Source organism: Cibotium barometz, chromosome 28 (genome assembly GCF_041138505.1).
Source record: "Cibotium barometz isolate CiBa-2024 chromosome 28, ASM4113850v1, whole genome shotgun sequence".
NCBI classification, from domain to species: Eukaryota; Viridiplantae; Streptophyta; class Polypodiopsida; order Cyatheales; family Cibotiaceae; genus Cibotium; species Cibotium barometz.
In genome coordinates this window covers 38,902,861-38,974,949 of record NC_141073.1, presented here as the reverse complement: position 1 = coordinate 38,974,949, position 72,089 = coordinate 38,902,861, and the positions used below count along the sequence as shown (strand labels likewise).

The 72,089-nt window shown below is 38.6% G+C and overlaps 1 protein-coding gene across 2 annotated transcripts; it reads left to right on the top strand.

The window, feature by feature from the left end:
- The first annotated feature begins 23,840 nt into the window (after positions 1-23,840).
- On the top strand, positions 23,841-48,495 carry LOC147622816 (uncharacterized). 2 transcript variants are annotated; one of them, XM_086822465.1, is made up of 7 exons: positions 23,841-24,355; positions 24,561-26,106; positions 43,397-44,900; positions 45,012-45,157; positions 45,259-45,649; positions 45,824-46,561; positions 46,716-48,495. In XM_086822465.1, the coding sequence occupies exons 1-7, from the start codon at positions 24,183-24,185 to the stop codon at positions 48,179-48,181; spliced, it is 5,964 nt and encodes a 1,987-aa protein (XP_086678591.1). In that variant the 5' UTR covers positions 23,841-24,182; the 3' UTR covers positions 48,182-48,495. The 2 variants fall into 2 exon arrangements, with proteins under 2 accessions (XP_086678591.1, XP_086678592.1); XM_086822466.1 differs by having other exon boundaries at positions 23,847-24,355; positions 46,722-48,495.
- Positions 48,496-72,089: the final 23,594 nt, after the last annotated feature.

Genomic DNA, 72,089 nt, shown 5'->3' with positions numbered 1-72,089 from the left:
ACGACCTGACATACCCACATCTACACATGGAATTATCGGCATCCCATGTTACCTATATCAATATAGGGAGTCATCAATGTCTTGATGAGTCACATATGTACATCTGTAAACCGACGAAACTAGAGAAAGAAATGCCAACAAAGGAAGAATCCAAAATTCCTTAATCCGAACACAACAAGATAAACTCGTTGAACTCTAAAGAAAGAGATTTCAACAAGTGAAAATGCCGATGAGATTACATCCATCAAAACATGCACGCTATAGATAAAAGAAGTTTTTCTAAAGAACACCTACACTACAACTTCATGTGAAGTCAAAAAATGAGATTGTCTTTGAATGTTGGGGTCAACATGCTGAGTGATGTAAGCAAGGCAACAATCCTGAGCCCAAATTATCTGATAAGATAATATATGTGAGGGATCGCTAGTGTCCCATACCACCATGATACCACCCATACATACCTTACCAATGTGGAACTCCCTAGTATGCCATCTAGGAAATATGAATAAAATCTTGCATAAAAGGAATGAGATGGCCTTATCCCATACTTTCACATACTAAAACATGTCTCTATATACCTGAGACAACATCAAAGAATAACTCTTTCCGAGTATATGATTAGAAAACAATTTGAAGTATTGGTAACTTTTTAATGATAACTACCCAATAAACACAATAAATCTGGGGTAAAATAATAATAATTCACCTAGATACATAAGCAACTAGGTATCTAAGTTGGAATATGTACAAGAGTACAAGGAATATACTCCAAAATTACATGCAAAAACGAAGGCAAACGCTACCTTCAAAGCACATGATATTATCCAAAAGATCAAAAGATCCTTATAAAACCATGGATAGAAGTATAGAAGCAGCTCGAATCCATGAAAACCATAGTTGATCATAAAAATCAATGCATGCCATCTAATAGTCATTAATCATGCCAAAAGAAGTATTAAAATTGGTGGCCAGCTCCTCAATCCAGAGTATATGAATGTGGTGTTGTTCAAGTAGAACTCTCACAAGTAAGTAAATGAAAGCCATGTGTGTAGCATTCATTAGAAACCCCTAGACACAAGTGATCTAGGCACAACTTGATAAGTCCATATAAAACTTGGAAACCATCCAATAAAATCCACTAAAACAAGTAGATCAATTAACCCATGAAAGAAGTTGTCTTAGGCTTAGGAAATTAAGCATAGACCACACTTAAACAAGTGTAAAATAGATTATCATGGACAAGTATGAAAGGTGAGATACTCTTGGAACATAGATTCCAGCCATTATTAAAGAAAGTAACATGTCCAATAAGAATGGCTAAACAATGATAAAAAATCATGAAAACACTGTCTAGAATTAATCCAAATAGAAATAACACCTAATATGAGGTACAATTGCATTAATAATATGCGAATAACCCGCATCTATTAAATGCCAACATGTGAAAACATACTTCAACACTAAATAACCCTCGAAAATATTAAATTCTTAAGAAAAAAGATTTATTATGATTTTTATCTACTTTTTCCTATTTTTTCACGGCCAAAAAATTTACTAATTTCAAATTCTGCTAAATTCCATCTTATGGCACTCCAAATCTAAAATTTTCAAAAAAAATTCGTGATAAAATTTACCACAATACAATTGATATTTCAAAAATACCAATTTCTAGGATTTCTTAAACATTTTCTAGAAATTTTCTCATTTTTGGTAATTATAAAACAAATTACCTTGAGAATCCCATCAATCACAAAAATATTCAATTCCGTCTAACAATTCTCAAATCCAATCAAAATTTACAATTTTAATGGATTTACTAATTTTCTGGACAAAAAATAGTTTTTAAAGGAATTTGAATGATCATGGGCACCCGAACGGACACACCACATGCCGGTCACCAAACCCAGATATTCTAAAGAATTTGAAATAACCTTTGTCTAATTTTTGAGATTTTTTTAAAAAAATTTAATGCACCCCGAACGCATTACAATAATACGAACAAAATTTCTAAACACCCGAAAGGTCATCCCGGAATACGGAAAGCCAAGGGTTACTGAAAAATGAAAAGACAAAAAATACCAAAATGTGAAAGGTCAAAAAAAAAATGACCCAAAAGCCAAAGGTCACAAGAGAATCTTTTTTTTAAAAACCCTAGAAAATACTTTTTTTAATTCTCTTTTAAAAATAAAAAAGAATTATATCTTAAACCATGTGCTCTAAAAAAAGAAAAAACTATACTAGAGTGCCCTATTTGTCTTCATCATCAAGCTCATCTTTGACATCATCATCCTATACAAATAGAAACATGAGCTATATAAAAACAAATATGCGTAAGAGATATCTATTCATAAGGTAAGAGCCCTTATGCAAATGCATGGAGCTCTCATACATTTGTTAGATCCCTCTATGCATTATCATTAGGGCTCTACCCTATACATAGAGATCAAAGAGAGCACTATCCATAAGGTAGAGCCCTATATGCATCCATAGAGCTCTCTATGAGCCCTATACACAGAGATCAAAGAGAGCACTATCCGTAAGGTAGAGCCCTATATGCATCCATAGAGATCTCTATGAGCCCTATGCATGCATAGACCACTCTGTACATAGATAGAGAGTCCTATGCATGTATAAATTAACTTCTTCCATGCATAGAGCTCATAGGGAGACCTATGCATGCATAGAGTCTATCTATACATAGAGCACTCTATGCATACATAGAGAGTCAAATGCATGCATAGAGAACTCTCTTCATAGATATAGAGCCCTACGCATGCGTAGAGGATTCTATTCATAGATAGAGAGTCCTATGCATGCATATAGAACTCTATGCATGCATACATCTCATTGATTTCTATCCATACATACATCTCATAGATATCTATATGCATATGCATGCATAGCTCTGGAGTACTATATACAGAGAGTCCTATGCATGCATAGTTACTTCTACGCATTCATAGAGCTCATAGAAAGTCCTAAGCATGCATAGAGAACCCTATGCATAAATAGATCTGATAGAGAGCTCTCATGCATGTGAAAAAAAAGTACTCCCATAGCACCGTGAATGTGACATTAAAAATAAGTGTTGTGTTTAGAGCTTACGATAAGAGAATGAAGAGGAAGAATATAAGTCACACAAGATAGGTGAAATCCCTACACATCAAAGAAACATGATTTATATAGAAACAAATGTGCATAAGAGATCTCTATCCATAATGTAGAGATTTATTCATAATGTAGAGCCCTCTATGCATGCATAGACCTTGTAGTAGAGAGCCCTATGCATGCATAGAGAGACCTATGCATAAGGTAAGAGAATTTATTCAATATCTCATGCATTTGGTATCACCCTCTATCCATTTACATAGAGGGATATACATTATGCATTTGGTATAGCCCTTATTCATTTTACGTAAGGGCTATAGCAAATGCATAGAGCTGAAAGAGAGATCTTTGCATAAGGTAAGAGCCCTTAAATAAATGCATATGTCTCCCATGAATTTGGTACAACCCTTTGTCTGCATTTACAGAAGGGATCTTACCCTATGCATTTGCATTAGTATAGCCATGTATGCATAAGGTCATAAGGGCTTTTACCTTGTGTATAGATCTCCAAGAGAGCTCTATGTGCATAAGGTAAGAGCCCTTATGCAAATGCATAAAGCTCTTATATATATGGTAAATCCCTATATACAAGTGTATAAGGGATCTATATTATGCATAGATCTTAAAGAGAGCTCTATGCATACGGTAAAAGTCATTAGGAAAATTCATAGAGCTCTCATGCATTTGGTAGATCCCTCTATGCATTTGCATAAGGGATTTATCTTATGCATAGATCTCAAAGAAGTTTCTGTGCATAAGATAAGAGCCCTTATGCATTTGAATAAGGGATCTATCTTATGCATAGATCTCAAAGAAGCTTCTATGCATAAGATAAGAGCCCTCATGCAAATCCATAGAGAGGGCTCCATGCATAAGTTAAGAGCCCCTATGTAGAGATCTCATGGAATTGGTTTATCCATCTATACATTTTCATAGGGGCTCTACCTTATACATAGAGGTCAAAGAGAGCTCTTTGCATGAGGTAACAGCCCTTATAAGAATGTATAGAGCTCTCATGCATTTGTTAGAGCCCTTTATGCATCATAGAGCTCATAGAGATCCCTACTTTTACATAGAGAGAACTCTATACATGCATAGACATTATATAGAGCTCTTTGTATGTATAGAGCTCATAGATATCCCTATGCATCCACATAGAGCACTCTATACATGAGCTCATGAAGACCTGATCTCATGCATGTGATAGCACCCAGGGACGTAGCATTAAAGAAAAGATGAATGGGTTTAGAGGTTACCTAAGATAATGGATAGGGAGATCAAAGGCTGCTCAAGTTAGATGAATGGGTTTAGAGGTTACCTAAGAGAATGGATAGGGAGATCAAAGACTGCGCAAGTTAGATGGAATACCTAGATATCAAAGAAATATGAGTTATTACTCAGAAGAGAGCTTATGAGAGCTCATTGAAAACTCTTGAGAGGACTCTTGAGAGGTTATGCACATAGAGAGTTCTGTTTATGCATAGCTCATGCACATCTCTCAACATTGTCAGTATATGTAATGGTATTAAGTTAAACTCTTGTAGTGATGTACATATATCGTAATTATCCTCACAAATTCTTCTATGTTATACATCCTTTTATCCTCTCCATACACCATCCACAACCCTCCATAAGCTTGGCATATGCTATTTAAGTAGAGTTTGCAATACATGGAGGCATAAGTCCCACTGCTAATTTAAGACTCAAAAATTAAATTCATAAACCATACTACTATTTCCTATAAGAGGACTTTTATCATGAGTTTTAAAACAAGTGGATAAGCTCAAGCTAAACAAAACAGGAGATAGCTATTATGTGGAAAGAGAGCCATTAGCAAAAAGCTTATGGATTGTTTTTTCTGAAATTAGGACTTACAAAGTGCCTTCCTGCTCTCACACCATATGAGATAGAGTTGATCCCTTTATAGCTTCTAGGCTAGGGTTTGATACACACAAACCTTATCTCAAAGTGAGATGGTTTGCTACACATACACACACACACATACCTTATCTCGAACATGAGCATATAATTTCAACACCCCCCCTCTCAATGCGTACCATGGGACATGGCTACATGAAACATGGGAAGGCATTGGACATACACATACACCGAAAACAAGGGGAAAGTCTGTTATAACATAGTCTTGTACAAGAATTGGCTTGTGCATTACAATGTGTGCTTTCTACAACACTCCTTTTTCACAGGATTCCCTCATTGGGAGTAGAGGTATTGGATACAAAATTCCCCACCTCTTTCTTAGAGACATCTTGTGAAGACCTTGAAGTAGTGTGCCCTTGCTCTCCACACTTACTACATTTGCGCTTATTGATGGGATACCTGTTGAATCATTGATCAGCTGTATGTTCTTTTTTATTACAATAAGAGCATTTAAGGTTATGCTTCATGACAAGAGCCTCATCTGATGTAGTAGGAGAAGTGAATGTAGATCCTCCATTCTTCACACATAGTTGTTGATCTTATTCAAGGAGAGCTGTCTTGATGCCTTCGAAGGTAGGGTTGGGAAGGTTCTTTAGGGTGGTGACGAGGTTGGAGAACTCATCAGGCATTGCCTTGAGAAGAATTGCCACGATGTCCTCCTCTTCGATTCTTGCATCAATGCTTGCAAGTTGTCCCATTATGTTGTTCATGTTGCTTATGAAGCCTCGAAGGGACTCTCCACTCTACATTTCAAGGCTAAAAATTTCACCTTGAGAGAGATATGATAGTGCTTGCCCTTTGCTCCATACAACTTTGCCATCTCATCCCACATTGCCTTAGTGGTCTTCATGTTGGCCACATGATGAATGAGCTTTTTGTCCATATTTATAGCTATAATGGTCTTAGCTTGTTTACCATCTTCCATAACTTTGGAATTATAAAAATCCACCACCTTTGTGCCTTTCACCAAAGGCCACAAACCCTTTCCCATGAGAGCATACCACACTTGGACTTGCCAACGTGAAATCCTTCTCCATCAAACTTGTCAATGACATATGTATATTTCGACATACTGATGATGGGAAGGTAGATAAGGTCTTACTAATTGCCTTAGAGAATGGCAATAGCAATGTCTATGCCTCAAATTACAAAATAAGAAAAGAAAGCTTAATGATTGAAAACACTATAAAGAAAATGCATATGAACCCACTCTAATTTAGGACCTTTTACACCATTAAAAATATAAGGATAATGTTGAACCCTTACGCACTGGTGGAGGTGGCACGCGGCCTCCTCAGCTGCGTGGCCGACAACCTTAGTAAGTGGCAATGATGTGGCTTGGAGACGATGTTGTTGTAGGCAATGACATGTTGGGACTGAGCCGCATGACGACGAGTAGGACGTTGGCGGCCCCACTAAGGAAGTGCAAAGACTTGTTTAAGCCATCTAATAAGGCTTATATGCCCTATACTAAGGCTTTACAGCAGCTGAGCTAATGTGCGCAAAGAGTATGTGCTGGGTAGATGACAAGGGCGAGGAGAGCAGCTAGGTGAGTCACCTAGTAGTGCAGCAGATATGAGCGCTTGGAGGAGAAGAACCATGATGCTGGTGGTCAGGGAACCAGGCATTTTGAGATTAGAGAAAGGCAACACAACCAGCAATTCACTTGGAGAGGATAGGCACATAGCAGGACTAGCTGCGATACCAACTTCGAAAACAAGTGGATAAGCTTAAGCCAAACAACACACGAGATAGCTATTATGTGGAGAGAGAGACATTAGCTAAAAACTTATAGATTCATTTTTCTAAAACTATGACTTATGAAGTGCCTTCCTCCTCTCACACCATATGAGAGAGAGTTGATCCCTTGATAGCTTCTAGGCGAGGGTTTGATACACACAAAGCTTATCTCAAAGTGAGATGGTTTGCTACACACACAGACCTTATCTCTAACATGAGCATATCATTTCAACACCCCCCCTCTCAATGCATACCATGGGACATGGCTACATGAGACATGGGAAGGCATTAGACATATTCATACACCAAAACAAGGGGAAAAGCCGTTATAACATAGGCTTGTGCAAGAATTGTCTTGTGAGTTACAATGTGTACTTACTACAACACTCCTTTATCATAGGAGTCCCTCATTGGGAGTAGAGATATTGGATACAAAAATCCCCTCCTTTTGTTTAGAGTCATGTTATGGACATCTTGAATTAGTGTGCCCTTGCTTTCCACACTTACTACATTTGCGTTTATGGGGATACCTTTTGAAACATTGATTGGCCATATGCCCTTTTCTGTTACAACAAGAGCATTTAAGGTTATGCTTCATGACAAGAGCCTCATTTAATGTAGTAGGAGAAGTTGATGTAGACCCTCAATTCTTCACACGTAGTCATTGATCTGCAAGGAGAGCCGCCTTGATGCCTTCAAAGGTAGGGTTGGGAAGGTGCTTTAAGGTGGTGACGAAGTTGGAGAACTCATCGGGTATTGCCTTGAGAAGAACTGCCACAGTGTCCTCTTCAATTCTTGCATTAATTATTGTAAGTTTTCCCATTATTCTCTTCATGTTGCTTATGAAGCCTCCAAGCACTACAACAAATCGCGAGCACAGCAATGTTTTTTAGTATCATTTTTGAAAGGAAAACATCGGGGGTTTCACAATGCTGAGTAGCAATTTGTCGTTGCTCCACAACGTTTTTACACTGCTGGGTAGTGAAATTTCGCTGCTCTGCAGCAAAAACTTGTTGTTTAACAACGAAATATCATTGTCTAGTAGCGTGTATAGCAGTGAAAAAACGTTGCTATACTATAAAAATATCACTTTTTTGCCGCTTCTTTTAGTGCCGCATAGTTTTATCTTTTGAATACAATAAACTTGTACCTGAGTTTTTTTGTAGATTTATGCCTTATCTATCACTTCTACCTCTCCTGCCCTATCCTCCTCAAGATCAAGCAAGGTATGTCTACTCTTTTCCTTTATCTCCTATGCAAACAAGCTTTCCATGAAAGCTTTCTTGTGAGTATTTCCTTTCTCTTTCCTTTGTTTTAAGTTTTTCTTTTCTTCTTTTTCCCTTCCTATTGAAGCTTAACCATTACAAGTATTTGCCCTTCTTCTTTTTTCCTAATTAAGAGCTCTCCATTAAAGCTTCATATGGTAAGAGATCTTGATTTTTCGTAATATGTTTTTTTTCTTGACTTGGTTTAATTTTGTAGGTTTTGAACACTTATAAGCCTCACAAGAGATCTCTTTCTTGTATGTTTCTTCTTTCAAGCTTTTAAATATATTATGGGGTTTGTAAGTTTTAGGATTTTAAAGATTAGGGTTTATTGTTAATACTCTTGGTTGTCTTGGTTGGCTTGAAATTATTGAGGTAATACTCTTGGTTTATTATTAATACTCTTGGTTGGCTTGAAATTATTGAGGTAATCTCTCTTATTCATTCAAACTCATGTTTATTGCACCCTTGGTGGATGTTGGGTTTAGGGTTTATGCATAGAGATATGGGGCTTTCTTATAGGCCATCTAGAATGCTATTTATGTCAAGTTAGGAGTGATTATCCACGAGTAGGTGGTTATAGTGGAGGGGGAGTCCTCGATCTTCTCACTATTCTTCTCCTATAAAAGTGGAGTTTCCTTTAGCTTTAATAGTGGGGAACGTGTGGAAAGTCCTCAAAGCTATCATCCGAAAGGGGCACAATCCACCCTTCTTGTCTAAGCAGTATTGTAAGAGGTCTCAACAATGTTCTAATATCATGTGTTACCTTTTTGTCTAAGCTTTAAGCATGGATTTTGTTAGAGAAATCCTGTTTTTTCACCTCATGAATGTATGTATAGGCAATGTCGATCGACCCCTCACAAGACCTAGATGTGGGAAATCTGCTATCTATTATAAATGAACGATATGGGCAACAATCTTGGTCTCAGTTTACTCAGACACACGTATGGTTCCAACAAACTTTTTCACATACACAAGGTTAACCTTTTATGCAAGTCATGAACCGGGTGCATGTACTTGCAAAACTGGAGTTTATGAACTCCTTCAAAAAGTGAAAATCACAAGATGAACTTTCGAAGCAACACATCATTGATGTGTTTAAGTTGGAGTTTCCTATTCCACATGTAGGTCTTTGCTTCTCCAAGGAGTGGATGAAGAGGCGAATCAAGCTTTTGCCCTCTAATAGGAGAGCAAATATCAAGAGAGCAGCAAAGAATAATTTGGAGAAGCCTAGCATGTATGCAGCTTCATAAGAAAGCACCCACGTGCTTTTTAACAACAAGCGGTGGCGAGTGCTTCCCGACTACAGAAGTGAAGGGCTTCACAATTCTGCTCGAGAGAAAAGTCCTCCTTTATTTTTGCTAGTTTTGTAAGTACCAATTTTAGTAATCATTTCTTCTCCTCTTTCATTTTGTTTTGTACCATATTGTTTTCTTTAACTAATTGTATATTTTCTTAATTGTTTTTTGTAGAGAGGGAGGTTGTTGGGCATGACCCAACAAAGGAGGAGTCCAACTATGGATACAGAGCCCCCCGTTGGCAATTGTGGGCGTGGATGCATACATGAGGTGTACACCTGGATGAGTCCGTTTTGGTTGGGGACTCAAGCATATGAGGTGAGTGTAAACACTTCTCTTCTCTACATCTAATTGTATTTTATTGCCCTTGCTATGCTTGAGGGCATGTATGTAAGAGGAAGAGGAGGATCCTGATTATGAGCATGAAGCGATGGAAGGAAGTGAAGAGGATGACAAAGACGATGATGATGATCACTCAGAATCCGATGAGGATTCCAATTAGCCACCTCTTCATTGTAGACATTTTTTGTATATATGGTGCAAAAAGCCCGACACTTTGTGAAATAAAATACATTTTGGGCTCAATTACATTCTTCACAATCTATGTGTTTCTTATATTTGTGTTTGTGTCATAAAACTAAAATTGTGACTCTGTCTTAATACCAAAAAAAGAGCTGGGGCAGATTGGGGAGTCATGGGCACTCCAGCTCTTTTTTTACTACACAGAGCTTTTGCCTGCTGAGCAGCAAAAATAGGAGTGAAATAAATATCATTGCTCGCTACTCAAGCGAACCCATTGTAGCAAAAATATCCGGACACATGCCTACCCTTCTAGCTATAAAAATGCTACTACACCCTCATTCTATTGTAGTGAACTGGAATCATCCATGTGAAACAAGATATTCGTATTCGAATCACCATATTAACTGGTTGAGTTAAGCCCCCAAAGTGCGAGCTTCATATGATGCAAGCTTCCCATTCTATCATTAACCTCATGAGAAAACATCACAAAATCATTTTCTTCTTATACAGGCCCCTTCCGAGTGAGCATCATCGATGTACCAAAGTTAAGGTCCCACATGGAGAAACTCTACACATGATTATTGTATATTACAATAAAAACGCCCCCAAAAAATGAAATCCTTGATTACAAAGCTCCTAAAATCATCAGCGTTTTTCTCAGGATTTGGCACTGGTCCCTGTAAAAGAGTATTTAAGGGGCAAAAACTTAAAAAATAACAAGTGAGGAAAAAACTAATTTATGGGGTGGAAAATGTCGAGGTTTACCATTTTCACTACATCTGTCTAATTGATGTTGTGTGGCCCTCTCGCTCAAGTTACTCGAGGAGGGCATACGTCCCATGTAATAGGGTGTACCTTTCCTCCGCATCACTCGTAGCACGACCGACCACTCGTAGCTCAAAGTATGAAGCATGAGTACTTATTTTAAAAAATGAAATGCCCATTATGCCAAAAAAGTGAGTGATATATATATTAACACTTACAAAGTGGGTGTGGAAAGCATCCTCGCCACCACTTCCAAGATGGGAGCTCCCTATGCTCTCCATTCGGTTTGCTGCGGCTTTCTCTTGCTGCTTATACCTTTGGGGATTTTCATGGTACTTTTTACACTGCTCTTCTCTTTCTCTTATGAGTAATTCCAAGGCTTTTGTCTGCCTAACTTTACCTTATGTGTGATGTCGTTGCGTGCCAATGCTTCATCTCGTGACAACAACCCGTCAAACGATCTCGTCTATGACAACTAGAAGTAGTCAAATGAGTTGTGGGTGGGGTTTCTATGATGTTTCGTGGAGTGTCCAAGGGCGTGGCATGTGTAGTGGTGGGCTGTGATGGCTGTGCCAATGTGCCAACGCCTCACCCAAAGTAGGTTTTGATGGCTATGCCAATGTGCCAGCACCTCACCCAAAGTAGGCTTGCGCCATAGCCCTTTGCGCGGGGCTCATCTGCGACATGAAATGGTAAAATTGGTTTGGGGACATTGCATGTTTGGTGTAGGCAAGGTCGAGAGATTAGGGCTATATGCCGATGTGTTGTGGAGTCTACAATCCATGGCCTACACAAACAAAAAAAAGCATATTAGCTACTTTTTAAGCTCTATGCATAAGGACTTATGCATAACAGAAGAATGCTTACAGCTTAAATAAAAAATGTGACATGTGATATTAGAACATTATTGAGACTTTCTACAATACTTTTTAGACAAGCAGGCTGGACAGTGCCCCTTTTGGATAATAGCTTCTGAGACTTTCCACACACTTCCCACTATTAAAGCCAAAGGTAACTTCTCTTTTACAAGAGAAGGATAGTGAGAAGATTGAGGGCTCCCCCTGCACTATAACCACCTACTCCAGATAACCACTCCGAACTTGGCTTAAATAACATTTTAGATGGCTAACAATAATGCCCCACTTCTCTGTGCATAAGCCTAAATCCTAAAACCGGCATGAGGTTGCAATAAACATAAGATTTCATGAATAAGAGAGCTTACCTTGATAATGTCAAGCTGAAGGAGAGGACAACAATTCAAGACGTACAAAATATAACATGAGAAAAATTGATAAGTTACACATTTAAACTTAAACTGTAAACCTATCCATAAACTCTAAGCCTATGCATAACCCTAAGCAATACTTGAACCCTAAGCCTATGCATAAATATAACAATGCAAGTCCTAAACCCTAAGCCTATGCATAAGGCTATTGCATAAGGGCTTATGCATAAGACTAAACCCTAATTCTATTGCATAAACCCTAAACCCTAAGGCTAATGCATAAGGGCTTATTACACGCTCCCCACTATTAAAGCTAAAGGCAACTTCTCTTTTACAAGATAAGGATTGCATAAACCCTAAACCCTAAACCTATCCATAAACCCTAAGCCTACGTATAACCCTAAGCAATACCTAAACCCTAAGCCTATGCATAAACCCTATGCCTATGCAAACATACAACAATGCAAGTCCTAAAACCTAAGCCTATGCGTAAACCCTAAGCCTATGCATAAACCCTAAGCCTATGCATAAGGCTTATGCACAAAGCCTATTGCATCAGGGCTTATTGCATCAGGGCTTATGCATAAGCCTAAACCTTAAGTCCATTGCATAAACCCTAAACCTTAAGGCTAATGCATAAGGGCTTATCACACGCTCCCCACTATTAAAGCTAAAGACAACTTCTCTTTTATAAGATAAGGATAGTGAAAAGGTCAAGGACTCCCCCTCCACTACTCCACCTACTCATGGATAACCACTCCTAACTTAACTTAAACAATATTCTACATGGCCTACATTAATGCCCCATATCTCTATGCATAAGCCTAAACCCTAAACCCAGCATGAGGTTGCAATAAATATAAGGTTGCATGAATAAGAGAGCTTACCTTGACAATGTCAAGCCGAAGGAGAGGACAACAACACAAGAATGCTCTAACAGATAAATGCTTAAGGCTTAAACAAAAGGAGGCAACATGTGATATTAGAATATTGTTGAGACCTTCTATAATACTACTTAGACAAGCAAGGTGGACAATGTCCCTTTTGGATGACAGCTTCTGAAGACTTTCCACACGCTCCCCACTATTAAAGCCAAAGGCAGCTTTTCTTTTACAAGAGAAGGATAGTGAGAAGATTGAGGTCTCCCCCTCCAATATAACCACTTACTCGAGGATAACCACTCCTAACTTGACTTAAAGAGATTTTTAGATGGCCTACAATAATGCCCCATATCAACATGCATAATCCTAAACCCTAAACCTAGCATGAGGTTGCATGAATTAGAGAGCTTACCACCACGACAATGTCAAGCCGAAGGAGAAGACAATAATGTAAGACCTACAAAATATAACATGAGAAAAAGTGATTAGTTACACATTTAAACTTAAACCCTAAGCTTATGCATAAGCCCTAAGCAAGACCTAAACCCTAAGCCTATACATAAACATAACAGTGAAAGACCTAAACCCTAACCCTATGCATAAACCCTAGGCCTGTGTATAAGCCTATTGCATAAGACTTATGCAGAAGCCTAAACCCTAAGTCTATTGCATAAACCCTAAACCTTAATCCTAATGCATAAGGGCTTATCCATAAGCCTATGCATAAGCCTATTACATATAAGGGCTTATGCATAAGCCTATATACACATAAAGGCTATGCATAAGGGCTTATGCAAGAAGCCTAAGGTGAAGGGCTTATCCATAAGGGCTAATGCAAGAAGCCTATGCATAAGGGCTTATCCGTAAGCCTATGCATAAGCCTATTGGATAAGGTCTTATGCATAAGCCTATATGCATAAAGGCTATGCATAAGCCTCAACCCCAAACCATAAGGGCTTATGCAAGAAGCCTCGGGTGGTGAAGGGATTATCCATAAGGGCTAATGCAAGAAGCCTATGCATAAGGGATTATCCATAAGCCTATGTATAATTCTTATGCATAAGGGCTTATGCATAAGCCTAAACCCTAAGCCTATTTCATAAACCCTAAACCATAAGGGCTTGTGCAAGAAGCCTAAGGTGAAGGGCTTATCCATAAGGGCTAATGCAAGGGCTAATATGCAAGAAGCCTATGCATAAGGCTTATACAACATGCTTTATCTACCCACCTCCCTATCTTGAGGCCTCTTATATACAAGTAAAAAAAGAAAAACAATAACAAAAGCAGTAAGGATTTACGATCCATACCTAGAAGTGAAGAGATTGTGTAAAGATAGGCAAACCTGTAAATATACACAACACAATCAAAGCAACAAGTAAATCAAACCATTAATAGAGCTTGGGAAGGAAAAGGAAAAAAACAATCTCTTTGCAACAAGAAGCCTAAGGTGAAGGGCTTATCCATAAGGGCTAATGCAATGCATGAGGTCTTATCCATAAGCCTATGCATGACTTATGCATAAGCCTATTGCGTAAAGGCTTATGCATAAGAGCTTATGCATAAGCCTAAACCCTAAGCCTATTGTATAAACTCTACACCATAAGGTCTTACGCAAGAAGCCTATGCACAGAGCTTGCAAGAAGCCTATGCAAGCTCTATACATGAGAAATTATGTTTTATATCTAAAAATTTATCTATATACATGATCGTAGCCACATAAGCCTTGAATAAAAACATAGATACATAGATACATAAAGAAGATGAAAAAATTGATCTTATACCAAGAAGTTGTCCATACATAATGGTAGCCACATGAGGCTTGAAAAAGAAACATAGTTGCATAAACCAAAACTATACATGAAGAAAAACTAGCGGGCGACTACTCGGAGGAGTCATCACTCTCTGAGTCTTCTTGTCCTCCTTCTTGTCCACCTTGTTCTTCTACACAAAGTGAAGATATATATAAATAAAAATAGAAAGTGCTATAAAGGTCAAAGCATTTTTTGTAAATAAAAATAAAAAGTATTACCTGCATTGGTATTCTCCTTACTCAATTGTATTGTTCATTTGGAGATGATTCCTTCATTGTGAAGCTAACCCCATGTATCTCCTCTACTATGACGATGGTAGCCAGTCTCTGCCTGGGATCTCTACCCACAATGTCACGCTACATCACAAGATAAACATTTCAACATTTATAAACAACTCAAATAGAGAGCATACAAAGAAAAGACATGAAGTTGCACTATACATATAAACTCGGCCTCCCATGATGCACGACCTCTAGATCTGAAGTATGACGATCCATATCGCTCCATTTGTATGAACTTCAGTCTTCTCTTTGTTGTTGGTTCACTACTCCTTCTAAGAGCTCCTTCTTGGCTTTCTTCCACTCGCCCTTATGAGAGAGCAGTAGATAGCTTACTATGTCCATTTTGACCGGCATCTATTCGGGCTTTCTCCTCCTTTGCATGTCTCCTTACTAGAGACCTCCTATTCTCTTAAGTATGTCTTTGATTTTGTGTCGCGTCCATCAACTGTTAAACCTTTGGTCTCGTGAGGATTAGAATACTTCTTGTGGACAGCTTTAATGCAATCATCCACTAGGCTCTCCCTTTGCTGCTTAAAATGTATAAAGCAGGCTTTATAGTGTGCAAAAATTACTTGGTGCAAGTAGTTTACCACCTCCTTTCCACAAGAGTCATCAACTATGCCACCCACATCTGTGATATCATAACATGATATATCACCATGATGTGGTGGTGACTCTGAAGAACTATCCCCACCCCCAAAGCACTGCCCTAGGCATCCTTTATCTCCTCTACCTCCACTCTTAGTGCTAGTGCGGTGTGAGGTACGACCGCCACTATCTCCACAACTACTCTCCCTACGATGACGGTTGCCACTCTCATGAGAGCCATGATAACTGTGAGGTGTCACATCTCTTGAAGGTGGAGGTGTAGGAGATGCTGTAGCACTAATTGGGGCTCACGGATGAGGGGTGAATGTAAAGGCAGGTGAAGTGCGCCTAGAAAGGGTGAAGTGCCTGACAAGGAACTCTCTTGGGATGTAGGCAGATGTGATGGTAAAGGGGTGACTGCTGCATAGGCTGCCAACTGCTCGGGAGTGGGAGTATAGCTAAAGATGCCCTCTACCTCCTAGCAAACCGTCGTTGAGACTCGATGAGAGCCTCAACTTGTGGGTCTGTAGGACAAGAGAACGAGGATCCATGACACATCTATACAAACAAAGAAAATATTAAAAAAAATTATGAAATGAAGACTTCCCGACTCTTTAAATCAATTGACCCTGGGAATCATCTCATTCCTCAAAACACTAATCAAATATTAAGAAAATATTATTAAATGAAGACTTCCTGGTTCTTTAAGTCAATTGACCTCGGGAATCATCTCATTCTCCAAAATAAAAAAAATAAACAAACCAAGAAAATTTTAAAAAAAATTTAAATAACTAGTCTTGGCTCTTTAAGTCAAATGACCCCGGGAATTAATACATATACAATGCAATAACCACCACCTTAAATAAAATGAGTGTAAAAAGAGGCCTACCTTGGTTATTTGTGATTTTTGAGGTCAAGTATATAAAAATCTGTAAAATAGCTTTTAAAAAAAAGTGAACTATAAAAACACTTGATTGTCTATTACAAAAGGAAAATAGGGTTCAAAAAGAAGAGCAAGATCAAGAGGAAGAAGAAGAACAAGAAGAAAAGGAGCAAGAAGAAGAATAAGAGAAAGAGACTCACCCCACAACCAAGGTATGTACCTTCAAACTCTTACTCCATAGTCCTTTGTAAAGCAGATTTGCAGCCTGGTGATGAAGCTTGAGAGGGTGAGAGAGGATTAGAAATAGGGCAAGAAGGTTTTCGCAAACAAGAACTGCGTTTTGCCCTTTTTGCATACTTTCAAAATGCTCTTATGGTTAATTTTCAATCTTTTTCGTCACACAGTGCGCGTCTATTTTAGCGTCTAAAATCACGTCTAAAAGGGAGGCTAAAAACGCGTTTATTCTGCAAAACAGACGCGTTTATAAACAAGAAACATAAAAGTATTTACACATAGAAAGATGAAAATTATTTTTCTTGTTTGGATATGCAGGATGTCTTCATCAATCAGTTCTTCTAGTGATGTGATGAGTCCCTTCGTGTTCAAAATCGAGATCGTTGGTTGCAATGAAAACTAAAATGTATGTGTGATCGTTGTCGAGGATATATGTGTCAACAATGTAACATTATGATGAATCACATTAGACAATGGAGTGGAAAGTCCTCCTCCACCCGTCGGCATGAATAGGTTATATATCTTTGACATAATATTTCAATACAAGCTTTGATTTGAAAAGATAATCCTCTTAATATTTGTTGTTATTTGATAAGGTACTCTATCTTCTTTCTCCTACCATATTGGATGAGCCTCAAAATCAGCCATCTTTTTGATCCAATGCACATCTTCAAGAATGTCGCCTCTAACATTTGGGAGCACTTGAGAGGAACACATGACTCCTTGCTTGTAAGAGAGGATCTACAAAGCATATAGAGGATGCAAAGAGCTTGGCCACGAGAGAGACCAAATGGGAAGAGACTTCTACCTCAAGCACCTTGGATATTGAGACAAAGACGGAGGAGAAGTTGGTGAAAGATGCCATTACTACATTCCATACTCCAACAGGGTGCATGAGGTGTTTAAAAGGTTCCTTCACAAAGACAAAGAAGAGAGGTGTTGAGTAATTATATGGCTTGAAGTCTCACGAATGGCACAAGATGCTTCAAGTAAGTGAAACATTGAAGTTGTACATATTTAACTTGTTCAATCATGATGTATTTAATCATGGTGTATAAATGCTTATAGTTTATTCTTCCTACAAGCATTTCTAATTGTGCATCCCCACGAAGTGCGAGAGACGATTAATTTTATAAGATGACAGAGCTTTGTGAGGTTTTTACCCCAAACCCTCATAGCCAATTTTCTACACGCGTTTTTCTCAAAATGATTCGTTTATTGTTTCGCATTGTAGATTTGTGAGCTCAAAGGAAATTGATCCATGTACACTTGACTATGCAAGGGTCATGGCGGTGGAGGTGGTTTGTTTGGTGGAGGAGACATTCCCACGGTCAATTCTCACAAGCCAACTACATCTTACGGTTCATTTAATTGATCAGATTGCCATATGTGGCACTGTGCATGCTCGATGGATGTTCTTTCTTGAGTGTTTCATGAAGACATTGATGAAGGATTTTATAAGGCAAAATGCAAAGCCAGAAGGTAGTATGGCTGAGGGTTGGTTGGTACAAGAATCACTTGTTTATATCTCAGAATACCTTGCCAAAGTGGATCCCTCTCTCCCTCGCCTATGGAGCAATGAAAAAGACTTGAGGATGAACTCTCATGTTCCTCAAGGAAAGGGAAAGACCAAAGTCATGGATACAGAGATGCATAGTAAGCTTAATACCTTTTGTGTGCTTAATAGTGATGTGGTGGATGGGTGGCAAAGTATGAGGATGAAAAGGCAAGAAGACAAAGTGAAAGGTCGGCATTCCGTAAGTGCCATGGACGTAGTGTGCCATACCCCGAGCACCTACGATCACTTCCCAAGGATCTTGATGTAGATTGGCTATATGAGGAGATGGAGAGAGTGGCGCAAGACAAAAACATGCATATCACATTGGAGGAGTGGGAGTATGCCCGAGGATGCTTCTTCAAAAAGGTAAACAAGCTTGTGTTCTCAATCATATTTTAGTATGTTAAACTTGCAAAAATTTATTTTGAAGTATTTATTAAAAAAAAATTCTTGGTATAGTGCACAATGTTTAATGCTTTGTGGTCGGAGGGTAAACATTTTCGCACACAAAGGATTGATGAGAAGAGGAACACCCAAGATTGTGGGGTAATTGCAAGCTTTGAGGGAGCCAATGGAGCCATGGATGATTATTGTGGATTGTGGGGTAATTGCAAGCTTTGAGGGAGCCATGGATGATTATTGTGGATTGATCCAAAATATCATTAAGCTTGACTTTCGAACCTTCTTTGTGTATATTTTGGATCTCAAGTGGTTTAAGGATGTAGTGGAAAGAGCTCCTAATGCAACAATCAAGCGTCATGCAAGTGGCTTTGTGACCATTAACTCTACAAAGTTTTGCCAAGGAAAGGATGGGACTCTAGTGCTACCACAACATTATGAACAGGTACATATAATTATTGGTAATTACAATATATACATTTACAGATATTAGAGTGTAATTTGTTTGTATGATGTATCTTTGTGCTTGAATAGGTTGTGTATCAACCAATAATTGACAATAAGAGATGGTGGCATATAATCCCAATCTCACCATGTTCAAGAGTCATTTATAGTACATTCACCCACATTGAGCATATGGAGGAGCATGTCAACTCAACTATGGAGGGAGATAGCTTGGAAAACATTGATGATGATCACGCCATTAGAGATGATGATCGTGCTATTGGAGATGATGATATTGCCTCTCATAGTGATGACTCTAGTAGTGGGATTGATCTCTTTGTAGATTTGGATATAGGCATGGACATTGAGATAGATACTTTAGCAAGGGTTGACCTCATTGAAGATGAGGTTGAGCTCTAGTTCTTTCATTGTACTTTTATTATGGCTATGGTCTTCCTTTTGGTTGTTTGTTATTGGTGATTGATTGATTGTTTTATTAGTAATTCATAACTGTAATTAGAGAAATGAGACATGGATAATATGAGATGGATTTGTGCACTTTGAATCGACAAGACTCACATTGCATGATGCGAGTCTCGAAAATCACCTTATTTATGTATCCTCCACATCAGTCCATTGCATTCCAATATGTTTATTATCGAAACTACAATTAGACAAATGAGACATAGATAGCCCGATATAGATTTATTGTGATATGTTGCTATTATGTTTTTGAGATTACATGTAAAGATTCATGCCTTTTTAAGATTACATGTATAGATTTATTATGATATGTTGCTTTTCATGGCATTACTTAATCATTCACCTTTGGACTGCTTTTCATGGAATTACTTGATATGCCCGAGCCTTTACATGTATCCAACCGTGAAGGTTCAAGATTTTTTAAAAAGCTTCACTTTGATTAAAAGATGTGGGGATTGAATCATTATCCTTTGGATTGTTTTTTATGGCATTACTTGTTATACCTAAGCCTTTGCATGTATCCATCCCTTTCACCACATTACTCGATTTATACCTATTTTTTCTCTCTTTCCTTGTTTGCAAATATGCTTTATGGAAATTCATTTGTATATAAATGCACCAAAAAATCATGCATATTATCAAAATCTTGTGCACATAGTTAAGCAAATGATATTTTTGGGGATTGAAGATTCTGTTTTTCTTTGTTTGCAAGGTCCACAATTGCAACTGGATAGAAAATTTTTATAGACTGCGTCTATAAGCTAGTCTAAAAGCGCGTCTGTATACGAGTGTCTAGCTTTAAAGGAACTAGAGGCAATTATAGACGCGTTTATAGATGCCACCATAACTTGTGCGTCTATGCAGCCTGTCTATGCTTGCTTTATATTGTAGTGTTTATGCAAGCTTGCAAGAAGCCTATGCATAGAGTAAGCTCTATGCATGAGCTTCTTACATAAACTCTATACAAGGAAAGAAGCCTATACAACATGTTGTATCTACCTACCTTCCCATCTTGGGGCCTTTTGTATACAAGTTAAAAAAGAAAAAAAACAACAAAAGCAACAAGGGTTTATGGTCCATACCTAGGATTGAAGAGATTGTTTAAGACAGGCAAACCTGTAAATACACATAACACAAGCAAAGCAATAAGTAAATCAAACCATTAATAAAGCTTGGGAAGGTAAAGGAAATAAGCATGCTCATGCATAGATCTTGGGAAGGGAAGGGAGAGAAGAGAACCTTCTATTTTTTAAAGAGGGCAAGCAAAAACTTGTTTTGGAAAATGCTAATAGTGAGGTGTCCCGCGGTTCTGTTAAAAATCCCCAGGGTTGAGATAGTTGTTGAAATCTTCGTTTGAAAGAGCCGTTGAAATAACCGTCAGAATACGCTTCGAAAAAAGTGTCAAAATGAGTGTTGATACATAATATTTTCGAAGACTATTTTGACGCTTACCTTCGATAATTATTTCAACGATCATTTTGACGTCATATTTCGATGTATATCGACGACACAGAAACCGTCGTTACTAGGCATAAAAAATGGGTCATCCTCCTGTAGTAGTGAGTGCAGTCTTATCCACTAGGCTACCACCTCGGGGATTATTACCTTCTATTTTATTATACTTATTTATTGATTCTATACTTTAAGTAATCCAGATATAATGGTACTCTATGTTGGCAAGTCATTTATTTTTGTCCATGCCTCACTAATTGATTGATTGATTGAGAGAGAGAGAGAGAGAGAGAGAGAGAGAGAGAAGCCACCCATTATATAAAAATCTTATGTAGCACATGCATTGAAAGGCTAATTACAAAACCCCATGTTTGTCGATGTTTTATACTCTAAATACATTCCTTCTATAAATTTTAAACTGTCAAAAGTATCCCTTATCTATTAAAGTTGATAAAGTACAAAACCCCATGTCTATTGATTTTTATACTCTAAATACATTCCTTCTATAAAATTTAAGGTGATAAAAGTACCCCTTATGCATTTAATTTTTCACTTATTAAATCATATAATATTTGTGTAACTCAGCATAAAAATCTTACCCCTTATGTTGAGCACACATGCTATTTTTCATAGAACCCCATCAAGAGAGAGTGAGAGAGAGAGACAGAAAGAGTTATGTTAAGGTGTAACGTTGAGGTGTTAGTCATTTTATGCTAAAAATAGAGTTAACTAGATTGGTATTAAAAGCTTTTGACACTATTTTGTCACACAACACATCACATCTCTAATTAAGATAAGAGCAATACATGGGCAAGTACCATCATTCGTCTATCTCTCTCTCTCTCTCTCTCTCTCTCTCACACACACACACACACACACACACACACGAGTTCTACCCTACCAAATATTTTCACTTTTAGGTGATGGAAAACTAAACATGACCCACATGCCAACTAGTTGACCAATTAGAGAGAAACATCTTGCATAATTATTATATAACAATACCATGGAGACCAAGCATTGAAGTTGCATCCAATAGTGCTTGAGAAGTGCATGTGGTGAACTTTATTCCATTGCACATCAATCATGTGAAACTTTTCTAGTGGAGGGTAAGACATAAACCAAAGATTTCAACCTAAGACCCTCGGGGGGCGGGGTCTCACTCATAAATATGTAAGCATAGCATGTGGGTTCAATAGAAGGGATTTTCAAAAATAATAATAATACGTTTTTTACATAAATAAGGGTACCATATATAGAAGGTATTTACGGATTGAATAGAAAAAGGGTGTGTTTCATTCGTAAAAAAATTACAGATAAGGAGGCCTTGAACGCATGTGATATAGAGAGTTTACATACAGTGAACCCCTCGAGCTAAGACCTCTCTTCTAACGACTATTTAGTAGGACAAGAAGGCTAATGCCTAGGAGACTAAGTAAACATGTAAAAAGCTCAATTCCATAGAAAAATTCCTAGGGGACTACATTGATTCAATTTTGAGTAAACATGTAAAAAGCTCAATTCCATAGATAAAAATTAACTTTGTAAAAAATACTTGTACTTAAACTCACAAGTAAAAAGGTAATTAAAATTAGAATATAAGATATTGAAAATATCAATATAGTAGAAGAAGTTGTTGCAAGACTACTTCGGCATTTATCTAAAATATTTTCGTGTGTGAAGGTGCTAGTCCCAATCATCTTTTAGACTCTATAATGTTTCTATCGTGGAGGTGTTGGATATCGCACTATAGATACTCTCTCTCTCTCCCCCCTCCCATTGACTAGTGACTATGAAGGTGAAAAGGTGGTGAATGGAGGGTTTGGTGAGACTGGGGTAAGCTGAGAGGAGGAACCTTAACTCGGAGTGGGATTGCAGTGCCCCAAATAATGGCATTTAATCTATTTTTTGCAAACTCATTTACAAAATCCCAGTACGAAGTTGATCATGCCTTTATTGAAAGGGTTTATTTTTTGTAGAAAACATTTAGAATCCCCATTTCTAAATTGAAAATGGTTATTTTCGAGGACTCTCTTTACTTTATGTGGTGGGGAATAAAAAACTTTTTAGGGAGCACTCGAGTGGGTCATTTTTCTAAGCTAGTTGGAGATTTACATTGTTATGATAAACATTGTTGTGATGCATGGGGCACGCCGCACAATTGCACATGTGATGGTTGGAATGCATTATAGGCACATGTGATGGTTGGAATGCATTATAGTACATATGTTAAGGATGGTTGTGGAAGATTAGGGCTTACTAATTATCTATGTCCATTTTCCACAAGAGAGAGAACATGGTTACATGGACTCTCCATGTTAGCAACCCTGGACGTCTGGACAAAAGAATAGCAGGTTCTCAATTGTTGGAAAGCACACTGATTATCAAGCACGGCACTACATGAAATTAACTTAAGCTTACGAGCAAATCCATAGGTCATTCAAGTTAATCAGTGTTAATTCGGTAGCGGGGACACCTAAGCAGGCTCGAGCTCCGAGAAGCGAGAGACGAGATAGAGAGGGAGACGAAAGCGAGGGAGTGAAAAGCGGGCGGGCTGGGGCCCTGCGGGGCGCTGTCAAGGGTGAATGGAGGGGGCGGCGTAGAATCTTTGGGGAGTCGCGGCCAACCCTAAAAGGTGTACGGAAAATGGTTTTTGGCGGTCTGTGGGCAGACGATGCGAACAGCGCACTCACTTTTACATATGTTTCTGGTTTTTACTCTATATTTTATTTCTACGCGGGCCGTGGGCCCATCAGGTGCTAGACAAGGCCGAGCGGCCACGGTCACCGGTGTCCAGGGTCCAGGGCGGCCAACCAGCTTTAGGGCAGACATCATACATGGGGCCCACGTGGCGCGTCGCTATTGCACTAATTGTCAGGGTCACGCGGAGGTGGGGTTTGGCCAATTACAGCTGAAAGGAAACAGCTTTACAGTAAGCGTGAAAACTAATGTAATTTCGCATACTCTCTTCTCTCTCTCTTGGTTGCCTGATTTTTTCTCTCTCTTCCCGCGTCCACTCTCCAGCGTCGTCGTACTGTTACACTATTATCGCATTTACCTACTCGCGTTCAGCTTCGCCCAACAGAAGGTTGCCCGGGTTGCTTTGCTGCAGGTGGTATTCTCGGTACAACAAGTCCGCTGGCTGGTCTGTTGCTTGTGCAACACGGGTCTCAGTATCACCGTGGTGATTCAGGAGGGGGCAGTACCTTCCCTTGCACTCTCGGCTGCCACATCTTTGACCTGTTTCACCCGGTAGCCCTTACACTCCTTTCTTCTCAACTTTCTGCACAGGAACTCCGACGCAGCCATGGAGATGCAACAACCGCAGGAACAGCTAGATGGCCTGCCGGACAGTTATACCCAGCCGCTGCAAGAGTCGCAGCACGGTGCAAACGGCTTCTTCTCTTCTGGTGCTACAGGCGATGATCTGGCCGTGATCACAACTGCAGATCTTGAAGATTCTGCCCCCTTCAGCATACGGTGAGTGCCCATTCTACAGCTTCCTCAAAGCATTCTGCACTCAGTCCAGTCATATTCAATTTGTAGGTTCCTCGAAGCATTTACTACATGGTCAATTTTAGCTCACCCCTTATTTCAGCCCCGTTCATACCATATACCGGAACCACGGTTCCGTGTCTCTAGAAATTTATCTTGATGTGTTCTGGCCACGGTGGTGTCATCCCAGAGGCTACGTTGCTGCTGTCCGGGAAGTCAATATAGCCAAGTGTTGGCCCTTCTCCCTCAAGCTGCTGGAAGAGTCCATCAAGGAGGGGAAAGACCCGCTCCTCCCCCCACTGTCACCACGTGCAAGCGTTGTACGCCTGAGCAGCCATTATTTCGAGCCTGCAGGATTGGCACATGTAGGCGGGGATGAGGTGTGCCTCACAGAGGGGTCGCAGCTCCAAGTACAGATCGACTTGGGTAAATATGAAGCAGAGTTAGGCGGCCAAGGTTGTACACCCATTGCAGATACCAGTGTTTCTCCTGGATCTGACCCTCATCCAGAGCAAGAAAAGCCTCCTGCAGGCAAGCAGTCAGCTGATGGATGTCTAACTACATCTCAGGAAGTCAAGGCAGCCAGCATCAAAGATGAGCAGGCAGGAGCCCGACCTGTTACCCCATTCCCCGAAAACATCTTTGTTTTCAAAAGGCAAGCGCCACGATCAATTCGAGAGATAAGGAAGAGCATCATCGAAGGCTGCCACTGTTTCAGAAGAAGTGAGAGCTCCGGGTGCACTCAAATTTCTGGCAGTATCAATTGCTCCCTTCAAATGAGTGTGGACAATAAGTTGCGTTCATCGAACACTTCAAACACACAGGTAACTGCCGAATCAGGAGATTCTAGAAAGAATCAGGTTGCAGTCCTTCACAATGCCTCGGAAAATACCTCGATGGATCGAACTTGTCAAAAGGAATGTGCATATGAGGAGACTGCAAGAATTAACGGGTTGATTATGAAGAAGTTTTCCCATGTGGATGTGGGAGCTATTAATAACGTTGCGAGTGACTCAAATCTCATAGACAAAGATGAAGATCAAATTGTCAACATACAAGCAAGTAGCACACACAAGGAGTTCTCAATGATTGAAGCTGATGCTTTGGAACCTGAGATGCAAGCAAACACAGTTGCCATGACTCTACCTTCTAAGAGGTCAGGTAAATTATGTGAAGATACAATCTCCAGGACATGCATTTCAGAGTCCCGAAGTGTGGATAAATCCCTCGAAACCTTTAGGTTGGAATCATTCAATTCAATGTCATGCTTTGATGCCATAACACAACAAAAATGTCCGGTATGTCTGATTTTTAGATCCTCTTCCAATACTGCCTTGAATGCTCATATAGATCATTGTCTTGCATCCTTGGACATGGAGAAGGCAAAGCCTAAGTTGCAAAAGACTAAAGTCAAGAAGAAAAGATCTATAGCTGAACTTTGTCTGATTGCACCTCCATGTGTCTTAGATGAGTCTCATGATCTTGATGAAATTACTTTGCCTTCTACATCCAAAGAAGACACACCTGATAAAGTAGACATGAAGAAGCAAAGGTCCCAAAGTTTGGCTTTGCAGAGGAGACATACTGTTCTAGGAACATGCCACCAAAGGAGAATATGCAGATCTAGATCTGAGGCAAAAGCTCTGAAGTTGTTGCGAGGGAGAGAGTTGAACCATGCTGTTTCTCCAAGTTATTGTCGACAAACAAAGGGAGCATCCAAGAAGATGGCGTTACATGTAAGCTCTACATCCCCAGATGTCTTTCATGATTTCCTTGTGTTATGTTTTAATTTTGTCAATGTTTTCGACATCCTAAGATGTGTAACTTAGTGCTCTTATTCTCATATCTAGCATACATAAGCTAATCGCACTGTATTTCCATGTACTAGGCCTCTTTTTTTCTAACTAGCCTTATGTGCAAGATCCTCTTGTGGTTATCAGTTTTCACCTCCCATAGGCACTTGTTGTAGGCAACGCCACTGATGAGGAAGCACCTTGTGGGGTTTTGCACCCGGGACCTCTTGGTCCAAACATACACCTTTATCATTTGAGCTATAACCAGATTGGCTCCATGTGTAGGACTTATCTGCTTGATACAAGATAGAGCATGTACAAGCATACATGCACACCTATAAAACCATAAAAAAATACATTCATACAAACGGATATCCATACAATCATCAACTATATATGAATAAAAATCTCTTGAACTACAACTGCCATGGCTGTTTGGGATAGGAGCTGAATGTTTTCATTCCATGGTTAAGGAGAGGTTTTAGATACCTGTCCAATGAAAGTGCTTCTAAGTGTATGATTACAAAGACTTGAAATAACCTTCAATGCAACTGATTGGATAATATAGATCACAAAGAAAAACAAAGCAAGAGTGCTGATGATATTCCTATTTAAAACATTTTCAATTTTGAGGGATAGTTTTTCTTTAAGAGTACTTAGAGCTCCATCCCCTGTGTTAGTGGGCTAGAAAAATAGGGTGCATGCGCAGCTCTTAATCTATCACTGCATTTCCACGCACAGAGGACACCGAAGATGTGTATTTAGTGAAATGCGCGGTTCACGAAAGTATGCGAGTTGCTAGTTACTTTCTTCTCCCTTGAGAATAGTGTAGCGCCTTCCTTTTGCAGTAATCTAGTAGGCATCCTAAAACATAGCAGAGAGCTCCCTTACTTTTAAGTGGCACATCCTTTTCACAGATTTAATCCAACCCTCTCACCCATACTGCCCAAGTTAGCCCTCTAGCTCCCTATAGTGAGGATGGGGCTCTTACTCGTCCTGTGTAGTTTGTCTTGGGAATGAGGGATTCTTGAGACTAGGATTTGAGAGAGTTTTTCTAAACTCAGGTACATGAGGTGCGTGCATAGTGCAACCACAGGTTGAAAAGTGAAACCTTTTCAAACCAAACCAGGCTGTTCTTTCAACATGGTAACATATTGGACACCCTAGTAACTCGAGGAATAATATTGTTTACGAGTAAATTGCTAGGCCGTACTTTGCAGAAGTAATCATGCATAAGAACTGGATCAGAAACTTCAAATTCAAGAGAGGCCAACATATGTAATGCAAGATCGTGGAAGCTTGAGGGATTTGATCGCATGCTACTTTCCACCACATAATCTTTGAGATTAGAGACGCTGAAAATGTACATCTATACACATGTAGGAGTGGTCTTGTTTTTTTTAATGAACACTCTCCATGCATGAAATGGAATACGTCGGTCTGCCCATACACATCACACAGGGTATCTTTACTAGTTTGAACCCACAACCAATGGCAAGGGGCTCCTCTCTTGGCATCTCCAATTATTATGCTAATGCGTTGGGAATGGCGTCGTCTGGGCCGGCTCTCTCTCTCTCTCTCTCTCTCTCTCTCTCTCTCCCCCTCCCTGTCATTAATCCATTAACTTAGCCAAGGTTGTGCGGACCAGAAATGCACATATGCTTCTTTAAGAATAGAGGCTAATATATTTTGGTAAGCGGTTTTTCAAGACCCTACGGATCTTGGAAATAACATAATCTACCCAAAAACCAAAAACTTTGCCGGTATCAAAGTACTTAGCCGTGTTTGAACATTCTATTAGTATGCTCGCTTGCTTGCCCTACTACAGATCTAGACTCTTGCAGTGATTAAAATTGGTGTGTTTTGATTAGATGTTCTTAGACTAGTGTTGTTACCCTATAGGCATTTTCTTTATATCTTTTCCCAAATATATTGAAATTTTGAAAGAAGTTTTAAATCGAATCTAACTAAATCTTAATTTTGAAAGAAGTTTTAAATCGAACCTAACTAAATCTTGAAATTTTGAAAGAAGTTTTAAAGCGAACCTATCTTTTCCAGAACCCTTTTAGCATGTGTTAATGACAGTTTATAATGTCCTCAAGCTGTGTCGGAGACCGTCCTCATTGGACACCGTATTACTGATGAGATTGGAAGAAGAAACGAAGCATGTTTGTAAGACACCATGCTTGCAGATTTCGGATTTGCGTTAAATCGCAAATGCGAGATCACAAATGCATTATACATGTGAAATACCCACATAGTACACAAGGAATTCTCCCAAAGCCACAGGACCGCGTCCACGGTCATGAGAACAGGCCGCTAGTCATTCATAAAGAGTTCTCTTGTGAGGTTTCAATGAGGAGAAGCATTCTTCATTTTTTATTATCTCATACTAACAGAACGTGAAATAATTTCAACTACACGCAAGTTCAGTTTTCCCGAGCAGATGCGAGTGCATTGCGCCTCCACATGGAGTGAATAGCTCAAATACCACGTGAAATTCTCACAACTAGCTCTGATACCATGCGAAATTCTCATAAAACCCAAGGACGGGCGACTCCGGGATTGCGCAATGCGTACACTACCATCCAGCTCGTCCTCCAGCTAACCATATAGGAAGAGCTCTTCAAAGAGAGTCAGAGGGGACCGTTCTTCGTACACTTGCTGACAAGACAGAAGCTTGTGCCTTTAGAGTAGGTTAGTAGGTCCGGGAAATTCTGAGCCTTACGTCAATCCTTTTTATCATGAATGGAATTATTTAAACTTAAATATAACTAAATTTTGAGAATTTTGAGGTGTTTTTTTTTCTTTCCTTAATTTGAGAAAGTTTTTGTAGACACTGAACAAGGTCTAGGTTAAAATGAACTTGTCTTTTCCTGAAGATAGGGTACTTCATATTAGGCATTGTGGTCACTAGTTATCTTCAAGGTTTAAAGGGAACCTTTGGTTATCTTGCACTGTCGTGTGCTCAGAAAACATAGGTACAATGTATTTTCCACTACGGAATTAAAAAAATACTTTCAGCTTTCAAAGTTAAAGGTTTGAAAATAGTAAGATTTTGGGTGGTTATAATTACTTTCAAATCATTTTATTTTTTAAGCAAATCTTTCTAATAATTAGAGATGGAGGTTTCCTTCATTTGGTGGAGAAGTTTTTTTCTTTTTTAACTTTGCAGAGGATATGAGGGGTCCTCACGGAGTTGGTAACTTGCCCTCGCTTTGTAGAGGATATAAGGGGTCCTCACGGAGAAGTTTTTTTAGTCCTTTAGTAGTCGAGTGGTATTCAAGCCGCCACTTTCTATGAGAGACCAACAATTCACAACCAAGATGTAATGATAATTATTACTAGGTACTCAACTTGCACGTTGTTACGGTATGTAAAAGACATAAAGAAGAAAAAAGCAGGAATGGAAGGCGAAATACAAAGGGTCAAATTAGCAATTCATGGAAGCTGGAATACTAAGGGTCAAATCGAAGGGATTTTTTCCTCGTATGTTTTAGAAGTCCAGGATTTCTTTTTTCTATCCTCTCCTTGTGCCTTGGTTGTCCATGGTTAATATGTAATAGAAATAGATAAGGGAGGTTACAAACTTCGAAGGTAGTGTTAGCCAAAGGTTCTAAGGGTATAACCCACACTATTTCTATTGTCAACATGCCCTCTCACTACAAAAGTCCATTGTTTGAATACAGTGAGGGACTCGCGTGTTGTTGGCGACGTCTGCATACCTTGATGAATAGAATGATGCAGGGAGTCGCCTGTAGTTGGCGAGCTGGTATACACGCCTTGATGAATAGAATGCATGCACGTCTTGATGAATAGAATGCAAGGACTTGTCTGTCGTTGCCAAGGGATAAATATAGAATGTAGGGACTCACCTATTGTTGGCGAGGTTTGCAAGCCTTGATTAAAGCCACCAAAGATGCTTGCAAACAATGAAAACATAAATATATAATCAAATTCTATAATAAGTTGGGATTGCTCTTGTCTAATTATTAAAAACATTTTCCACACATTTTTTCACTCATTGTGTGTCCACTGTGCCCCTGTTATTGAGCGGCATCTAAGGCCGTGCTAGACTCTTGCTTAAAAAACATAACCAGGCTAGTTGTTGCATGTTTAGTTAGTCCACAAATAGTGCATCAAATATTACAAATGACAATTTTAAATCAACGGGCCGAAAGGGTTGTGCATGACGTGTAATTTTCTATTCAAAGAACAAATTCGTCCACACAGTTGGACTGTGCATTTGTGGCAAAATAATATATCTCAATTTTTTTTCAGTGCATGAAATATATACGAAGTAAAATGGCTACACGTGGTAAATTGTAATTTGCAAATCCTCGAAGGGATTTTTGCTAGATCATTATTAATGAACACCATCACGTGAATAATGTGTACAGTGAGGAGTGTTAGTTTTATTTATACCACCTTGAAAGCGAATAAAGTGCTCACATCAACGTACAGCCATGGGGAGGAGGGGCACGTGGGTGCCATGTGGAAGTTACGGAGGTTTCATAGCTGTCATGATGAGGTGCACAAAATATCGCGTAAAAGTGGTTATAAGGGTTTAAGGTATAGATATACTTTTATGGCTGACAAAATCACATTATCACCATGTAGCACCGTTGTGACACGTGTCTTTGTCGCATAGGCTTTAAGTTTTCTGCCATTTGGATTCCACGGCATTCGACCCGTCATTTCGAAGGGACCTTTAGGGCCCACTCACTCTATACCAATACTTTCGTTTGCATTTCAAATGGTTTGTGAATTTTATCAAAAACCATTTGGTAAGGTCCTTACCTCGTGCAAATATCCCTAGTCTTCCTTAATTAAAGCTTATTTTTGCAATATATATCTGGCAATTTGTATTAATTATATTACTTGGCGAACACCAAAGGTCGAGAGTTGTTGCTACATCATTTCATGAATAACCAATTTAGTGGCTGTCGGTTACTATTGAGTAAAGGTCATGCAAGCATGAACTGGTTTTATACGTCAACTCAACTCATTAGCAGTTCTTGCAAAGAGCATGTAGACTTTTAAAAGAAGAATGCTTGTGATCCCTTGGCATCATTGGCGTTTCGCACATGGGCAATGTTCCTTGTGTTTGACCTTACATAAATATAATTTAGTTTAGGGTAAAAGGGAGATCCTCCTTGTAGTCTTCATTACTACCCTTTCCCATATGTTGCAATACATCTTTGAATGGTCCTTTCCCATGTGTAGGGAAAAGCATAGCCTGAAATATGCAGCATTTCAATGCGCCAAAATTTTTCCCTTTAAAATTGTACTCCTTCACCACACTCTTCTCCGGTGTAAGGCTATTCTTTGTATTGATTTGGGACTTCTACCACTCACATGACCTTTTCCACCAGGTTTTTGTATGGAAAGGATTGATAGGAAACAGGCTTCCATTATCACATCCTAATTGCACCATAAAGTTAGGTTGGGCTAATCGATATACGTATCATAGTATTGTAGTTTTTAGGCACAATGGGTAAGGATTCTTACTGAAAGCAGTTATGCATATGCTTGCCATGTTCTAGCTTTGGATATATATCCTACCTGATCTTAGTTTCGTGCTTTTTAGAAGATATTGGTGGGATGAGTCGATGACACTTTGTAATATTCTTCATCTGGTAATGTAGAATTTATACAAGTATGTTTAGACGTTGCCTCTATAAGAGGAGCAAGTTTGGTATAAGGCCCAACCTGAGACCCAAATGGAAGGTCTAATCCTTCCATTCCGGCCTGGTTTTTATGTAGTGGGCATGAAGATCGCTAAAACCTACGGATCAAGCAATCTTAACATTAAATCTTGACTCACACATCTCAGTAGTACAAGTAGGTACCACCATTTCTAATCTTTGTGAGTTAAGGATGGTCAGAAGCTATCAGGAGGCCTTATGACCAATGACCTCTGTCTAGAGGCATCCCAATTGGAGGCCGCCACAATCATGCAAAGGTTATACACTTCCCCATGTGACACCTCCCATACAAGAGGGGTGCTCCTAGCTTTTGAGTTCCAACCTATGCGAAACCTTTAATTACCACACTAGAGCCTTGAGAACATTCCATGTACTTTCATGATTTTCTTCTCTATGCTCGTAGACACTTGGAAGAAGTTGGACTTTAGTGTCTTCAGAGTTGTTAGATTTCTTGTGCAAGTATAATCAAGATATTCTTCAATGTAATGAATACCTTGTGAGAGTCCTAAAAAATGTGCAAGCAACACGACTTTCAATCCCAAAATGGAAAGTACTACACTCGCATGCAAATGTACACAAACACGTACACACATTTGTACATTTATATACGTGTATATTACAGACGCATATAGGTATACATATATATGTATTAATGCGCGTGCGTATTTGTTTGTGAGAGTATGTATGTATTTAATATATATATGTGTATATATATATATGTATGTATGTTTATGTATATGCACTTATGCATGTATATGTGAGTGAAAAACCATATTATGCAATTTAGGAAAATCCCATTACTTTGAGAATTTTCTTTTCAATATACTTTTTGGTATATCTTCATTATACCAAATCCAAAGTTGTTGGAGAATGCGGATTTAGAACCTACTTTTCAAGAGCTTTTCAATGATATGTTAGATGAGCTGGTTTTGATAAAAGCTTAACCATGCTCCCATTTTCCCAAACTCCCTAATATGGTCTTTAAGGTGCCTTACATTAAAAATGATACATGTACCATAACTTCTTTTCATACGAGTCTTAAACCAACTATGGTAATAAATATCTTGAAATATAAGTGCCAAAATACACAATTGATTAACATGAAGAATGCATAGCAATTGCCAAGGCGCTTAGTGTGTATGTGTAGCAACCATTGTGTCCACTTGTACAAGGCAAGCATGAGCATATAAATTCCCTCTTGCAAAGGGTTAGATGTTCTCCATAGGTTCAATGTCCACCACCATTGATTCACTAGCATGGACTATAATCCCTAGGGCAATATGGTTTCTATTGCCTTATATCTTTTGTAAATGGAATGCACACCACATGGTTTTCACTACTATAATTTCTCTCTTTGTCATTCAAGATTGTTATACTTTCCTTGCCTAGATATATTACAAGAAATTTGTGTAAACTTTGAGTTGTCAAGGTTAATACTATACTAGTAGACTAGTGAATGATCATTTCATATCTAATTGTTAAGATTTCAAACTCTTTCATTCTATTGCAGAATAGGAAGTATACTTTACACAACTTTTAAAAATTTTTAAACTATAAATTATTAGTCTTATACACTTTATTTAACCACTTTCCAACATTATGTAGAAACACATGAACATTATCTTTATGGTGTATCTAGATGCTGAGATATTTTTCTCCATTTTTTATATATATCAAAAGCATAATCCTTATATTTTGAGGTCACGTGTCATGGAGATCACGGAGCTAGTTTCAAATATTCATTTGGATAACTAAAAATCCACAGTTACTTTCTCTTGGATGTAATGCCTTATGCTTATAGTTTCATGCAAATACTTTTTGATGCTCTTCGCTTACTTCAATTAGTTTAAAATGTATAAGTTACCACATTTGAGACTCCATGTCGATCTCATATATGGGAATGTGTAGTACCAAAATGCAGATAAGTTAAGATTATTGGAAGTCTTTTTTTGGAAGGGATTATTAACATTAGTTAATGATAGATCATATTGCTATTATGAAATTGTAAGTGAAACTTTATACTTCTACATTACTATAAAGTGTAAAAGGGTGACTTTTATTAGTTGAGTTTAACATATAAATTACATATATAATTGTAAGAGAGCATGGAACACTACATTTACCAAATCTTCTCTTGTTAAGCGAGGAAGCTCTAATGTTGAGGCTTTGGGTTTGAAAGAGTAGCCCTTCTATCCATCAACAAAGGTGCTTGGGAGAGTTGGTATTACTTAGTAAGAAACTCAAGTCTAACAAGACTACTACATCAATTGTTGATTTTTATTATATTATAAACTCAATGTTGTTCTTGGATATATGCAAGTAGATGTTTATGTGTAGTTGTCTCAACATAGAAGAAATTGGAGAAAAACACACACAAATACACTTCGTGTCAATAAGTATGGTATTGGATGGCAAAACCTTTATGCATGCACTACAAAATAACTAGAGCATAGCCGCGTCCACAACTGCGCTATAATAAAGGGCATTTGGGATTTTAAACTTTTTTGGCTCAGCTATACACGCGGCTATAGGCAGCAGTTGTAGTCCCACAGTAGCCGCGCGCCCATAACCTCGTGTATAGCCTCGCTCATAGCCTCGCGCATATCCACGTGTATAGCCTCATGCGGCTATAGCCTCACCCATGACCTCGCGTCTAGCCTCATCCATAGGCGTGTGTGTAGTCTCGCCCATAGACGTGCTGTAGTTTGCAACAAAAAAAACGAAGACAGAATGGGAGAGATGTGTTCCCATATCTCTCCCATTCTGTCACTGGTTTTTTTTTACATATATAAAACATGCGTTTAGGCAAGGAAGAAGAGATACAAGACTCTCAAAAGAGAGTCCACGACTTAAAGGAAGAACTTGACGAAGCTCTAAACAAGACAAGGGCTTCGGTCAATGAGGATGAGGCTTTAGCTGGAGAGCTCGAAAGGAAATGTGCAGCTCTGGAGAAAGAGCTCTAAACCAAACTCCAGGACATTGATTAGAAACAAGAGCTTATGCATTAAGCTTATGTATAAGCTCAATGCATTAAAAGATAAATGTAGAAAGCCTATGCATAAGGTTTATGCATATATGCTTAGCTTATGCATAGGCTTGAGCACTATGCATAGAGGTTATACACAAGCCTATGCATAATCTTTGTGCATGCATGCTTTATGAAAGCATGCATATATAAAGCTTATGCCTAGGCTTGTGCATAAGCTCTATGCGTAAGCATGTATGAATGAAGCTTATGCATAGAGCTTGTGCATTATGCTTACGCATAAGCTTAATGCACAAGCTAATGCATGAAGCTTGTTCTTAAGCATAATGCACAAGATCTACACAAACTTTATACATACATGCGCACATAGATATTATGCCTAAGCTTAATGCACAAATGCACAAGCCTATGTATAAGCTTAATATAATGCATAGAGCTTATACATTGGCTCTATGCATAAGCTCACGTATAAGCTGTATGCATTGAGATTAATGCATAAGCTTTATGCATACATTCTTATACATAGAGCTTATGCATGAGCCTATACATAGAGTTTATGCACAAGCTCTATGCATAAGCATGTATGCATAGAGCTGTGGATTATGCTTATTTATAAGCTTAATGCACAAGCCTATACATAAAGCTTATGCACAAGCCTATGTATAAGCTTTATGCATACATGCATACATAGAGCTTATGTATAAGCTTAATACACAGATGTGTAAGTCTAAGTCTATGTATAAGTTGTATGTATGCATGCTTTCATAAAGTATGCACGCATAAAGCTTATGCATAGGCTTGTGCATTTTAAAAAAGACAAGTAAATAATAAATCCTCGACATCTCATAAAGCATGCATGCATAAAGCTTATGCATAGGCTTGTGTATTGAAGAAAATACAAGTAAAGAATAAATCCCCAACATCGGGAGGTGTAAGAAAAGCAGAGATTCAAGTTAAGAGCTTACCTCTTATGCTTACTAGAAGCTTGTGGGCGGTTGAGGGAGTTTAGAGAAGCCTAAGATCCAAGTCTCCTCACCAAAGATGTGGGCTGTTTGTCTTAACCTAGCCATTTTTTTTTTTTTAGTAAAGCTTTTATTTAATAACTTAAGTGAACTATAAAGGCATGCATACAAGAGAGGGATGAGGGCAACACAAGGAAAAGAGATAGCAAGTAGATTGAGGTAACTCTCAAACCCTAAATAAAATATGTAATCTTTTTATTTTTCTTGTGATTACCTTAAGCTTGTGTGTGATGCTTGTGGAGAGGTTTTTCTTGCTTGTGAAGAGAAAAGAGATTTTTTTGTGAAGGGAGAAGAGGGTAAGGAGATGGGAGGTTTGTAAAACTACATAAAACATGTTATTAATTAGTTTATTTTCAATTAAAAAGCTTAAAGAAAATAAAAAAGCGAAGAGCTTGAGATTACCTTAGTGCTTGTGATGCTTGTGGAGAGAGACCTTTTTTGCTTGTGAATAGAGAAGAGGGTTTGCTTGTGAAGGAAGATGAGGGAGAAGAGGTGAGGGCTTGTGAGAAGAGCTTGATAGCAAGGGATAGAGGCAGATTCGGGCAAGGTACAAGAGCATGCCATAGCTAATGTTTGGCAGGCAAGATTCGAGCTCCAAGGAGGAGATGTTTGATGGAGTACAGGCGGTGCACCACGCGGCAATGGGGTATCCTATTTTTTCAAAATTTTCATATTACACGGTCATATCCTCGCATTGCTATAGTCTCATTTGTAGCCTCGCGAATAGCCTTGTGCAACTATAGCTGCGTGCATAGCGGCACACAAGACTTGCACAACCTGCGCAGCTATGTCAGGTCCCCTCTCACTACCCTCTCTTCTCTTCATTTGGCTATCCTGCGCGGCTATGCTCCACTTCTCTTGTTGTGATAGGCAATGGGCGTTTTCAAGTGAAAATTTTTCGATGGAGTTTCACTTTCACAATGAGCAATTTTAGAAGAGAACATTGTAGTATGAACATTTGCTTAGAATATCAATGGACTACATGTTAAGGAACACAGCATAAGCCACAAAGAACTGAGTTTGAACATTTTAATATCCTCTCCTTGTATGAGATGATATGCAATGTTGCCAGTTGATGTACTCCTATGAGCGTGCTCGATTCTTAGCGAGATTCTTAGGTGTTTGGATTGCATTTTCTCAAAGATATCAAGTACTATTAAATAGATGAGATTCACACTATGATGGAGAGGTGAGTAGGTTCATAGTGAGTGATTCAAGAAGAAAAGGGCAAGCGAGGGAGAGGAAAAAAAAGAAGGATGACAAAAAAAAAGAAAGAAACAATGGGAAGTCGGGCAGAGGAGAACAAGTGTAAATTTCTTCATAAAGATACTAGTAGCACATATGCAACCACAAGAAGGATTACGTGCAATCCCATAACAATGTGCCACCCAACCATCACTGAATAGGCTTTTTATTGGATGATGAGGGAATACATCTTACCGTTCTTGCCCTTATATGGTTACTTATTCCTTCAATTGCACCCACATCAGTGGAAAAATGCTTGCACTTCAGCACTTCCTTTGATACGAATACTTTATGAAGATAGCGGCATGGACTGCATGCAACCCGATTAGAGGGTGGTCCTTAACCATCGTAGAAAAGATGTTTTTGGATGAGGAAATGAATATTATTGTTGTTTCGGTAATTGCATACATATGGGACTTACATTGTCACATGCAGAAGCAGAAAGAAGGCTGCACTGAAACCCTGACTCCTGCAATGGTAGCTTTTGAGATCCTAGGTGCAAAATTGAACAGGATCAGCAGCATGGCAAATGATGAGGCCATAGCCAGATTGCTACACGTACCTTGTTTTAGTGCACGTTTCAATGCACAATGCCTGCACTCGAACAAGTAGGAGAGGAAATGGAAAAGAGATGAGAAGAAAGGATGTTGGGTAGATTAGGAGGTGACTAATGGAGATTTGATCAAAATGAATAAACAACTCTTTTGTTTTTAGCTTATTGGAAACGATACTATATTATATTAGATATGGATACCCTCTTCAAGATTGAGTGAAAAATGTATACTAGCTATATATTATCATTCTAGTTCAATGCATAGAAACGTGTGTACTAGCTATATATTTTCATCTTATTGCAAAACGTGAAGCTTCTCGATCAACCATCATGCTAGTTAAATGCATAGAAAAATGTATACTAGCTATATATCATAGTTGTCACGGTACAAAAATACGATATCGTACGGAAATTTTTGGTACGATATGAAATTTTCGGAAACCGTACGATAAAATATAGTTGTTTTTTTAACACTTACAAACTATGGAGCTTCAAGCTTGAATGTGAGGGAAGGTTGGGAGGGGAGGAGTCTACAGTGCTTGAGGAACCAGAACATGGAGATGTGACTCTCCTAGTTGGATCTCCCAATTGTCTCCAAAAAAGAACCTACATGGGTAATGCAATAATTGCTTTCAAATTATCCAAGTTATCTCTTTTTCTTTTTGCTCGACTAGCCCTAGGCCCAAAATACTCCTGTAGTTACCATTTTTTCATCGCTTGTAGACGCCTTTTTATCCGCCCGTTGGCGATGCTGTTGGGGAAGCACCTTGTGGGGGCTTGAACCTAGGACCTCCACGTCCTAGGAAAAAACACCTTCACCACTTGTGGCTATGACCTCATTGGCTTTCCAAGTTCTCTCTTGTTGCATGCCCACCAAAATTTTTCAATGTTCAAGTTTCACAGCTCATATACTTTCTCCACACATACAAAGCTTGTGAGATGTTTAATCCCTTCATGGTCAAATTATCCCAAATGCTCAAAGTGTACATTGTGCTAGTGCCATGCTCATTGAGTGGCTTAAGCCTATGAAGGTCTTCCATCCTTCTAGGATCCAGTAGCTCCCTCTCCCATCCTCAATTTCACGTAAACCAAGCTAGACTACCTTGAACATCGTATAGGAATCCAAATTTGAAGTAGGCATTACTCTTCTATATGAATAGATCTTGTAGGATATCTTAAGAAACCTCCGCTTGCTATTCAAGTCTCATAACCTTTTGAGCACCCAACATTTGTGCACAACTGTATAGCCAAGATTTTTTTTTAAAAATGCACACACATTGTATGGTTGGAGACGTGGGCAAATACCATCATTACCATAAGGAAATACCGAGATTGCCATTTTAAGTAGTGGACAAGCAATAGATATTTTCCCCACATGTGCCACTCAATCAATTAGAGAGAAACACCTTGCACAGTTGTTACATTAAGCTTAAAAAATGCATGCATCCAAGTCCCAGTTCCAAGCAATTGAGCTTTGAGACGCCAACTTGCACTTTGCTATTGTTGCCCATTTTCACATAGGTGAGGTGGAGAAGTGCATGATGTCTGGATATGGTGACCCTCATGCCACCTCTATGAAACGCACATCAAACATGTGACCCCTTCAGGGGAGGGTATGATGTCCCCAAGATTTAAACCCAAGGCCTCCCTCTTGGGATTTCTAAGTTCAAACCACTATGTTCAAGCGTAGGGGAACTATTACAACTACTGACATTCAAAAATTTGAGGGATAGATAATGTTTTTCTATGTGAGACTCAGCTAATGCCTATTCAACTTAATTCTAAATGGAAAAATTGGATAGAGAAAGAAGAGCCAGCCAAGTTGGGTTCAATCACCATGGCAATACCATGACTAGTGTAAACTGTAAAACAAAATGTAGGGGTTAGCCATGATTAGCCTGAGTGCTCAAAGACAGGAGTGCAAGTGATAAACATAGAGATGAATATAGCAAGAACACAAAGAGTTGGGTGTTAATGCCAAGAACTATATTGATGATTTGTATGCACGAGATTTGTATGAAGTGGGAGACTTCTTAATATGTAAGAGAGAAGTATTAACATGTATGCATGCATGAGTACATGTCAGGGATTTAATATTTACATAATTACTTGAAATTTTTATGTTATTAACAAACGTTAATATCATGTTAACGTGATCACAATGATAATAGGCTATATTAACGTCAAACATTCTTGCCTATTACACACATTCTGACACCACAATATCAATGTCATGCACTATGATAAAGAGTGTAAAAGGCCCAATTGTAAGAATCAAAGCATGGGCAAACCTAGTGGGAGTTTTCAAGTCACCAAAAATTCATAGCACTGATATCAACGTTAATAACAGTTTTGGTGAACGTTATTAACAAAGGTTATTAACATGTTAATGTTTTTGTAATTACATCAGTGAAATCCCTGGTACGTGCATGTAGATATGACACTAGAATACTCTATTACAAAAGATGCCTAGAGAAACCCCTAAAGGCTAATGCATCCAAGAATTAGAATTAAAAGACCTAACCTATTTGAAGCTAGAAAAACATCATGACCTAGTGGTGGGTTCTGTAGATATTGTCCTTTGCCAAGACTGTGAGATCCCTCTTACCAACAAATAGAGTTACAAAGCTGGGAGAGCATCTTAGCGCTAGATGGGGAACCCTCTTTTTTTCCAAGAAAACATATCCACGATTTCGATACGTCCTGGCTGGCTGAGTAATTGGTTTCTCCTCTTGAGACTTTGATTTCCTTTGGGATATAGATGTGGCTTCATGAATTTTGTGTCTGTAGGATGTGGCAGCCTTCAAGATGTTTGGAGACAAGTCCCATGTGGGTGGAGCTGAAATTGAGCTTTGATTGGCCGTCCAGAGGGCTGGTGAATTTGTTGGCTTGCATAACCTCTGCATATCTTGTGTATTAGAGCCCTGCCATAGGGGGTATATAAGCAAAATAACGACCTATCCGACCACGTAAATTTCATGAAACGCGATGCCTTGTGTCAAGGAAGAGTAATACATGGATGCAAGGCCGGCCATTTTTCACAACTACCTTTACTGATGACAGGATACAAGTCTGTAGGGTTAAATCTTCCCATTACCTTGTTAGCACGGCTAGAAATGAAGGGAGATCTTGTATTTCTAGAAGTAGCCAGGAGAGAGGTGTTATGAAAAATCAAAGTTTGTGTTTCTCTTCTTTTGGGGAGTTTTAGCTAATATTCCACTTGTCCTTCTAGCTAATCCACTCAAGTCTTATCCATAATGTTATAGCAACATTTAGAGTTTAAGTCAAAGTTGAGGTAGAAGCTCGGGGGTGCACTACCAAGAAACTCTATGTATCAAGTGTGTTCAAGGGGTATTTATAAAACCCTTTAGTTGTGAATTTTTCATGAATAAAACGACCCCTTTTTCTTTATAGACTTATGTTTTTTTTTTCAAAATTGATTAAAAAATCTCCTTCTGTAAATGTATTTCTTTAAATTTACCTTAAAATTTTGAATTAAAAAACCCCTTCATTTGAACTCATGTCGTATACTTACCTATTTTTAGGTGAATCCCTTGAGGGTATAAGTAGCTCTTGTTGACTACTTAATCTAGTTAATATGTTCCTATGCAAGAACCATCTAGCCTGAGTTCTATTTTGAATGAAACCTCCAGCTGGCTTGCTACATAGAATGTGGCGGGTGTGTTACTGGCGACCAACAAAAAACCAACCATGAGGGGGGCTTCTGCTTACAGACTGTAAAGTTCATGAGGAAAGGGCAAGATCCGAATATCAAAAACAGAAATTTTTCATTACTGTCTGTTCACTGACCCAAAAGTGCCAATCATGTGATGGCATGAATATGAGTGTGTGACATAAGCCAGTTTCACAGGTCTCTAGAAAAAAGTAGCTTAGCAAGCAGCTTGAGAGGAGCCAGATGTGAAAGGCATGTTTGGTGGCTAGTTCAGACTTGAAAGGAAAATAAATCTAGAGCTTTACAATAAGTGGTGAGACTTTCGCCAATGAGATGAGGTGATAGCTCAAGTGGTAGAGAGAATACTCAGTGGCATTGCCTATGGGTGGATAAAAAGCACAGGAGGATCTTGGGCTTGAGGCCGCTCGGGGAAAAAAGGTGGTCGTGAGAATTCAACATTTTGAATCCTGCAAGACGAACATATGTATCTAGTGAGGGATTTCCTTGCAAAAAATGCCTCTGCTCTTCGGGGCCGGGTGCTTCTTTATGTTAAACACTTGTCCCTGTCCAAAGAAGAATTCCATAATGAATGATTGGTTGTCAATATAGACCTGAGACTAGGTGGCCCATGCCTGTTTGTCAACACAGACATGAGACTAGGTGCCCCATGATCCCTAGTGACTTCAACAAGTTTTAGCACTGTTAAGGTATTGATTGGCCACATATTTGTTTCAAGATAACAAGACCGCCAGCATCGTTTATGTTTACATGACAAGACTATAACTTGAAATATAGATGATTGAAGGTGATCCACTATATATTAAGATGAGAAACCAAGATTATATGGGTAACATGATCGTGGCTTGATAATGCGATATTCCTAATCTCGCTCTACAACAAAGTGCAACAATTCATTCTGGATTCACACTAAGAAAACAACGATGAATGCCAGTAGGCGGCTAGTAGCCTAAGGGTGTGGGTTTGTGACTTGGGAAGGGGAGGCCTTGAGTTCAAATACCCACTAGCCCCTGATTGGCAAATGGGCAGCTTTGCAGCCACAATTGTACCGTTTTCGGGTGGGATACCATGCTACATCAGGCAGGCACTTAAGTTGTTATATTCATGGAAGACAACAACAACTATCCAAGACACATTCAGTGTTCACACAGATAAGGACGGGGGGGATCCCAACGAGGTAATAGCTCAACTGGTAGAGATCTTTGATAGGACTTGGAGCCCTGGGTTCAAAACCCAACATGGTGCTTCCAATGCGAAATCGCCTACGGGCAGACAAAAAAGCGCCTACGGGCAGGGAAAAATGTTAACTACGGGAGGATCTTGGGCCCCCAGCCAGTTGGGGAAATAAAAAGGAAAAAGAAAAAAAGGAGGTACTTGCATTTACTGTCAAGGACGAAATTTACATCCAATAGAAGTAATGCATGTGATGCATGTTTCCTACGGGCATAGCAATATAACCTCCAGCTACAATCACAAAAGCACAACTTTAAAAGATTTAATTGTTGCAAAAACATTCAAAAAGGGAAGATCCAATTTGTGGTCTTCGTATTTTATTTTTTAGATACAGTAAGTTATGTGCTAGTAGATTCATAGTGGTCCGTTTGTTAACTTTGCCTCCCTCATCAATCTTAAAATTCTCTTTTCTTTTTTTGCTTTTTGAGGGAAATACATATATTAATATACTAAAACAGAGTTGATACATGATAATTTCTTAATATCCCAACCTCAAAAAGTCAGGTAGCCATCTGCAACAAATGCCAAAGGTATCTGAAACTTATTCTCGTGAACAGGAAACATACAATAGGATCATTGTCTTATTGTCGAGACATCAAAAAAGAAACCAAACTTTTCAAAAATTAAAACTAGTTTTATCATGTCATCAACATTACTTGCATTGTGATTGTGTTATTATTTGGTGCCATAGACGGTATAGAAGGTGAATAAATCGTCTTGTACAACTTATAGTTCTAAAACATCTAAATAGATGTTTGGCAAGGTACTGACTTGTGATGCCATCTCCTTGAACAGGAAAGCAGACTAAAGCGTGTCAAGAAAGCAAACTCTTTAGGCAGGCCACAAAACTGGAACTCTAGGACAATGATGAGGGATAACAATGGTTTGAAAAGAAAAAATGTACCTATGTCAGTGGCAGATCAGGATCCTGAACAAATCAATCACATATTGGTTGCAGATCTTCGAAAAAAAGTCGAAGACACTCCAATGACTGAGACACAAAAGGTGCCGAAGTTCTTGCAAAGAGGAAAAGGTAAAGGTAATACAAATATTGATGAGGAGCCCGTTCAAGACTTGACAGATTGTACACAGTCGGAGCTTAAGAACGCTTCTAGAAAGGCATTCAGAAAAGTCTATGTCAAAGAGAAGAAAAAATGGTCAACCTCAAGGTCACTAAAAAAACAGTTGCCCCAAAAAGCCTCTCATCTCATGAGGTCAGGTCATTTGCTAACAAATCCGGGGTCACATGATACCACCCTTGGAATCCCAGAGAAAGAGGCTAATGCCCATCACGAACATCACCAAGGGACAACAAATGCAGCCAAAACCCACTTCCACTTGCATTTGGAACCTGCCAATAAATCCACAAACAAATGTCAGCATGACACTGCAGGTAGCTTTGATGACTCTTCAAATCTTCAGTTGGCAATCATACAGTATCCTTCTGTACCACAGAGAGGCTTGATTGAAGAACATGTGATTGGCAGATCACATTCCAGGGAAACAAACTTGCAAGGGGACATATGGCTAAATTACAATCCTAGTCATCAACCACCAGAAATGGATGCAAGAACTCTGGAGAAGCATTTACCTTTCCAACCAGAACCTCTTTCAGAGCAAGCCATCAGCAATCCTACCAATGTAATAAGGGTGGTGGAAGAAAGGTCTATGCAGGAGCCATCACTACCCACAGTTTCCTCCATTTTTAAGGGTCATTATGGCAAAGTGAGGCGTCAAGCTGAGGTTACCAATCTGGATGCAAATTTGACCGAATGCCAGACACCGTCTCTTCCTAATTGTGCTTTTCCTTTCTCCGGCAATATCTTGCATTCCGAAACCTTGCATTATTCCAACACACCCTTCAGAGCATTAAATGATGTGCCGCAGTTTCCCATTGATCATCAAAACAATGAAGCATCGTTTCTTACAAATCATTCTTCTGAACTTACAAAACAAGTATGGAGTCCGATACAAGAGGCTCATAGACGAGTACAAGTAATGGATTCACAACAAGCCCAAGAATCTCCCTTGCTACCATCTACATTGACTGACTACAATGATGTCTTGGGGCAGCAACATGAAGGATTTTCTCTCTCTCTGTGGAGAAATGAGGGAAATCAATGGCCACCAGGAACTTGTCAGCAAAGAAGCTTATCAGTGGCAGCCTCAGAAGATATGAGACCTCTTATCCCAGTTCATTTGATTAAACCGTTGCAAATCACTGGCTTAAGCAAAACATCTAGAGCAAGTAATATGAACCCGCAACTTACAACACCTGATATTCTCATGGCCACAGCAGGTTCCCACAATGCCTTCAAAAGTAACTTGGCCTTACAAGAAAAGTTTCATGTGTTGTGGAAACTTACGACCATGGCATAAAGGGCTGATTAGTTTTGTTAATTTGATGCAGGAAGCCATGACCAACACCTTCTGGCTTTCAATGACGGAGAGACACATCGGATGCATCAAGGTTCTACTCGACTGGTTTCGACTAAAGGTCATACCACTATTCAACACTCCTCTGTTCAACCAGGCTCAAAAGTTGAAACACAGCAGGTACTTATGTACTTTTGTTGCTATATTGATTCAAGTAGCACTTTGAAAATATTGTCCAAATCCTACGAAGAAACCTCTCAAATGTGGACCCTCACATGCAGGCTGAAGGTTTTTCTCAAAGCCTACCGCCATGGATGCAAGCGGCAATCAAAGATCAAAGATCCGTTTCTTTTGCGCCTGTGGAAATCACCGAGCACCCTGTCAACCAGTCTTCTATGTTAGGAACAACACCCCCTACAAATAGAGAAATCTCTGGAGGGTCATCAGTGTTTGACTTTGGTGGGAAGCCTGTTCTGCGACTTATGGGTAAAACCATGGTGCTTACACCTGGAGCTGACCAGGCCCAGGTTAATTTAGGTGCCACCCACTTCGATACACAATCCAGTTCAAGAAACATGAACTTTTTACAGCCCGTGAGACCTCCAGAGCATAGGTATGAGCAGCCAAAGCAGTGGAACACATGTCAACAGCAACAGGTGGCCGGACAGACTGGTATGTGTCCATTTACAACTATTTTCAAAGAGCTTGAAGTTTATTTTCCTATAACCTGATTACTGACTTCATATGACACAATGGAAACATCAATAACATCTATTATTTATCATCGAATAAATAAACAAATGATTGGTCCAGATAATGGAATAAGCCCTTTGCTTCCATGCACAGGATTTCTACAAAATCATGTATCAGGAGAACCAATCATCAGAAACAGAGAAGTCCAGAGCTGGTTAACTCCGGACCCATGTTCTCAGCCTGGACTGCGAGACCTTCTCTCTAGTCCACCTTCATCAAGTCAGACTGGTCAGTACACTTTCTCTAAGCAGCATGCTGGCTTTCAGCTGAGTGGAAATTTTCCAAGAACTGTATCAGGACAGGAAGTGTTCACGCATTCATCACTGTCCAGAGGTACCCCATTGTACACGAACAAGTTTCCAGATGCTTATATGAGCTGGCAGCATCAGAAACTGAAGGGTCAATCATCCTTTCAACCTCATTCAAACACTTGTTTTCAGTGTTCTTATCCAGCCTCAGACAGAGCCTTCTGTAAAGGCAAAAGATGCAATGTTTATGAACCCCTACTGCCGCAGGGTCATGGAAATGCTGGCAATCCGGCATATACTCTGTTAGGTGTTCCAAATTCAATGCTACAAGGCCCCAAAACAGTAAATGCCTATGCCCATGCTGCCCCCTCTTGTCTTTCAAATGTGAACAGGAATGACAAGGTACAGCAGCCTGCCGAAGTATTTATAATTGATGATGATGAAGATCCCATAAATTTATTTGACAGATCCATGCCAAGGTTTTCAGGACAGGAACTCAACCTCATACCACGCCTCAGTCCACCAATGTCAGCTGCACTGCGTCCATTGCATCACGATGGAGGGAATATAGCTATGGTGCCAGGTAAAACAATCCCCTCTTCCCGCGCCCCCTCCTTTGTCAAACTCTCTCTCTCTCTATCTCTCTCTCACACACACACACACAGGCACACCCTCTAAAGTTTCTAGCTTTGAAATGATAAGGGGATGTAGGACTGACTGTTTTTCTTTGTTATTAGGGACAGGAATTGCAACAAGACAGAACCCAAAGACCAAGGCATTTGTGCCCATTATCTACACAGGTGGCAGTAAAAGTGCAGAGTCTCGCATCATTCCAACCAGTGTAGCAGGACCAAAGTTCCAAGGCTTTGGAGGTGAGGTGTACAGAGAAGTAGAAAACTATGGGGCAGTCATAAATTCAAAAAAGAGAATCAATAGTAAAGAGCCGTTGGTAAGGACTGGCAAATTTGTCAAGACTAGTGAAAGAGGCTTACCTAGTAACTTCAGTAGTAGGGATGGCAGCCTCTGTGATCTTGTGCTTCAAGGTTGGAGAGAAGCTGGTGCAAGACCCAACCAGGGCCCGCCTATGCAGGCACTTCGAGCTTCTGTGGAGCAGCTGCAAGGTGAAGAAAACAGAGGTGGAATTTGCATACCAGAAACGTTGACCAGGAACCCCTCTCCTCAACCACTTGATAAAGATACTGCACAGTATCCACCTTCGTTGAGTTCGAGTAAAGCAGCCAGAATGGTTCCTTTTTCGACGGATTTGTGTGGACCCTTGGTTGAAATATGTAGCACAAACATGAACCCTGCAGAAGTGGACTGCCAAGATACTGGGCAGTTCATGTCCATGCCATGTCTGTCATCATCAATGATGATGCAACCACGTAATGGAGATTCTGGGCTGGAATGCATGTACATAAACAGCAGTTCCAGTTCATCCTGTCTACAGTTCACAGTAACAATGCAGGAACCTGGGTCTTGTTCAGGTTTGCCGCCAGTAAGCTTGCCAGTAACAATGCAGGAACCTGGGCCTTGTTCAGTCGTGCCTAGAGCAAGCTCGACAATAACAATGCAGGAACCTGGGCCTTGTTCAGTCGTGCTTCCAGCTAGCTCGACAGTAACAATGCAGGAACCTGGGCCTTGTTCAGTCGTGCTTCCAGCAAGCTCGACAGTAACAATGCAGGAACCTGGGCCGCCTTCAGGTTTGCCTCAAGGAATCCAGATGAGTTGTGAGTTCATTCCAGAAGCATCGGAAATTTCCCCTTGGGATTCTGTCAGCAAAGAAGATGATCATCTGCCTGTGATCTATGACACTTCAAAGAAACGGTTTCCTTGGTTTCCAGGAAAATCTGGGGCCAAAAATTCTGACACACATGCAGCTATCAATTCACTGTTGGTTAAAGAGGCCCCCCTGGATGCTGCAGCCACGTCTCACGCAGGGGTCAATCCGAAAAATCAAGCGGGCCTCGAAGGTACAGCTCAGAGCCAAGGCATGACGTCTCTCAGCCAAGGCATGACTTCTCTCAACTTGGCTGAGAAGTTCCTGATGGTGAATGGGAAGGTGTCTATGGTAGACATGGGAAAAGATAAGGTGGCAGCAGTTGCAGATGGGCAACAGCACGGATCACATGACCATCATCTGGTTTCCAATGGCTGTCATAACATGGGGACATCAGTTGGCCATGGGAGCATGACCTCCTGATGATGTTACTACAGCTGTTCCTAACTGGCGTGCCATCGCAGAGAGTGTTGAGATTGAATCTAATGGCAAAACAGTAGCAGCCAATCAATCTACCGCAGCTGCAGAACCACTACAGCTTCTATAATCGTGAGAAGCCTATCTTTTAGTGCAAATTATATAATGATTTTTACTCTGAAGATATTGAGAATTTTGGTACAACATCACCTTCTTATGAACATAATACGTATGGATGGGTGTATAGTTTGCAAAGCAAAAGAACCATCAGAAAACAAGGCGACCAGACAGCTCAAATAATCGAACGAAGAGCTTTATAATTTTGTCTTTGATTTGAATTTTGGCTTTGATTGATGAAATGACTTTCTGACCGATAGCTTGAGACTGTGTTTTTCTGATTCATAAATTGAGATCTTCTTTGTCTTCAGAGCTTTTCGAGCGCCTAGCTTACCGTCTACATGAATTATCACAGCATGTTGAAAAGAAGCAAGCACCACTTTGTACGTTGATTGAAATCTCCACTAACCTGCAATTCCAACGTACGTTTTAGAACTTGGTCGGTGTCGCTTGCATGCCTGCTGAGCACTTGCTTTTTCTCGAAGTAACGACCGATTTGGTATTCTACAACACTTCAGTGGTTACACACCTGTGCACGCTGGGCGATTAACGCAATCCCTGGAATGGGGGGACGAGATGCATTTAATATAGCCTGGTCCCACTAGCCCTTTGTTAATTAAATGCATGGCTATTTGGATCTTTGACCTTAAGGTAATCCTTAACCCTCTTTCTTGTTAAGGAATGTCATCAAAATCATCATCACACAGACATCTCATTATGCTTTTTATTATGTTGTTGACCCCCTCAATGTCATCAAAATCATCATCACACAGACATCTCATTATGCTTTTTATTATGTTGTTGATGCCCTCCTTTGATTTGACTTTCAGCTTTGAGAGATCACGAGGAGGTCATTTAGTAAATGTCTCACTTAGCTCACATCATGTATAGAAGTCGGTTTAATGGTGTGTCAGGCGGTTTGTGTAGTCGCTTAAAGAAGGTTGGCATGATGTCATCTCGTTAAGGGTGTTATGTAAGGTGTTCCACCAATACTCTCAACCTAAGAAATGTGAGCATTATTATTTTGCGATATGGAGAGAGTTTCTAAGATTGTGATGTCGCTCTTTAGCATAGCTTATACTTTACCTAATGGCAACATCTTACTACACACTTACAGACTAAAAGTTTGAGGGAGACTTCATGTCTTCCTTCACTCCTTTGTCCAACATGTGATTTTGTTTCTTCGAGCTTTTAATCTCCCTTAGCATGACAAAAAGGTGTATTGAGATGGCTTAGTGACAACACAACTTGTGGGCTCCTTTAAACTTGAGGTTAGCTACACAAAAACTCATCGACCAAGATTTCGGAAGAGGTTCTATGAAACCCAACAATTTACCTTGCGTTTGGCGTATTGGGCTCTCCTTGGTGCTAGAATTAAATTTGTGGTTTTAAAGAAGAGAGTGAGGCACTTACCTTTGGTGTACTTGAGGGTTTGCAAAAGCAATCGAAATTGGATGACCGTTGGAGTGCTTAAGACGTAGTGGCACTTCAATCTTCTTTCTCTAGCTTATGATTTCTAGTGTCTTGTTTTTAAGAAAGTAAGGTGTTTAATTTTTCAAAATGTTTATTGAAGTTGTTTTCTCAAAGTGGTTGCAATTGAGGATTTCAAGCTTCTCAAAGCTTTGCAAAGTCAACCTTTGCATCTGGTTCACATGAAACTCTATAGTAAATGTTTCTTAAGTAATGTCTTGGACCCTGGTGGCTTTGTAAAGTTGAATGGTGAATGTATTCCAAATTTTATTGTCACACACCATCCATATACTAAAAATGAAGTTGGGAATGTTTGTGTGGAGTCTCTTACTGGAACCAAAATGAACATTATATGCATCCCTTCCTTTCTTCTCCTATGCCTATGGAGAGAGAACTTTCCACATTTCAAAAAGTAGAATGGGTGTATGGGTATATGTCAGGCATATGTTGAAATGAAAGCAAAGTGCGATAATGCAAAGTAGCGTATTCTAGGTACTCTAGTTTTTCATGAAAGTAGCTTACTTTTGTGATTTTTTATTTTACATCCTATTCGACATGGTTTAAAAATTCATTGTCAAAAATAACACATCAATCACTAGGAACAAGCAAAACACAAGAAGAAGTGATTAGATGAAAAAGGAGAAATACCTCAGGTTGGTGATGATGATGAATGGAATGCATCAAACCAAGACCTCATTTCATCACTTCATATGTTCTCCCAAGCATTTCAAAGATGAAAAATTTATTCGAATCCACATCCTCGGTGCCTTCATTTTTAATGCTGTCTTGACTTCTTAAGTGTACATTATTTTTTTGAGAGCTCATAATGATACAATCTCGACAATCCACAAGATGATTTTTAAATGGGTAGGTCTTTTAACTCTTGTTTAATATTTGTGGTTGTATAATACTTGGAGAGAAAATAACAATGAAGTACATTTTCAAGAAGATCAACTTAGGAATTCTTCTAGTGGGAATACACATGCAATCAAGTACATCAAATATTTAGTTCATGCATTAGATTGATGAAAAACATTGCTTTTTATATTCAAGCAATATGTTATGTTTTACAAGATTCTCATAATCAAAGGTCGAACGTTGAAATGATGGAGTCTTGAGACATATGATTTTTTATCATTTTTAATAGGTGCAACATGTGTATCTAGATTTCGAAAATTGAATGAGCTCGGCTTTCAATATCAATTCAAGGTTGATCATATGTAAGAGGTGCAGCAACATATGTATCTAGATTCAAACATTTATAAGGACTCAACTTTCAATACAATTTCAAGGTTGCATAAAGCTCATATATTGCTACCATTTTTCTTTGCAAAGAACTCTAATTCTAAAGCTTGACTTCCAAAGTGAGCGATTGGATTTTCTTTTGTGAATTTTTATGAATCCACTTGAGAGTTCCAAGCTGTGCACCCTCTGGATGTCTTCAAATGAGATTCTCAAATAATATTGACTCCTTGAAATGCTTCAAAAAATCAAGGAAATAGTGTGTGGTCTTTATGGTGCTTACTTTAGAATGGTGGGAAGATTTCTTTGGAAAGAAAACAAAACAACTCGTCAGAAACATATTGATGATGAGCATTGGTTGTTGACCTATTTCCATTTATTTAGACTTTGGGAGAGTCAAGTAGTGAAAATGAAAACATGGATATTGTTAGCATCAATCAACCTTCCATCACTTTGTTTCCTACATGGTAATAGTAAAATTGTGAATTCTACATGGTAATGTTTATTGCTTGATTTTCGGTCTAACAAGAAGCCATGGTGTAGTGTTATGTATTAGATGTGTGTGTGTGTGTGTGTGTGTGTCCACATGATAACACACATATGCATAATATATATATACATAAATATATATATATATATATATATACATATACATATATACACATACATACATATATACATACATACATACATACATACATACATATACATATACATATATGCATATATACGTACACACACACACACGCACACAGGTCACACACAAAAACACACACACATATTGCAAATATGTATCTGCATCAAGCCGAGGGGCATCTATCTAAGTAACATGCCTTGCAAACTATGGCAATGTGTGAAAAGGGAAAAGGAAATGGAAAGAAAAAAAGTGCCCAAAAATTAATAACACTAATATTAATGTTAATAATGGTTTTGGTGAATGCTATTAACAAGTTATCTTTTTTGTAATTACATCAGTGAAATCCCTAGTTGCCAGGAGAGGTAGTGGGTGAAAATGGCAAGAGACAGGTACCATAATAGAAAATTAATTTCTGGATGGCCCACTAGCCAAATCATTCTCCCGCCCATTGCAATTAAGGCTCCGCGAGGTCTTGTGATTGGTTTTAAGAGGAAGAAGGAGCTTTAAATAATGTTCATGATATATTATTAAGCTAAAAATAGAAACAAAGGCATATACAAGGTTTTTCTTATATTGTGAAAGCCACAAAAGAAAAGTACAATCTATTTGTATGCATTTCTTGAGCATGAACAATATACAATGCCAAGAAGCTCAATATGTACAAAAAAGGCTGCACTATTAGGGTTGGATGACAAGTCTACATGTATTATGTAGCACATGTGATAACATCATAGGGGGGGTCTAACCAGCTTTAGGGACACAACAAACATATGAGAGACAGGACCTACTTAGATTTGAAAAACATAAAATAAGGGATTAATCACTTTTTATTTTAACGAGCCTTAGCCTCCTCTCATCAAGTGGGTTGCACTACACACTTTACCCTTTTAATTATTGAAAGGGGAACTTAATTTATACCATATATTATAGACAATCATTTGATGATCAAAGTGTTGCTTGACTATTGACTATGGACTACAAATGTTGACTCAGTGGTGGTAACTTCTTTTATCACATGATGTTATATGGACTACTAGGATGCTCAATATAGGGAATGTTCTCCTTTGCATGTTGATTACTCAAACTTGTCAGATCTCTACCCAAATATCGTATTGATTAGGCAAACTTGTTGTTGCATCTCCACCCAAATATCTTATTGAGATCTACCTAATGATGCTAATGGTATAACAAGATATCTAACAAGGTTTTCAAACAAAACAAGGAGAGTGGTAGGGACCCTAGCGGATTTTGCATGAGTATGATTTAAACTTTCATGTAAAAAGTCATATTTTCATGCAACATTTTTGGAGATTGATTCATCCATAAACCATTAAAAAAACAATCATGGGTCCATTTAGACGATGTTTTCTTAGTACACCACAAATAATGATTTATGTAAGATCTCCATATACTTTGATACTATCATATGAGTGAGTGTGTAAGACTTGTTCTAACCAAGAGGAGGGGGAGTGTTGATATTAACACCATATAGCATGTGCACACAATGGGTGTTTTGAGAGACCCTTTCCAATAGATTTGAAGATTACTAAAGCAAATCTGAAAATTTGGGTCAATAAGTGCGACTTACGTGGTCGTTTTGTCTATTTTTTAGAATTAAAACGCCTTATACATTAAGTCATTTGTGGCTTCATACAAAGAACTACTTACTCATGCAAAATGTTTATCTAGTTTTTAAATTGAAAAAACCATGTCCATTAAGTTATTTGTAACGTCATACAAAAGAAAAACTCTTTTGTTATACTTTTGGTGCTATCTTACCTAAGCGATAAGTGAGTCCCCAATGTTACTTTCAAGAAATCGAAAACTTTCAAGGGTGGTATCTTGCATAAGTGATAAGTGGGCCACCAATATTACTCTCATCTTGCAAGAAATCCAAAAATTCAAGGGTGGTAGCATGGTAGTGTTGCCTCCTTTGTCATTAAAGAGACTTTAAGACTTCTCCATTTACCTTGAAATGTGCATGTGCAAAGTATGTTATGTAGTAATCTTAATGTTAATTAGATACAATTTCGAACACAAGCATTTTCCAAGTGTTCTCTTTGGTTAATTCATAAAAGTAGCATTCCAAGTTAAGGAGATGCTATACAAATATTCTAGATATATGATGCAATACAGTTTTCTAAGAGTAAATATAGACTCCTACATTCTTAGATAAATTATTTAATGCCCATGGTCATCCAAGAATAGATGTATTAAAAATCGTATATATTCATAATTATGTCTCAAAGTGTTATCCATCCCATACCATTTAATCTCAGCATCACACATATCAAGGATGATGCTCCATCACAAAGGTTAGCACATTAAAAGATCATACCAACCGAAGGCAAGGCTATCTAGAATCCCGCTGGCTGTTTGGAGTTTCACGATTATGGTCCCGACACCCACCCCACCAACCCCGATGAAGTCTGCCGCTCGACCGTTGATCCCGCCACAAGGAATTAGGGCTTCCTTTCATCTCAATGTGCAGCTGCTTTGTACCCTAGACCTGCTACGCCGCCCATACGTCTAGCTATTGAACCTCACAAATATGTTGCTCCGCACGGTTATACTAGGTGAAGCTGCTAAGCTTTGCGCCTCTGTCACCCGTACGTACTAGCTGCTGATTAAGCTCACGTAATGCTGCAGTAGTTGCCAACATTATTCACTCATCAGCTGCAGCTGCTACGCAATTTACCAGCTCTTATATTATCTCAGCTCCCATTGCACACTGGCCAGCTCCCAGGCGCACCACACGCGACCATCTCTTGTCAACCCAAAAAAGAAAAAAGGTTTTCTTAAAGTTTTTTCGAAAGGGTTTCATTTCGGATATATATATATATGTGTGTGTACTGTTGGTCTCGGGTCAGTCATAGCTACCAAGAGGAGGAAGATAGAAAGAGGAAGAGGGAGATGGGATCTCTCTGAGAAGTATAGCGGAGGACTAGTCTCATTCACCACCTAGACGTGCAAGCTTTTTGCTTAAAACTGTCCATAGAATATCTTGGAGAATATCTTGCATTGCATAATCCTTCAAGTGGGCCACACTTTCTCACTACACCACACTACTCTAATAACTCATAGTAAAACAGACAAGATACGAGCCAACAACATAACCTTACCCCAATACATAGACGATCTTCCTCTTAGTTCAGTCTATCCTCTTAGTTCATGGAGGAGATGTAACCTACCCAATGTGCTACTCTTGGCTCTAAGGGTAGAGTCCTTTTTCAATGCACACTCTATGCACTAAAAAGATTACAACCATTGTTGGAGATAGTCAATATCCACATTGTCATGATATTGATCTTTTAAGTAAGGTCTTATGATCTAGAGTTTGTAAGGAAGGAGAGATAGTGCTCAACAAAGATCTCCCCTTGCCTTGGGAAAGGGAGGGGAAGATAACGCTTAAGAGAGATCTCAATTCATGTTAACAAAGGGAGGGAGATGCATGGGCCATAAGTAGCCTACTCTAAGGTGGCCATGGGCATCTGATGAGTGCACAAGGCCCTACTGATGGTAAACTTGGCGGCTAGAGAATGGTAGCAAAGGCGAGGGGGGGTGATGATAGCACCAGCAAGTGAAGACTGTGGGCTTAGAAATTCACTACAACACATCAGGAGTACAACAACATTTTTACATTGTTTTCGCAAGAAAAAATATCAGGGCTTTTAACGATGCTGAGCAACGATTTGTCGCTGCTCCACAACGTATTCTCACTGCTCAGCAACGCTTCTTGCAGCAAAAAATTACTGCTCAGTAGCGTATATAGCAATGAAAAAACGCTGCTATACTGTAAAATATCCCTTTTTTTTGTCGCTTCTTTTGTCGCCACGTAGTTTTTTATCTTTTGAATACAATAAACTTGTACTCTGAGTTTTTTTGCAGGTTTATGCCTTATCTATCTCTTCTACCTCTGCTACCCTATCCTCCTCAAGCTCAAGCACGGTATGTCTACTCGTTTCCTTTATCTCCTATGCAAAATAAGCTTTCCATGAAAGCTTTGTTGTGAGTATTTCCTTTCTCTTTCTTCTCTTCTAAAATTTTCTTTTCTTCTTTTTCCCTTCTATTTGAAGCTTAACCATTATGAGTATTTTTCCTTCTTCTTTTTTCCTAATTGAGAGCTCTCCATTAAAGCTTCATATGGTAAGAGATCTTGATTTTTCTTAATACTTTTTTTTCTTAACTTGGTTTCATTTTGTAGGTTTTCAACACATACAAGTCTCACAAGAGATCTCTTTCTTGTATGTTTTTTCTTTCATGCTTTTACATGTTTATAAAGCTTGTAAGTTTCAAGGCTTTTAAGATTTTGGTTTTTTATTAATACTTTTTTTCTTAATTTAGTTTGATTTTGTAAGTTTTCAATACATACAAGGCTCACAAGATAAGAGATCTCTTTCTTGTATGTTTCTTCTCTTATGCTTTAACATGTTATAGGGTTTATAAGTTTAGGGTTTGTTATTTTTTCCATGCTCTATGGATAGCATTTAGAGAGCTATTCTTCTCGCAAGAGATGGCTATATGCCTTAGCCTTATGCATGAGTCTTATGCCTTAGCCTTATGCATGAGTCTTATGCATAGTCTTATGCACGAGTCTCATGCATGAGACTTAGACATGCCGCTAGCTACCTAGGTAGGTCAGTAGCTTCCAATGCATGCCGGTCAGGGATTTCATTAACGTCTTCACAATTTCGTGATCACGTTAACAAAACCTATTGTTAACATATAAAAACTTGTGATCACATTGTATATTCACATGACCTGAGAAATGACCTGCCGGAACCCACTATTCCAGTAACACCTCCGGGCTTCTACCATTCCCGGCGGGCCCGCCGGGGTATGAGGTTTTCCCGGCGGGCCCTACGGGAAAGGTAAAAGCCCGGCGGGCCCGCCGGGAAAAACAAAAAACACCGGCGGGGTATTATTCTGTATATAAACACTGCCCGACACCCATCGTACAACTTTTGGGAAGATAGTCCTTGTTTTGGGGGCGTGATATCTCTCCTCAAAGTACTTGTAGAGCTCTCGAGTTGCTAGAAGTGTCCTCTTGGGAAGAACGTCCTTATTTTAGGGGCTGTCGTCTTTCCTTGTAGGCACTCCTAAGGCTATTGGGCCACTCGTCCTTAGTTCTTTGAACTGGGGGCAGGGTGTGGTTCGTAGCTAATACTTGCGGAGATTCAGGGACAAATTTGGAGTCATTCAGCTTTGCATTTGAGCCACGTACGTAATCTACCTCATTCTGCTTTATGAATGGTTTGATGGAGCCAAGAGTCCTGCTTAGGGGCTTGTATTGGTTCTTGATACTTGATATAGTTTAGAGTAGACAAGAGTCTATTGTCCTATACTAGAGTATTGGGCAAGCATAGATCTTTGATTTTTTTTGTGAATGTTAGAGAAGGTCTATTGTCCTATACTAGAGTATTGGGCAAGCATAGATCTTTGATTGTGTAAAGTATCCTTAATTGGGTACAAAAGGCATCCTTTATTGGGGGTGCAATGTGCATGATAGTTTCGAAGTAGTTTTGTAGTAAGACCTTGCAAGATAGTTTGAAATAGTTTTGTGTTATGTGATGATCTTTTGTATTTGTCAAGATAGTTTTGAAGTACTTTGTCTGCAGATGTATGTTTTGTTATACGTGAGTGATTTGTTGTTTTTTCATTTGTGTATTCATTGTTATATGCTTGGTTGAATAGGTTATTTGTTGAGATGGAGGACAATGTTGGATCCAGTGATACCTCCAATAGAGTCCAAATTTCAAATAGCAGGAAAAAAAAGGCACCTGGGATAGAGTGGCAATATGCAATTAACGTTGGTGATCGATTCATAGATTGGGAGTGTAAGCTATGCCATGCAATAAAATCAGGTGGGGCGCCTCGACTAAGAGAACACTTTTTAGGCGGACCGAAGAAAAAGTCATGTACCCACCCCTCTGCACCTATAGTGGCCAAACGCATAAGAGAAGAAATTCAAAAGAAAGATTCAAGAAAACATGACACTCCTACCGTTAATGTATCAAGGCAGCAAGAACACTGTTGTCTTTAGTTTTAGCATAGGGGATGTCTTTTTGAGATAATGGGTGCCGTTGCCAACTCCGAGCTCTGAGCAACTTCTACACCTTCCTCCTTATGGGCGCTTGGATGGGAGGGTGGTCGTTTTTCTCTTGAGTTGTATTTTGCATTATGGGCTGTTGTTGGATTGGAGAGTCGTGCTGGTCCTCTTAAGTTGTATATTGACGGCCGCATGCAGGTGGTGGCGTTATGAGGGGGTCGCCTGATCTGCACTAAGATTCGATGCTGGCTCACTATCTTCATCTTCACGATATCCCCCACTTGGAGCTTGTAGTAGAGCGGGCGAACTTTTTCCATCCTTTGCAAATGAAGCTCCCACTGCTCGGATGTTTTAGCCCTACATTCCACACCTGCCCGATCTCTTCCTCCAACTCAATGTCTCCGCCCACACCCAGATCCAGGCAAGCTTTAGTGACAGAGAGTTGCAACCGCTGCAAGACATCAAATAGCACGACCTTAATGCAAGCAAAATGGAAGTGGAAAACTAGTCTGCAAAAATGGCAGCCGGAGGGTTTACCAAATAGGGCGCATTGTGAGACCCTCTTCTTGTGTCTGTTTGGGTCAGCACTTTTTCGAAACAGTAAGGAAATTCTCTCTTCTTTCCCGTAGAAGTTTGACACAGCATATAACAATGAATACATATAACAGTGATTTGTTGTAAGGAAATTCTCTCTTCTTCCATCTTCCCTTCTTAATCTTGCCATCTGGACATGGCCATATTTCCTTTATCATCTCTGCGGTTACGCACTCCCAAAGGGCCCCCCGGGCCCATATATATAGGAAATTGTACCCCGCCGGGCTAGATGACGACCCCGCAGGGGCCCGCCGGGTTTTTCTGTTTCCCGGCGGGCCCGCCGGGTATAGCAAAAGCCCGGCGGGATTTTATCCGGTTACCAGGTCGCTTGCTACCGGCTTTTTTGAGAACATGTTAACATGTGAACATGTTAATAACATGTTAACACATGTTATTAACAAAAAAATTTTTGTGATCACGTGAATATAAAATCAGAGATGCCGGTGGCTTCCAATATGATGTCAATAGCTACCTAGGCATGCCGGTAGCTATAGTCATATGCATAAGGCCATATGCATACGCCTCATGCATTGGTGTATGCATAAGAGTTTTAAGTATTTATGTTTTTTTCTCGGATAGATGGTAAATAACTTGTGGCGCGATGTTACACGTGAAGGAGGAGTCGATATCCCAATAATATTTGTAAGTATATAATAGCCTTAAATTGTATCTTATCTTTTAATTAAAGAAAGTTATCTTAAATAACAACATATTTGTAATGCTTATTTGTTTGTATGTTTATAGCTTGAAGCAGTGGACCGCACCCTACACAAGATGAATATGATTTTGTATTACAACGGGGTTTGGAAGCTGTATTTGAAAGGGCGCAAGACGAAGGATATATTATTATTACTAGAGGACAAGCTTGCAAGGATGGCAAGTAAGTACATTCCTAAATCCTAAACCTCTTTGTTTTTACAATACTGATTTTCACTTGTGTTAGTTTTAGGAGGTTTTCATGTTACTAGAAACGGTGGTACAAATGTCCAAGCAAGAAGCAATGGAAATGTGAGAAGCGAAGGGGGTGGAGTTGCAAGGAATAATAATCATCACAATGCATGAGATGCAGACCCCCTCAATGTAGCTGCTAACTCCACATATTTTCATTACACTTTATTTTGTACACATGAGCTTTTTGGAATCATACACTTATGTAATTCCGCCAAGTATTGTAATTGAATTTCGACATTCCTAAAACAATGAATTGTAATTGTTCTTTTTTTTAATATTTGTCAAGTTTTACATTACACTTGTGTATGACGATGAGTAGGACATGAAGTTGTGTTAGTTTTACTACTATGTCTACATTACAAAAAAAAAGAATTGGGCCAGACTGGGAAGTCTTGTGCAAACTCTCCAGTGTGTCCCAGCTTTTTTTTTACTATGCAATACATTCGCTACTGCCTAGCAGCATGATGAGCAATGAAATTTTGCTGCTATTTTTGTTGTTGAGCAATGAACTCGTTTGCAGCGAAAATAGTAGCTTTTTTAGTAGTGAAATGGGGCCGATATCTCTGTACCCTTCTAGTTATAAAAGCCTATTATTTTCACTGCTGGTAAACCCTCATTCTGTTGTAGTGAGAGCACTGGTGCCCATGGCGGGTGGTGAGATTAGATATCTTAGAGAGAAACATTGATGATGACATTAATTGATGAGGTCCAAGAACTCAGAGAGCACTAGTGATGATGTGGGAGCTCACGAAGCACCGACAAGATGGCAATGGCAATTCGGTGAGGTTGGGGACTCGAAGATCCATCCTAATAAAGGCTTCATATATATTCATTCTAGGTGCAAACTCTTAGGTAAAACCTTCCTCAAATTTTTGCAATTAAAAATCTTATGAGGTTTATGCCTCTCAATTTTGTGAAACCAAACTCTAGCCTTGCCATTTAAAGTGAAGAGGAAAAGGTCCTTCTGATATATATCCTGTAATCTAACATTTCATCTCAAAACCTTTTATATATCTGTCTCAGTTCTCACATAATCACCTATCCCATCATAAGGTTGTATGGTTATAATGGCCTTGATTTGATACGCGGCTTCATTGTATCCTAGTCCATGACTTGAAAATTTACTAGACTTTGGTAATGAAATTTCTTCTTAAATACAAAGGTGTATTGAATTGATGTGTTTATCTTGTAATGTTGGCTAACACGATGTGAAACTTTTCATATTCAAGAAGTTCTTAAATTTGGTGATGATGTGACATGTTGCTTTGGAATCTACTCTTTGAGACCTTTCCAATGATATATAGCATGATGGACAATTTTGCATATTCAAGAAGTCCCCATATTCAAGAAGTCCCCAAATTTGGTAATGACATTTTGCAATGATATATAGCATGATGGGTAATTTTCCATATTCAAGAAGTGCCATGTCATCACAAAATTTGGGACTTCTTGAATATGTAAAATTACCCATCATGCTATGTTATCACAAAATTTGGGGACTTAATGTGCCATGTCATCATAAAATTTGGGGACTTTTAACGTGCCATGTCATCACAAAATTTGGGGACTTCTTGAATATGTAAAATTACCCATCATGCTATATATAATTGGAAGTCTCGAAGAGTAGATTCCAAATGTCTAAACTCCACTAAATTCTGAGTTGACTTGCGAGAAATTCGCCATGAGTTCATTTTTACAGAGAGAATGTGTAATAATCCTTAAAAGGTCCAATTTAACTCCAAATTTTCCCTAATGCTATTTAATATGCCAAGATTTGGGCACGTCAGCTAGGTAAGCTTACCCAATCTAAGGTTAAAAGTTTAATTGATTTTTTTTGTTATATCCAAACCATGTAAATCACTTGCAAAAGGCTAGCGGAGATCACAATTACCATTTTTGTGTCACAAAAGCACAAAAAAGGGTTGTTGCGCACAAGCCTTATGATGATATTTAAGAATTATTTACTAGAAACTAGTCCATGCCAAAATTATTTGTCAACCTTGGGCTCTTGCAAAAAAAATTTGAAAACAAAAGAAATTGTAGTCTAATTTACATAACAAACATATATAGGGCTCTTGCAAATTGAAATAATTACTCATTCTTTCACGCCAACTTTGATTTTTGTGCACACCATTTTTTCTTCAGACCAATGTTTCATGATGGAGTCCATAGTATTAAGTGAATTCAAACCAATTTTCTCTTGTTATAAATTTCAACTAATAAGTTTTGTACTACATTATTACTTTAATAAACTTATGCCCGATTCAATGACATTCCTTGCACTTGGATTCCAAATAGTAGACTTATGGCAGGCTATTTTTTTAACACCTTTGGCCATTTGAAGCATTGGGGTGGCCTCCATGAGCCCTTTCATGATACACTTACAAGGTTTACTAGCTATATTAAGATATTTGAAAGGGGTATATGCACCCCCTTATGTATACACAAAGTGTATAACGAAACAAAGTGTTTGATTGTTGTTTCAGTAACCTTAGTTTGTAGTGTGTTTTGTGTGTGTGTGTGTGCACGCACGCAAGTTTATGCAAGCACGAGAGAGAGAGAGAGAGAGAGAGAGAGAGAGAGAGAGAGAGAGAGAGAGAGAGAGAGAGAGAGAGAGAGAGAGAGAGAGACTTAAACATAGGAGATGACTTTGAAATAATTTCTCACTAAGCCAAGGAGATTGCATCCAAAACTAGACAAAGCCACCATGCCCGTGATTTCATGTCCATGGCCCATAAACATGGCATATATGTTTATATGATAAAAAATAGCTAATTCAAGTCAAAAATTTTAGTTTTTTTTTGAGATTGTTTGCTACAATTTACTATTTTGGATGGCTTTTTAAAGTATTTTTACATTAAAAAGAAAAGTAATTACAAAAAAAAATCAACTAATAGCCAAAAAATCAAGGTTGCCCATAAGGATGCAAGTTTGGGCCAAACAAGTCTATTTTCATGCCAAATGCAATGACATGTAGAGGCATTACCCTTGCACAGTGATGTTGATGGAGGGATAAAATAATTCCACAATATAAACTTATCTTCATCTATGATGTAAGTTTACACTTGACAACCATTTTAAAGACGCACACAAATAACAAAAAAAGAGATAGAAATTCCTCCTTACATTAATAGAAAAAAGTTTTAGAAAAAAGAGTGGGCTTAAGCCTCTTTGAAATTAAATGTATAGTGGACTAAGCATGAAGAGCCTCACAATCAAAGGGTTTTTCCAAATAAGGAACTTGCATCTTTTTGTCCCGCCTTTTATGATGGCCCAAAAATCTGTATCTCCAATATGCTCTCCATTGTTGGAATTTGTGTTGCTTCTTAACATCCTCAAAAGACCAAGCAAGTAGAATGAGAGGGTGCGGTTGGATATAGGTTAAGGGACGGGATATAGATATGCAAGTTAAGGAAGAAGTTAAGAGAGTAAGGTTGAGAACAAGAGTAAGGGATGGGAGATGGATTTGTATGGTACAAAAGAAGATTAGGATAAGATAAATAATGGTTGAGAACAAGAGTAAGGGATGGGAGATGGATTTGTATAAGATTTTTATAATACAAAAGAAGATTAGGATAAGATAGAGAATGAGAGATTAGAGAGATCATTAGGGGTTTGCAAACGATTAAGACCTAAGATTAGAAGAGGATTAATTTGTTATAGCCATGGAGAGCTTGTGAGAGAATACTATGGCTTGGAAAATTCCTTTTCAATCATAAAATGAATAAGGATAAGATTTGAAAGAAAAGAATTACCTTCTGGGGGTAATTGCAAAATTTGAAATCTTTTAGCTTTTGCAGGTGAGGGGAGTTGTTGGCTAATGATTGGTCTAAATGTGGAAATGAATTTGGGGGAGTTTTTTGAGTGAGATGTGTTAAGAAAATGGTCTTAAAAAATCACCTTATAATGTGCTCATTGGTTGGGGGTAGATTTTTTATTTAAAAATAATGGCCAAAGTGAAAATTTAAAAAATCCACTATTTTTTTGTCCCTACAAATTTGATAATGGTAGCAAGGAGGGAAATTAAGGGCCAAGATTGAAGAGGCCGCCTCGCCTTTTTCAAAATTCAAGGATTCAAGGGGGCCCTAAAGGTAGAAAGGTTTCGTAATGATGACCCAAAAAGCTTTTCTTGATGTGACATGAGAGACCAGAGAGGTTGTACATAAAATATTCACAGAGAAATGAGAGGAAATGTTTGAAATTTGAAATATTAAAGAGGAAGGAATGTTTATTTGTTAAAAATCCTTAGGGGCTCTTTTCTAAATAGTTAGTTTGAGAAAATAAGGGAAAAAATCTTTTTCATATTTATATTATTTAAGGGTAATTTTTAAGCATAAAAGTGAAATAAGGCTTAATGTATCCCTAAACTTCCTTTCCAAATATTATGGAGGAGAATATGTGAAAAACATTAGACCTTACAAGCTTTCAGGTGGTAGACTTAAGCCCTTCATTGTTTACAAGAGGCTTGGGAAGATTTTTTGATTGAGTTTCAGCAAGACAGATACACATATTAGCTGCACACACTCATAGGATTATGCTCATGGATAAAGATATACTCTCTCTATAAGGAGAGTGCGATACAGATTTGATAAATCAATTGAGCGTGTCCCATGGATAGATAAAAACACCTATGAAATACAAAACATCCCTCCAAGTAGGAAACCACATGATGTTGGGATAAATATTGAAGAAGTAACTCATGATATAAATACAAGGGAGGCAGTTGATTTTAAATTTGAAGAGTCTCAGAGGCTTGCAAAATAGTTTTCTCAAGAAACACAACCAAAAAATATCACATTGGATGTAAACAATGAACAATTACTCTCATAAATGTCTCAAGCTCTTGGTACCTATTCTCCAACTAACACCTATTAGATAATTTAGGAGAAATCCCATTCCCATTTAAAAAATGGGATCATGGGTGAACCTAGATTTTGTTAAAACCCCCTCACATGATATATCGTTGGAAATGTATGTAAGGGTAGAAGTCAAATCTATACTCTTTAACAATTTTAGAGTTAATATACTAAAGATATGACCAAAACTATATTCAGAAGTTGACTCCCAAAGTGAGATATTTTCCAAATTATCTAATATTGACTACTACTTACTCCTTTTTATTTAAATTAAACAAAAAATTAGTCAATGGTGTATATGCCTCTATTTTTTACTTTTTGGTATAGTCCAAGTTGTGAGCCAAAATTACCATAACGTGACCAATAGGTGTCTAAATTTGACAAAGTATAGGTTGATAGAATGCTTTTGATGAAAATGATATCTGAAATTTAGAGTTTGATGTCTTTAGATGTAGCCCTTAGAGTGTACTATAAGGCTATGTGAACACCCGCAAAACAACCCCAACCATTTCTGATTATCTTCACCATTCATCACCAAAGAGCTGAAGAGAGGGGCACCACAAAATGCAGCGTAACCAATGCAAATAGGTGAAGAAAAGAGGCTAAGATGCAGCTTTACATGAAGCTTGGAAGCATGCCAATCATATGCCTAAGCTGTGGGGTAGGCATAGGAGGTGTGTATGAAGCAGTATCGCCATCGAAAGTTCCAAGAAAGAAGAGGGAGAGGAAAAAGCGTGAGATGTAGAATTTTTTCCCAAAACTTCTACATGAAGCTTGGAATCTTGCCAATCATAGCCCTAAGCTTTGGTAGGCATTGGAGGTGTGTATGAAGCACGATGGCCATGGAAATATCCAAGAAAGAAGAGGGAGAGGAAAAACGTGAGATGTAGAATTGTTCACAAAACTTCTCCCAAATTTGGTCTCCACAGCTCAAAATTTGGTCCAAAGTAGCTCAAAATTTGGTCCAAAGTAGCTCAAATTTGGTGATGGTTCTCAGAATTTACACAAGAACCTTCCAAAAATGGTTAAGTAAAGTAGATATTTACTTCAAATGTATCTTCCTCATCACTATCACATGAGAAAAACTTTCTTGTAGATCCACATTGTTTTAGAAAACCATTAAAACTCAAAACAATCAAGAAACCATACCTTTTCTTGATTTTTTTTTCAAGAAGGTGCAAAGGTGCATGAAAATCTCTCAAGTTCAAATCAAAATTGAATCAAATCCAAGCTCTGCTATACTAATCCAAGAAAGGGTTGCAGCCAATTGGGATGGAGTGCATACATCCTAGTGTTCATTACATGGAATGCACATACACAAGGGTAGAAAAACCACCATGGATCCTTGAGCCATAAGCTTCAAGAGAAGGTTGTATATCAAAAGATGTCAAAAAGATGAAAAAGTTGTCCCATAAGTGACTTATATAGTTGCTTACTCGTAGGACTATTCACACATGGATTGCTTATAAACCCAAGTCCTATGTCACAAATTATGTGCCCAGGCCCTCATCCCACATATACATGTGCAATACATCCAAGCACATAGTTTCCTACATTACATCTACTGTTGTCATCAACTCATGTTTGTGGTTGTCATGAGAAACCAACGTTTATTGGGGTTATCATCAAGTGCCTTCAAAAGTTAGGGCTTTGCCTTATAGATTGCCATTTGGACATTATCAATAGCAACTAAAACCAGGCAGTCAACCCCAGTACCACCGCCATCAGTAGTAGCAACTAGCACTATGCAGCCAACCACCACCACCGCCATGGGTTGTCTGTGGTACATTGTGAGTATTAAGTCTACTAGTCATCAACACCAAGCTTGTTGTTCTAGCTTAAATGATGGTGGTTGTTGTCATCTTTACACTGAACTCTTACCATGACTATAACACCCAAGAGTCCATGCATACAGGTGTACACCCAATATTAATGAACTCTGACCCCCATGACTAGAACACAGGCCAAGTGTCCATGCATACATGTGTTTAGCACTCACCCAATATTAATGAACTCTTACCATGACTAGAACACCCAAGTGTCCAGTATGTATATAGGTGTTTAGCACTCACCCAATATTAAGGACATATGTAGAGCCTTCACTGTTTACTTTTGGGTGCTTATAAATCGTACATTATTTTCAATATTTGTCCATTATTATAGCCAAAAAAAATTAAATCAAAGCGTGCTTATCACTCACCCAATATTAATGACATATGTACAACCTTCACTCTTTTACTTTTGGGTGCTTACAAATCCTACCTTTTATTTTATGTCTCCATTATTATAGTAGCTGGCAAAAGGTAAATCAAAGCTTGTTTAATATAGATTTTTTCTTTAAAGGAAAAAAAATATAAAATATTATTTCTCTCTCTCTCTCTCTCTCTCTCTCTCTCTCTCTCTCTCTCTCTCGTAAAAGAAGGGAGATAAAATACGCTCACACTTCTTTTGCATGTGAAATGGAAGCTTATCATATCAACAAACTTCTTGTCATTCAAAGCTCAAAAAACTCCAAGTGGAGTTTTTAAATTGTTATTCTTCTTCAAAATTTCTTAAATGATGATTTCAAATCTCAATTAAATTCCAATCTTAAAGCAAATTTTTTGTGAAATGAAAATTTATATTTTTGCATGCATATATCATGGTTAGTTAAAGAAATTTTGTGATGAAGTTATTTTCCATTGTTACATGTATTTGTTTTTTTAAATGGATATGTGAGTAAACTTATGCATTTAAATAAATGCATAATTGTGTTGTTAATATTTTAAATTTATATATGGTTTAATATGCCATGAGAAACACATGGGATTTGGTTAGTTTCTTAGAAGTCTGGAAACCTAAGGAGGTTATGTTAAAAAATATCCCTAATTTCATGCATAAAAAATTAGAGTTTTGCTTTTGTTAAAAAATTTCCCTAATTTCATGCATTAAAATTTGGAAATTAGAGTTCATACAGGTAAAGCTTTTTTTTAAATTTTGTTGGGTTAAAATAAGTTTATTTACAAATAAAATAAAGCTAAATTTTTCAAATTGTTTAGCTAAAACATGGAGACTTCTTATTCAGAGCAAATATTTCATTGATTTATTGTAGTGGGACATAACACTAGTGGTCTTCTCCCAGTAGCTTCTAAGGCTATAGACTGGATGGAGGGGTTGTTTTACAGGGCATTAAAAATTTCATGCATAAGAAATATGGAAGATTAGAGTTCACAAAGCTAAAACTTATTTTGGGTTAAAATAAGATGATTTGCATATAAACCAAAGCTAAGCTTTTCAAATTGTTTGGCAGAAAACATGGAAGCTTCTCCTTCAAAACATTTTGTTCATTGATTTGGTGTAGTGGGACGGGGCACTAGTGGGCTTCTCTTATCAGTTTATCAGGCTACAGAGTGGATGTGGGGGTTGTTACCCAATCGCAAGCAAGGAGGCATGTGTTAACCCAAGGTTAACAAGCAACACAAAAAACATCTTGTTATAACGCAAGATTAATGCGAACCACCAAAACATCTTGTCAACATCTTATTGAGACCTTGCTTTACACAATCCATAATGGAGAAGTCATTATAATTAACAACGAGCTAAGAAGACACATCCAGCTTCTGGAAGAGCTAAGAAAAGGGCTTAGACGTTTACAGTCAAGAAGGGATGGCCACCACGAACATCAAGAACTATCACTAAACTTAATATGCAATACTCTTAACAAATGTTAATATTTTTAATGAATCTTGTTCATGTAAAAAAATTTTAAGTTTTTTATAATATGTTGTAAGAATTATAATTTTTTATTCATGTGTTAGTTTTCTTCTTAAGAAAACATTGGGGAGGGGAAAGGGGCACAATGGGAGAGAGAGAGAGAGAAGTAGATATGTTTCTCTTCCATTCCCTCCCCCCCCTTTTTTTTCTTCCAGACTGTAGTGTGGCTATATGTGCGGCTCTAGCCACATGTGTAGCCGCGTAAGAGAAATTTGAAACTCCAAATTCCCTTTGTTGCAGCATGGTTGTGGACGCAGCTAGGCATGCATCCTCTTGTAATCCTATTACCTATGACTTAGGTGATATTTATGCACCCTTATATGTTAAGCCACATTGATGAGGATGAAGTTTCTAGAGAACTTTAGGAGTATCTCCATATGGGGCATGAAAGACCTAGTAAGTCACCATGGGGCACAACTATTCTTTTAGTGGACAAGAAAGATAAGACTAAGAGAATGTGTGTTGTTTACAAGCATCTTAACAAATTTACACTTAAGAATAAGTTTGCCAAGGATGGATGACCTTGTTGCCATCAGCTTAGTGAACTGCGATACTTTGATCTGAGAACATGTTGGATATTTAAGGATAATGTCTTTTGTTGAAATTCATCCTCTGGATAGGAGTAGTTGCTAGGTTATGTGGATTGGAGGATGGCTTATGTTCTTAAAACTAGATTTAGGGCTAGATATGGGCATTATGAGTTCTTGGTTTTGCCATTCGAATTCACGAATGCATGGTTACTTTACAATAGATTCAAACTCACGAATGCATGGTAACTTTCCTCCATATATAAGAAATTTTATGATTGATATCCTTGCATAGTGGGACCCTTGAGGAACATTCTCAACATTTTAGAATTGTGTTAGATATTCTTAGAAAAGTTGCTAAAGAAACCAAATGTGATTCTTTAGACAAGAGGTGATATTCCTTGGACACATTATAATTGTTATTGGTGTCCACAAAGACTATAGGAAAATTAAAAACCTCCGTGAAATTAGATGGAGGATTCATTCTGATGAAGACAACACTTGGGAGAATGTTGCTTCACTTCAATGCCAGTATCTAAACTTTGTCCTATATGGACATACCATGGCTAGTGTTAGAGGTCAATTAGACAATTCTTATAACAGTGAGAAATGGTCGATTGGGTATATTATTGGGATTCTAGCTCATTTGTGAGTAGTTCTAGCTATGGAGCTCTACCTTGGGACTGGGGCATCCAAAGGGTTCGAACTAGTGGTTAGCCCATTGGTAGTAGGCACTGTTAGTGATAGTCATCGTGATGTGGATGAGGGTGCATGGGGTATGGGATGACACGTTAACTTCGTGGGTACCTGCCTGCTAGGGTTATGCAAGTGTCTATCCTAGAAAGTGGCTTACCACCACTTCATATGGTTTGGAGCCTAAGTTTGGGTGGTGAGTACTAGATAGCCAAACCCTTTTATTTTATGTTTGTGGTTTTTTATAATGATATGATGATATGCAGTGATGGCGAGTAATGGATGAGCTTCATGGATGGAAACAATGAGAGCCGATCATGGGAAAGCACACAAGTGAAATCTTATTGTGATGTGTTTCAACATCCATCAACTGGTGGAATAAGACAAGATTTCCCTCACATAGATGTTAACAAATAAAATGTGGGCAAATAGTCATACAAAGGTCATACCACCATGGAAATTTGAAGCATGCAATGATCATTTTGGCTTAAGTGTTTGAGCTTACCCTTACAGAAAGGGGAGTGTGTGAAATCAACTAGCTTAGGAATAAATAATCAATCAAGCAGAATAAGTAAGGATATTTACATGTGGGTGCCCTATGGAGCATGTACTGATTATGTAATAGACCAATGGCCTTGACAGTCAATTCTAAGTTAATTACATTAAAAAACTTTCTTTGTGGTCAATCAAATTGGGTCCAATTTTCAACAATTTATGGATGTGTTATAATATGAAATTGAAGGCACAATCTTTTCTTGCATTTATTCTAAAATATATTATCATTACATTTATCTATTTGAATACCTAATCACACTTACACCTAAGCCACACACTAACGTAATCTTGAACTTTTTACAAGCACATCATTTTTCATAAGTATTACAGCAACACTTGTAGTAGTTCCTAACAAGGGTTTACAATAGAGTTTAGTGTAATTCAATAAAGCATTGTAAATGAGCACCACAAACAGGCCTAATTGTTGTAGTGAGTGTAATCTAACTATACAAAGAAATTTCAAGATAAACTTTAGTGTAATTCCATAAAGCATTATAGACACAAGCAGTCCTAATTGTTGTAGTGAGTGTAATCTAACTATAGAAAGAAATTTCAAGTTTAATAAAGTCTATTCTAATACCTCATTGGCTACTAGGGTGCTAGTGATCAACCACAACATATAGCTTATCCTGATTTAGCTAGTGGAGGTTTGTTAGAGTCTCTCCTACTCGACTTCACATGAGAACAACCTCCTACTATTTTGCAAATTTTAATTGTATCTCACCGCCATAAAGTAAGCAAATTATACCCTAAGTGTGGAATGTGGTTGCACTTGTGTGTAGTGCAAGTTGAAAAACTATGGAGGCTTTTTTTCAACTAGTTCATTTAGCCCATAAACAAAAGGGTGAAGTTTTAATGTTTGGAAACCTTTGACGTGTGTACTCTTAGGTCTCTTCACATTCTAGTGCGAACTTGCAAATTTAAATGACTGGTGCTACCGAGTGTGTTTGGGAAAGTGCCTTTGGTTAACCTTGGCCAAATGAGATCTGCCCTGAGAGGAATTGAACCGGTTGAATTGGCTCCAAAAAGAATGGTTACTTTCTTCATAAATGTTGCTTGGTAAAACATGAAGTGTATGTTTGCTTGATTCGAGGGTGGTGTTCTGCGGACACTGTGAGGTACACTGCAAACCTTACAGGACCCAAACACCGAGGTGCATGCACTTTCGCCCGACCGCCGAGTATCCCAGACCGATACACACAGTGGCTTGATGGCAGATGCACATGCTACCCTTAGTAACGTACCCTACGCAGTACGCAGTCCGCGCTAATCCTTCAGGCTTCCATAGGCTGGCAACTTCGCACTCTCCTCTGAGCTCTTCCTTCCCAAAACCCATGTTTTCGCTTGTTCCAAGCCTATGATGCTCGAGTGGTAGTAGTGATCAGAACTGTCGCCATACACCAATCGCTGATTCAAAACCTTTCATGCATCAAGCAGTGCAGCAACAAATCAACGAAAAAAAATATGACGTCTTTAATTTTGCACCTGAAGAATTTCAGGTAGGTAGCTTTAGCCAGGTTATATATTCAAGTCGCGTTTTGGCCACATTTAGGCTGCACTGTTTTGGTCCATGAGCTTTTTAAGCATGATGAATGTCCTAAAATTTTGAAAATTCGTTGTGTGCCCTTAATGCTTCCATCACGATAATTTGTGGGTTTGTGCATAATTACGGTTGAAGTATATAGTTTGCCTATTAATCAAGCGCAATATTTCTGCAGGCATGGTAGTGCACGATACCCAGCTCAGCAACCTAATCCGGGTTCTCTCAGGCTATCAGATCGGGAAAGATTGCTTCTGACTAGAGACTTGTGGGACTCGAGGAGATGAAAAAACTCCTTATGGACATTGGAGACCTTAAGCTTGGGACTTCTGCATCTTCTTTTGAGCTTTGTTAATCTTCTCAGAAACTGTCTTGTACACGGGGCGGAAAGAGAAAGAACAAACAGAGAGACAAACAACCCACCACTGCAGTACTATAGCCTATAGGTCGTCGGTGGGTCCCAAAAACTAGAATGTGGCCCTAATTCTTCATTGAAGGGTAAAATATTACTCAAAATTTTTTCCCTTATAATAAAAATATTAGTCAAGAAATAAGGGCATTCTGAAGGATTTTTCAAAATCGAGCTAAGTTGACTTTGGATCATGGGGCATAGAATAAACGATTTGTGATTTGTACATGACAATACTAGAAAAAAACATATTTTTCAACCAATCAATATAAGGATAACTCCTAAATATGTCCGGTTTTTGTTTCCCCGAAATCTCTACTATATGCTGGTTTTATAACTAAAATATATGAAAAACCATTCCATAAAATAAGGTCTACTTAAAATCTCAGCCAGTTTTTGTTAGTTTTAGCCAGTACAAATACACTAGAATGTTGTTTTTTTAGAGCACTTGTTACATGATCTCCTAAAACCATGTGCGGTTTACCATTTTCCACTTTCCCAAAGCCATCATGCCATTACGA

Excerpts from the sequence above, each read along its gene's own strand:
- LOC147622816 (XM_086822465.1), top strand. The coding sequence starts at position 24,183 with ATGGAGATGCAACAACCGCAGGAACAGCTAGATGGCCTGCCGGACAGT. Across the intron at positions 26,107-43,396 it reads CCAAGAAGATGGCGTTACAT|GAAAGCAGACTAAAGCGTGT; the intron begins GTAAGCTCTACA and ends CTCCTTGAACAG. Across the intron at positions 45,650-45,823 it reads ACAGGTGGCCGGACAGACTG|GATTTCTACAAAATCATGTA; the intron begins GTATGTGTCCAT and ends TTCCATGCACAG.